Raw genomic sequence first — 72,089 nt, 5'->3', positions numbered from 1 at the left:
TCTCCCTCGGATATCAGGATTTTCTTGGGATTGGCAGGGTGCTACCAAGGATTTATTCAGGATTTCTCCAAGATTGCAGTTCCTCTCATTCGTTTAACGAGGACCGAGGTGTATTTCCGGTGGGGCCCTGAGTAGCAGACAACATTTGAGACCCTTCGGCAGAGGCTATGTGAGGCCCCTGTTTAGACCCTCCCAGAGGGAATTGAGGATTTTCTGTTTTTTTGTGATGCGTCCATCATTGAGTTGGGGGTGGTCCTCATGCAAAGAGGACGAGCGGTAGCTTATGCTTCGCGGAAGCTGAAGCCGACTGAGTCGAGGTATCCCACACATGATCTTGAGTTGGGGGCTGTAGTTTTTGCCTTCAAGATTTGGAGGCATTATCTTTATGGGGTCCGCTGTACTATCTACACGGATTACAAGAGCTTCAAACACATTATGGATCAGCAAAGCTGAACATTAGCCAACACAGATGGCTGGACATAGTCAAGGATTATGACTGCGAGATCCTTTACCGTCCCAGTAAAGAGAATGTGGTGGCGGATGCCTTGAGCGACACGGTGGCTAGACCTTCTAATAGGGTGTCATGTATAAGGATATCAGTGGATTCTCTACTTGTGGGTTTGATTAGGGAGGCACAACCGATAGTGTTCTGGAAGAGAATTGGAAGATTGAGAGGATCAAGGGTGCGATCACCAGATTTGCCACAGATAGTCGTGGGTTGTTGACTCGTTGTGGTCGAGTATGGGTTCCTATGTCTGGTGGGATCAGACTAATCATGTTAGAGGAGGCTCATCTATCTCATTTCCATTTGGGGGCCACCAAGATGTATCGAGATCTGAGATTGAGCTATTGGTGGCCATGTATGAAGTGGGAAATCGCCTGGTACATTGAGAGGTACTTGACTTGTAAGATGGTCAAGGCGAAGCATCAGAGACCGCATGGAAAGTTGCAGGCTTTGTAGGTTCCCATGTTGAAATGGGAGCAAATTTGGATGGACTTCATCAGCAAGTTGCCGAAGACTGCAAAGAGTTTTAATGATATTTGGGTCATCATCGATCGATTGACCAAGAGTGCTCATTTCCTAGCGATTCGGGAGAGTTCATCATGAGAGTTCTGGTCTATGTTGTTTCAGAACGTGATGTGTGGCTCACCTCCCATTTTTGGAAGAAGTTCCATGTGGAATTGGGAAATAAGCTACACTTCAACATAACTTATCATCCGTAGAACGACGGACAGAGTGAGGGGACGATACAGACACTTGAGGATATGTTGCGAGCCTATATGACATTGATTATGGTAGGAGTTGGGGATTTGTTGTGAGCCTATATGTCATTGATTTTGGTAGGATTTAAGACTCCTACCTTCCTCCTATGGAGTTCTCCTACAACAACAGTTTTCACTCTAGCATTGGTGCTCCGCCTTTTGAGCTTTTTGTATGGGTGGAGGTGTCGTACCCCAGTCTGTTGCGGCGAGGTTGGTCATAGGGTTAAAGGGCGGACCGTGGTGGTCCTTCAAACTACAGAGATGATTCAACAGATTAGGTAGAGATTTCTAACTGCTTAGAGTCGGAAGAAGATCTATGCCGACTGACATCGATCTGAGTTGGAGTTTCAGGTCGGTGACATGGTATTCCTGAAGGTCTCACCTTGGAAAGGTGTGATTCGCTTCAGGAAGAGGGGGAAGTTGGGTCCCCGATATATTAGGACATTCCAGGTTATTTCCAGGGTTGTCAAGGTCACCTATAGATTGGATCATTCTGAGGAGCTCATTCAGATTCATAGCACTTTCCATGTTTCGTAGGTGCGAAAGTGCATATTGGATGATATTCAGGTTGATGAGCGCCTGAACTATGTTGAAAGACCATTAGCTATTCTGGAGATGAAAGTAAAGATTTTGCGAAGTAATGAAGTACCTTCGGTAAAGGTATAATGGTAGCATCGGAAGGGCTCCGAGTAAACCAGGGAGCCAGATGCGGAGATGTGGGAGCATTATCGAGATTTGTTTGCTACAACAGACTTTGAGGGCGAACTCTAGATCAAGTGTGGGAGAGTTGTAACATCCTGAGATTTCAGCTGTTTTAAAATCCTTCCTTTTGTATTTAAATATGTCATTTTTGGTCCTTGGACTATAAAGGAGTAGCCTTAAGAAGCCCTAGTGGCAAAGTGGTAATTTTTGGGAGCTTAACTAGTACGTTGGGCGTACTAGGGCACGCCCTAGTACGTTAGGTGTACACATATGTCCACTAAGCGTACTAATATCAGGGTGAAACCCTAATTTTTAGGGTATGAAGAGTATTTTAGCACCTTTAAGGATCATTTTGCCTCACTCTTTCAGCTTCCAAGTCCTTGAGCTATTTTTAGCAAACCCAAACCCCATAAGTGAGTGTGTTGAGCTTAAAGTGTGATATTTGTATGCTTAAAGTGATTGGTTTTGGTCATAAGACATCCTATGTGCTCATACAAACCCTAAAGCTTGGATCTAGGTTTCTCTATTGTACATGCTTTGAATCCAAGACTATAAACCCTAATTCTAGCATTCAAGTAATCATATTAATATTTAATTAGGTTTAAGATCATACCTTGATTGTTATGTAGCAATAACAATCCCAAATCTCCTTGTAATGACTTTGGAAGGCTTAGAGTCACAAGTGTCACTCCTCTAATGGCTTACAAACACCAAGAGCAAATGGAGAAGGTATAAAGAGAGAGAAAAGAGGTTAGAATTCGTCCTTAGGACTCCTTGGGAACAAGTACACGAATTCTAAGGCCTTAGGGTCTTTATATAGGTGTAGAGATAGGATTTCAGTCATTATCCTTATCTAGTTGCTTATCTACAAAGCAACCATAAGATAAGCCTTGAAAACCCTTATCCTTTATCCTTTGGACGATTTCAAGGATCCTTATCTCCTTGAATTCGTTCAACCCATATTTAGGATAACCATTACCATATTTTGTAACTATCACATAATTACAATTCAGCCCCTCTAGTTTAATTAATTACACTTGATCACAAAATTAATTCCTAATTAATTATTGATCAATATTAATTAAACAAATATGATTTCTCCTTTAATATATTATTCTTATAACACATTAATAAATCATAATTTCCTCTCTCTCTTTATTTATTTCTCCAATCAAGTTGCTTTGGTGAAGGCAACCCAAAAGGACCATGCACCATCGGGTCAAGTACATACCAAAATAGTTATGGACTTAGACACTAATCCAACAGTCTCCCACTTGGATAAGTCTAATAACTATTCTGCATATGACTTCAGATCCTGATCTGCAATCGTAGCTTTCCAAAGCCACTGTCAACTCTGATCCTATCAGATACGTGTGTCCTTAGATAAGGGATCATATATTCCTCCATTCTAGATATCGTATGAGATATGATTTCAAATCATTCTCTTTGTACTACTTCTCGATTTCCGATTTATGATGACAAACTAATTGAACAAATCAAATTAGCCCTAGCCCGGCCGAGCATTTACGTTTGTCATCACTAAACCATCGAGGGGCCCAAAGATATCGCTTTTATCCTTCTTTGGATAAAAGGAACGGATAAACTTCGATACAATGCTTGCTTGCACTCACCCACCGAATTACACACAACAATATGTTTTATAACACCAAGTTACTGGTGCGTTTACATATTATCAATGTGCAACCGATTTGCAAGATACAACTCACACATCTCGGTTTCAAGAATATAAGATGTTATCGTCTTACCAATCACTCGTAATACAATTCATGGAGTGATCCAAGTGAGCGTGGGTTTAATCCAATGCTCAAATCATATTCATAAGCACTCATGAACGTTGCAGCAAATATTTGCTTATGTCTAATACTTTTCTAGACAATCCACACACCAATTCACGACAGTCTTCATTCATATCTACTTCCAACATATGAGCGACTGTGGCCCGTTCGAATAATTTGACTATTCTTAATAAACTCAATTATTCTGGAAGTCAAAACATGCAAAGTGAAACACAAGAATAATACTAATCCCATATGGCCTCAACCCTTTGAGCATAAATAAAACACCTTTTATTTATCACCATATCGATTACTCATTATTTGTCGTTTCGGGTAATCAACTTCTTACTTGAATTATTACACTTGTCCCATGCTCCTAGCATGCACACAATGTTTACCTATGGTTCTTACTTTTGTGGAATAGACAAATTGCATACATTTCCAATCATTCTCATTTCACAATTCCAAATCCATTTTCATAAGTTTAAGATTATCAAATTCTTGCCACTTATAGAATATGCTAGATTCTAACATTTTATGCAACGATCCTTTCGTAATGTTATTGCACCAAAGTCACAAAGACTATTGCCAATGATATTACAAAGTTCTCTAACATAGATTGTTACAAGACAATTCCTTAGATATGATGTCTCTTACTCAAAGTACATTCCTTTGAACATCCTTTTGCATAAAAGTTTCTAATTTAGACATAGATTTTCAATATTTACTTCCAAATATGGACACGCTTCCATATGTTCCATATGACAACTTATTCTTAATAGAATCTTATCTATTCGTAATGATGTCGATATTGTCCATCCAATATGGAAACATTTCCATAATTTCCAATACAATACTTCCAACTACTCACAAGCGACTAATTCTCGTCGAACTTCGAATCGTCCTTTGATAGTTGTTTAATTATTTTAGTCAAAACCAATTCTAGTCCCTTTTCCCTCTAAATGCGCTGGACATTTGGAAAAATTTTAGAATGGTCAAACATTAAAGCATTTGCAATCGATCCTATACCCGAAGCGTATGGGACACGACGCATAATAATTTATTTGCTATGTTCTCAAAATTCGAATTGTGAAGAGGAATGTCATAATCATAATCGAAATTTTAAGAACACACTATGTACCTTTGACTAAATTTATCAACATTTCTCAACCTAATCCTTTAGATTTGAAATGAAGCATAATATTCTCTCCCTTAATTATAGCAAAACAAATTTACAACCCTTACGACTTTGCAAGGTATAACTCTTGTTTTTCTATAATTAATATTGCCAACTTGCAATACTTTCCATAATAATCATACAATCATAACTTTTATGCTCCCACTATCATGATGATTACTATAAAACATAACACTTATGCTCCCACTAGCTTCGACATGTATTCATAAACATCTTAACTTTCAGAAAGACAACACCTCTTGAATTTCTTAAGTCCATGTTTCTAATACTTAGTGCTTCGATAATCTTTTATCAAGGCTTCTTGAACTTATACACCTTTGACTTTAGATAGTTCATATGTGTGTCTCAACAATTAAGACTAATTGCCAAACCTCACAATTCAAATTATGGAAAGGGATACCGTAACCATGATCGAATTCGAGAATGCAATTTTACAATCACTATCTTCTTAAAATCTTTCTTAGTGAAAGCATTTCCTCACAATCATTTTCATGAAGGAGGAAATCTTATGACACTTAGATTTAAATGGTGTATTTGTTCCTATCCATGTGAATTTGTTAAAACCAAAGTTTACGACAAATTCAAACTCATATGGATCGAGCCTTTTTTAATCTTGATTTCTTGCCTTATGGTAGCACAGCTTCCCACCACGTCTTCCAAGTAGTTAAGCATCTCACCCTTTTCCTATCAATGTACCTATCATTGATCAAGGTGTTTTGCCTTTTATGCATTCAAAATGAGTACTTATAGGACTCACATGCATAATTAACTCAATTGGAACAGCACAGAATCAAAATATCGTCAACACGATAGGTTGTAAAACTCAACTCGTGTGCTAGTGATGATCGATAAGGTTTATTTGATTTTTTCTTGAAACTTTTCAAGACCATTAAGACTCCCACTGACTCCTTGACATATAAGATTCTCTTTTCAATAAACCTTTGTTGACAACCAAATATTCAAGAGTTAGTGTAGCTTTTATCAAAACACTTCATAAATTGGTCCAAGTTGGTCTTTGTCTTATTCAAGACATCACAACTTTCCACATTTTATGAATGTTATAAACCATTAATACTTTTCACTCATTGCCACAATCTTAACTTTAAGACTTGTTATTGGAACGAAGTATGATAGACTTCTTGATTTAACCATTTCTTCAATCCTTGATTCCTCTTCTTAAACATACAATTGTACTAAGACTTACTTAGAGGATCAATTGAGACACGGTTCTTAATCATTAAGACCCATTATAAAGCATAAAAGCTACTCTCCCTTCTTCTTATAATGGAGAAACTTTTATCTTTCTGCCTACTTGATTCTTCTTATTCGTTCTACTATTGATCTAAACCCTTTAATCAATTCAGAATTACACTTAATCTTGTAAGTGTAATCATATTTACTAAGCCTTTAGTAAATCATGACAAATATCTTTGTTACTCTTATGGTGAACTTGATCAACACACAACTTTGTGTACTCGATCTCCTAGTCCTTCACTTGACACTTTGTCAATGAATTAGTCTAATTTCCAAAGTATGAAATTTCTCATTCATCGTGCAACCAAGTTGCATGATTCCAAGTTTCTGTCCAATTGAAACTTGGGCGATGAGAAACTCTCCCTATTTGGTAAATTCTCGACATTTCCATAAATAACATAACTAAGAATCATATCCATTCGTTGTAGAAATATGCAAACATCAATTTTCATAACGATTTCATTGCAAGGAAGTAAACAAATAAATAAATGAGTCAAACAAAATCTATTTTATTTATAAACGCAGCGGAAAAGCATTTGTCCTTACAATGCAAAATCTATTGAAAACTATGTAAAAGGAAAATTTCTAACAACTCTATCATAACTATCTAAGCTCAAAATCCAATCTTCAAGTCCATGCGATCAAGATCCATCTCTTGTGATTAGATTCATCTTGCTCTCTTATCAAGCTTCCTTTCTTTTCACCGATCCTTCAAAACATTCAAATGCAATCTTATCACATCATGTATTAAGAATCAATGAATAGGAACTTAACAGAGTTAGATAGTGGATTTTACCTGAAGTGTAGTCATACTTTTGACTCTCCCATCTCTTAGATCTCTTAGGTAAATAGGGCAACTTCGTCTCCAATGCCCCTTCTCTTGGCAATAAAAGCAAATTGACTCTTTTGGAACAACACATGGAACTACTTCAGACATCGCCTTTCTCTTATGATTAAACTTTTCGATCATTGCATGTCTTTCATTGCCATTGTCTATATCCATAGAGATCTTGAAGGCAGATTCACCAATTAACTTTGCTTTTCTATTGCGCCAAACCATTGCTGATTCAGCAGCAATAAGCATATAGGTGAGATTAATAAGGGTTACATCGTGGTTCATCATATATTACTCTCTTATGAACTCACTATACGAGTTAGGAAGTGACCGAAGAACCCAATCAACAACCATCTCTTCACCGACAACGAATCCCATCATTCTTAACCTATCAATGTGTGACTTCATCTCTAAGACGTGTGCACACACCGACTTTCCTTCTTTATGTTTACTTGCCAAAAGGGCTTGAGTGATATTGAACCTTTAAATTTTACAATCTTGTGGGTTAGGGAGAATAATTGGAGGATGAGGAGGAAGTGAAGCATGATTTCTTGTTCCTCGATCAAATCGTGGAATATCATCTTCATGTGGAATGCTTGTTCCACGGGATTTGGGAAGACCATAGTTGTCGAACTTTGACATCTACAAAACGGGAGAAAAATGAATTCAAGTTAGTTGATAGATTGAGTCCTTAGTAAATCAACCAAATGAAATACTAAGGCTAGGACACAACACAATACGCTACAACCAAGAAAAGGGATGCCTTAATCTAGTTGCAGAATATTTGAAGGTAAGTGAATGACGATTCACTAATTTCCACCATGAAAAACAATCAAGAAATTTAAGTTTTAAATCTATGAAAAACTCCTAGATCCTTTGAGATTCATTGAACTTTCAATGTCATGTTTAAATCTCGATATGCCCCTCATGTTTGTGACTGGGATGCCGAGGATCACAAAGCGAGTGTGAATAACCATGCAAAATTACATGGTTCCCTCACATGTTACAGTCACCTATTCGATGTACCGGTAAACCACACACGCTCCACCGAACTATGACAAACATTGAGTCACCCTTTGATACCTTTGCTTAGAACCATTTAGTGTGCCGGTAAACCACACACGCTCCACTAACGTCTTCGCAAGGGCACAAAGTGTAATTTCATGGAATTGCATCAATTCACTTTTGCCTAAGTAACTAAGATTGAGAATTTGAAAAACATTTAGTTACTTTGTATTTCATTATACTTATAATGGAAGGTTTCGTCCTATCCTACCCGTTCGGCTAACGACCCTCCACTAGTCAAGAGTGCGGTGGGTAAGAGTGGATACCCATTCAATCGCCATTTTTTAGGTAATTTCCTTAAACACCCCTTATAGACCAGCTTCGTGAATGAGGTCTACTAACGGTAAGACTGACTTTTACTCATACATATATATAATGTTAGACTTTTAATGTTATATATAGTATAGGGTGTATTTTACACTTTTAAAATACTAGGTAGTCAAATTTAATAATTATACCTTTAATTCAATTAAATTGCAAACCAAAACTTTTATGGATTTATTAAATCTCTTTTAATTATACACCTTAATTAATTAATAAAACCATAAGGGTGTGATTTGAACTTTTCAAAACAATACTAGGGTTTTAGAATTTAACACTCCTAATTAAACCTTTTTAATCAACTTTTAAATTCCAAAACTTGAGGGAAAGTTTTGAAACATTTCAAAACAATTTAGTTTTAATCTATCTTAAAATTTCGAATTTATGACATTTAAATTAAAATTTTAAATATTAAAACTCTTGATTTAATAATTATCTTGAATTAGATTATTAATTTAATTATTAAATCATAAGGGATTATCTAAATAATGAGGATAATTACCATTTATACATTTAAGTTATCCTAATCCCTTAAATATCTATATAGATTTCGAAAATATGGATGGATAATGCAAGATCTTGAATTACCATATATAACAATTAAAGGATAATTACAAGATATGGGATAATCCAAATCCCTAAAAATTAGGACCTTATGTTGGGGAGGAGGCAAATTTCGAAAATCAAGGGATTATAACAAACCCTAGATTTCGAAATTTAAGGGTTTAAGGAAAGGATTTGAAGATCTTATTCAAACTCTTGCAAATTAGGGTTTGCAAACCCTAATCTCGAAAAACCCTAGCCTCTTAGGGTTTATTGGCAATAAACCCTAATATATCAAGTTCATACAATTGAAACCAAACCAATGGCTCTGATACCACTGATGAGTTTTGGTCATAAGACATCCTATGTGCTCATACAAACCCTAAAGCTTGGATCTAGGTTTCTCTATTGTACATGCTTTGAATCCAAGACTATAAACCCTAATTCTAGCATTCAAGTAATCATATTAATATTTAATTAGGTTTAAGATCATACCTTGATTGTTATGTAGCAATAACAATCCCAAATCTCCTTGTAATGACTTTGGAAGGCTTAGAGTCACAAGTGTCACTCCTCTAATGGCTTACAAACACCAAGAGCAAATGGAGAAGGTATAAAGAGAGAGGAGAGAGGTTAGAATTCGTCCTTAGGACTCCTTGGGAACAAGTACACGAATTCTAAGGCCTTAGGGTCTTTATATAGGTGTAGAGATAGGGTTTCAGTCATTATCCTTATCTAGTTGCTTATCTACAAAGCAACCATAAGATAAGCCTTGAAAACCCTTATCCTTTATCCTTTGGACGATTTCAAGGATCCTTATCTCCTTGAATTCGTTCAACCCATATTTAGGATAACCATTACCATATTTTGTAACTATCACATAATTACAATTCAGCCCCTCTAGTTTAATTAATTACACTTGATCACAAAATTAATTCCTAATTAATTATTGACCAATATTAATTAAACAAATATGATTTCTCCTTTAATATATTATTCTTATAACATATTAATAAATCATAATTTCCTCTATCTCTTTATTTATTTCTCCAATCAAGTTGCTTTGGTGAAGGCAACCCAAAAGGACCATGCACCATCGGGTCAAGTACATACCAAAATAGTTATGGACTTAGACACTAATCCAACATAAAGGAGAAGGAAATGCATCAAGGAGTCAAGGAAGGAAAGCAAGCTTGTAGATCTTGGATCATCATCTCATTTGGAAACTCCAAAAGTTAAAAACATGCTACCTTTATGTTCGGTTTTCTTAGATCTCATCTTGGTAGCTTTATGATGTTCTTTTGTCTTTAAAAGTCCTATTTTTGTGCATGTTTGACTTTGGAGATTTGGGTTGTCCTTCTAGACCCTAGGAAGGGTCCTTAGTCATAAAAATGAGGTCCCAATGACCATAAGTGTCTCATACATTTGGAAAAAAATGGTCTTAATGGATTAAGACCTTGTATTAAGAGATTATTGACGTGAAAAGTAATAAAGTTGGAGACTTTATGACTCTAGAGTGCATTTAGACCATGGATTTGTAATTTAGGCTTAAGTGCTTAAGCCATTAAGCACTTAATGGACTTTTGGATATGTGAGGGTACGCCCCATGTAGGGAGGAGTACGCCCCACATACTCAGTTAGCCACCCTGATTGTGGTCAATGCGAGGTTTCCGTATACCCTGTGTACCTCCGGTGTACACCTAACAAATGTCGTTTGTGGGATTTTAAGTTTGGGCCACCTTTTAAGCATGTATGAATTAGGCCCTCATTGGACTTTCTAAGCATGAATGTTTTGGGCCAGTTGGAAAGTTGGACCTTCGGATAAGGCCCAATAAGGGGTTGTGCCCAATTTGGAAAATTAGGCCAATTGTGGTTCTTAAAGTAGTTCAGGCTTTTTAGATCAAAATTTGGACATTGGGCCTTGGTCCAATTGGGGAAAGGGTAAAGTGGACATTTTACCTAAGTGTGGATCTTTAGTCAAGGATGATAATCCAGTTACTAATTGGATGTTTGTTTTGTTGTGATAGGTTGGGATTTTTCGTGAGCCAGCAACTGGAGGTTTTTAGTGTGGTTCGACATCATGAGGTGAGTGTCCTCACTGTACTTTCGGGTCAATGGCACCAAGGTCGTCCCTTTGATTTGATAACCTAATATTATAGATATGCTGAGTATGGAATTGATATGCATGCTAGTCTTAATATGCTAATCTGGTAGATCTGTAGGACTACCTGCGATACTGTCTGTTTATTTGAATGTTTTATTATTTGTTACATTTTGACATATTGTATGGTTGGGTTGAGGTTGTACTGCTCTGTGTTGTAGCCAACAAACCCTAGATCATACTAGATATGAGCTGTGGGCCGAGAAGGTCATGTCAGACTCATACTGAGGGCTTAATGAAATTCAGTCCAAGGGCTGATCAGGCCGGGGAGCAAGCCAAACACAAGTTGGGGGCCCATGGGGCAAGCCAGACTTATGCTGTGGGCTCAGGGGTAATCCAGACTGTTAGTTGTGGACACATTGCATGTTGTTATTATATTTGTGCTATTTGTTATGTATTGATATTTTGTGGGAACTCACTAAGCTTTGTGCTTACAGTTTTGGATTGTGCTTTAGGTACTTCAGAGAATCGCGGAACATCAAAGGTGTGGTCATGCACCTCCTCATGTTTTGCTTCACGATTTTGGGATTTCTTTGATGTTGAACTTATTTTGAACACAATTTGTAAGAAATGATGGTGTCTGGGTATATTTAAAAGTTTAAGATTTTTGAGAATTTTACGAATGTTACAGCTTCAAGACACCTTCTCTTGGACTTAAGGACCAAAATGTCATATAATAAAATTATAGATATGAATTAAGAACTACCTGAACCTCCGGGGGAATTACATTATAAGTCATCCCCCACCCATTATATAACGTTTGTAATCCATCCTATTAATTTATTCAACCCTTTGGTCAACTCAACATTCCAACTTGACACTTTTGCCTCTTTAACTTACAAAATTTTATTATTTTCCACCTGTAACTTTCTAAAAATCATATCAATTAATGATATGATTAACCCATAATGATTTAATTATATAACTTATCTTTCAGAAATTTACTTTATTAATTTAAGAACCAAGTCTTAAATTTTAAGATGTTACACTTTGATTCATGTCCTAATTCCTAATTGGTTTATACCTTAACTAATATTTGATTATTGATTGAAAACCATAAGGTATACGAAAAATGAGATTAAATTGATGCCCTTTGGTTTCCTAATGTTCCGAGTGATCGCCCTACGCCTGGGTCGGTCTAGAACATGGTACCCTTGAACTCATGTATAAGGTGGGCACCTTCTATTATGATTGTTCACTTACACCAATCACAAAAAAATGGTGCGAGATTAACAAGTACTATAATGAAAATGTACAAAGACACACACACACACACACACACACATATATATATATATATATATATATATATATATATATATATATATATATATAATATGGAATTGTAAATGAAGCTTACCTTGCAACAAATCTAAATGTATGTTGTGTTTTCGAGATTCACATTTTATAAAATTGTAACATTATGTCAAAAGATAGACACATGAGTCTTCTTTGGACCCCTCAAATGTTAGAGAGCATAACATTTTATATACGAAGATTGTTTGTAGGAAATATCAATTTTGTAGTTTGAATTGAAATCCTACATGATTTCCTTTTCTAGACAAACTATGTTAAGATAAAACTTCTTTAAGTAAATAACCTAAAACCGTTTTGTTGGCTTGATGATGATTTGGGTGAAACTACGTTCTTGAGAAAGTTTATTTGTCAACAAACTTTGATACATGGAAAAGGACACTAGACTTAACTATGCTAGTCCAATACATAATTTATAGTTTTCATTTGTATATTCAGCCTCACACCAATCTTTTGTTTGTATATCCCTTTTGTGTACTAAAAACCATCTTGCATGCGTTCAATCCTAGAGCTAGTTAAGGATCTTCTTTTCTTTTGAGCATTTGCAGATAAATGATTTTTTCGTTGGGTTTTAGCTATGTGACTGATATTGATCATGAACAAGGTCTTAAATTAGAACTGGAGGAGGCATTTCCTATAAAGGTGTTTTTGTTCGATGGTCAGGTATCATCCTCGACCAACCATCCTTGAAATTACTTTTTTCAAACTAAGATAACCAATACAATATTTTACTAGTTCCCAATTAGGAGATGTATTGATATCATTAACAAGAGAAGTACTCACATGAAGCAATATCCATCACTTACACACTTATAATCTTCTTGGAAAAATTATTAAAGTGGTTCCACTGGTATTACATATACAATAAAATTTTGAAGCATATGAGAGATAAAGGTATTTGCTTTATGTTGCTCCCCTTAAGTAATAGATTTCCACCTGACCCTCTTCCACGGGATCCGTTTCCAACACACCCTCCTCCACTAGACGGGTTTCCACCTTCGAGTAGATTTATGAACATAGGAACCCAAATCTTCAACCAAATAAATATTTATAATATTTTTGGTTCTGCAAACAACATGCATATGATGTTTGACGTCGCCATTGTCAACTATCTCTATAACATAGTGTAAATGAGGATATTAGAAAGACAATATGATATTAGAACTATCTTGCAAACATATCTTCATTGACACCACATATAACAATACAACTGAGTTTACATTTATGATAAAATATACATCATCATTATTAACATTTTATTTGATATATTGAGTTTTGCCATTATATGTCTCCCACGAGCATCCAGTTGCAAACATAAAAAAATTTGTTCTAAAAACTTATTTCTCTAAGAACTTTTTTTTTGTTACAACTACTGAAAATTAGCATATATTAAGAACATTTAAAAGAATTTATAATAAAAGTTTCGCTAATATTCTTACAGAAACTAGATTTCATAGTGTGAAGATTTGATTTTACAATACATATGCCAGATTTTTCATAGTGTGAAGATTGAATTTTACAATTTGTATGCCATATTTTACAATACATATGCCAGATTTCGTAGAGATCGAGGGATTTTGCAAGGAATATGAGGATTTTACAAGGAATGTGTGAATTTCATCGGGGTACTACCAAATAAGGATCCCCCACCACGAAATGCTAAAAAAAAAAGGAACATTAGAGCATTTCATAGTGGGTTAGCTTGTTTTAGAGACCTATACACAGGGCCGACCCAAGGGTAGGGCGAGCTGGGCTGGTACCTAGGGCAGCAATACAACATAGGGCATCAGATTACGTTTAACTCTGGTAGGTATATCTCAAATAGGCGGGAATTTTCGATCTACTAAAAAAACACATGCCTTATGAAGAAGACGAAGAGACTGAGAACTACGAGGAGGCTGAGAGAATGAGGTATTTGAGTATTTCTGGTTATAGGGGGCATCATTTTTCTCGAATTTTCCCTAGTTTTCTTATTACCAATGAGTTGAAGACGAAGGATAACGATGTCACTTAGGCAACCCGAATGGCTGTCGATTAAAATAGGTATAAAAAGGAACAATATTCTCTGAAAAGGGGAAGCTTTGCCACTCTCTTTCAATCACCAGATACCTCATTCACCACCCCTGTACTATTTTTTCTCTCAATCTTATACTTTAATTGCTATCAACTTGATTTTAGAACTGTTAGTTTAGTGAGACCCTATATTAGTATTTTGTTAGTTTGATCAATGCACTTCTTAATCTCAGAAGTTCATTATACTAACACTAGACCTTTGATATTTGGACTTTTCAGTAAACATTTTCCGTTAGTAGGCAGCAATGTATAAAATTTATTGTGTAATTGACAAAAGTATTGATTTTTTTTATATTCTTTATGTGTTGATGGCGTTGAAATGTTGTTGCATATTTGTTAATGGTATATGCATTTAAGTTTTTCCTTAATTTTCATGTAGTTACAAAAAAAATGTTGCTTTGTTGTATATGAACATCATAAACAGTTAGGGTTCTCTCTTGGTATTTATTTGTAGAATGTTGGTTTTTAACTAGAGTTTCTGTTTGTTGCATATGATCAGAGTTCCTTATAAAGTGTTGTTGTTATACTGATATTTCTCACTTTATGATAGGTTTGAACTCAGAAAGGTAATTGACATGAGTTCATTGTTGAGTCAGCGGTTTCGATGAGCAACCAAGAGGGAACCGATAACTTATTGAAGATTGGTTGTTAAATAGTTCTGATCAGCAAACGAGAAGGAAATGGGAACTTCTTTCAGGGTTTTTTCTTCTATGGTCAAGCTTTGTTTAATCCTTACAGAAGTTTTAATAGCTATTTTAGTCAAAAACGTAAAGAATCAGTCAAATATCCGATCTAAACCAAATCTAGTGAATTTGTATGATTATAGGTTCTTTAACAGAAGTCTGAGGGGGCATTTGGTTCATGCAGTGTTTTGAAAGGAAATGAAATTCATCAAAAAGATTGGATTTCAATCTATTTGGAGTTTAAGAAAATTAGAATTATGTGACATGTTTGGTTAAAAAATAAGAAAAGCTTTTAATACAACAATACATATTTCATCCTCTACTAAGCATGACTCCATCATTGATCCATATCATTTTTTTTTTCTTGTCTAAACAGTAAATAGTCGGCCCTGCCTATACAATTGTGGTTGTAGATGGGAAATGTTTATTATTTGCATGATTTATGGGGAAAAAGGTTTAAAATTTAGTTTTATTTTTCTTGTTTTATAATTACCCCATAAAATTGTAGTTGTAGATGGAAAATGCGTATTATTTGCAAGATTTATTGGGAAAAAGGTTTAAAAATGAGGTTTTTTTTTTTTTTCTCGTTTTATAATTGCTTCCTAATATTCATATTCAAATGAGTCACTCACTTTTTAAATAACGATTGAATATTCACAGCCTTATATCTTTCATTATTCAAATGTTTACTTGTCTTTTTCTCTTACGCCTTTTACTTGATAGTTGATATAGACAAGTACAATTGCATCTGGTATTGCATTAATATTTTATATATAACCAAAAGAATCAACTGTTGGTTTATCATATACAGTAATACATAATAAATTTTTTATTTTTTGTTTATTTATTTAATTTTTTTATTTTTTAGAATTCTCTTCTCTAGAAAGCCAGCCAGTTCATTTTAATTTCAGTAGGCCAATGGTATATTCTTTGGACACACATGCCCATTAATATCAACGTCTAAAGCGTTTACTTTTTTGATTTTAGCATCTACAAAAATATCAACAAACCTCCATGAATCAGCAAAACTAGAATGGGGAAAACGAAGAACTATTGTTATGGAATTTGTTTACTGAGTTCGATAGTGATTAATATCTTATTCAGCATAAATCTGTACATAGGTGGAGGTGGAGGAGCTCTACAGCGGGGAGAGAAGAAGCATGAGATTGTTTATCGTCCTTCGTTGACTTGGACTGAAAAAGCAGCTGCGGAGGCGGAAGCGGTTGCAGCAGTCTCATGCTCCGGCCATGGCAGAGCTTACCTTGATAGTTTGATTTCTTATGGTCAAACTGTTTGTGAGTGCTATACTTGCTATAGCGGTATTGATTGCTCTGAATTCTCTCCCGGTTGTTCTGCAGATGCTGATGGGTGCGTGATTCCTTCGTATTCTATTTTCGTTGACTTTTACATGAATTTGTGATTCAAACTGCTAATACTTGCTCTAAAGTTCAAGGTTCGATCTGTTTAATTGTATACGGCTCTTGAAAGATAAAATTCTACAAACTGAATAGATTTGACGATGAATTGGATTTGAGTATCATGCTTACGATCGTTTTTCTGCAGTGGTGATCCTATATTTTTGGAGCCATTTTGGATGCAAAAGGCAGAGGACAGTGCGATTGTTGTATCAGGATGGCATCGAATGAGTTACAGTTATGCTGGCTACACTTCCATGTCCACGATGTCATTGGAGGTGGAGAAATACATCCATAAAATACATTCCATTGTGGGGAATGCAATTACAGAAGGAAGATATTTGGTATTTGGTATCGGATCATCTCAACTCCTTAGTGCAGCTGTTTATGCTCTTTCCTCCCAAAACTCTTCTTCTCCTTCAAATGTCGTGGCTACAATTCCATATTATCCGGTAAACAACCAGTTTAATCACTCTAAAAACTCCATTCGCAATGTTTTTTTTTTCCTTCTTATATATGGATTGGATTCGTTGTTTGATGATTTATAGATGTATGAGGCTCAAACATTGTTCTTTAATTCGGAAGATTTTGAATTTAAAGGAGATACGAAGTCATGGAAATTGAATAATGCGACAAACAACATGGATGTGATTGAATTTGTAACCTCTCCAAACAATCCAGATGGGGAGTTAAAGACATCGGTTATTGGAGGGAAGACTATATACGATCATGCTTATTTTTGGCCACATTTTACACCGATTCCAGCTCCTTCAGATCACGATTTCATGATCTTTACACTTTCAAAACTCACAGGTCATGCTGGTGCACGTTTTGGGTAGGTTTTATTTTAGTGTATCAATTTTGAATCTCTCATCTCTCCAATTAAGGAAATCACATATTTTATATTTTATATAAGATTTTTACTTGTTGTTTGTCATACGGATTTTATATAATGAGAGTTTGTATATACGCCATTATTGTAGATGGGCGGTGATAAAAGATAAGGATGTATATGAGAAAGTTTCGACATATATCCAAGTGGCTGATTTGGGGATTTCAAAGGACACCCAATTAAGAGTTTTGAAGCTTCTAAAGGTAGCCGTTGAAGACGATGGTAAACAGCTTTTCAAATTTGCTTATGATAAAATGAGACAACGTTGGGATAGGTTGACTTCTGTCTTCTCCAAGTCAACCAGATTTTCAATCCAAAAGAGAGATCCTTTGCATTGCAATTTCTTTAACGAAACCAGACTACCATCTCCAGGTAATATTACCTTTTATTTGTGTAATTTTGACTTTTATGGTCAAACAGTTAGAAGAATATATGACTTATGATAATCATTGTAGCTTACGCATGGGTAAAATGTGAGCGAGAAGAAGAGGACAATTGTCATGCGGTATTAGAAGCAGGAAAAATTATAGGTCGCACTGGAAGTACGTATAAGGCCAAAGATCGTTATGTCAGACTAAGTCTTATCAAGAGCCAAGATGATTTTGATTTGCTTATGCTTCGACTCACTGAGTTAGTGTCTCTTGAAAACGGTAACATCGAGTCAATTTGAAGGTTTAAAGAAATTATAATTTGAAGAAGCATGAATTGTGCATATGTATACATAATTATAGGGTCATTGCTATAAGATATAATCTGGAAAAGAATTGATTGGTTGATTATAATATGTAAAAGTAAACATATATAACATGAAAAGTATATATGTACACATAATTATATACATGTGTATTAGAATGTGCACGCTTGGATCTATAAACCAGTTTAGATACACGAGAAAATTACTTATGTCAGTCGGATGTCATTAACCATTTTTTGACAAAAAAATAAATAAATAAATAAATAAATTAAATTAAATCTTAATTGTAATACTTTACCAAAAGTCCTAAAAAATCACATAGTCAAGGATTCTACTTATATACAATCTAAGACAAATGTCACTGAGCATATAAACCAAATTAACAAAAATTATTAAATTTGTTATATGTGAGAAATGGGGGATGGAAAAGGACGACAATACAAAGATTTTTTAAAATGAAAAACTTATCACTACAAGAGTTTTTTCATAATGAATGGCTAATTTACAAGTTTTTTAAAAAGAGCTTTTTCATAAAAAAAAAATTAAAAAAAAAAAAACAAAAAAACAACTGATAGTTTTTTCAATCATTCTGTGAGGATCATATCTATATTTTATTATTTTCAATCCATGAAAAAACTTGAGCAAAAACGTTTTTCTATTGTGAAATTGTTTTGAGTTTTTTTATTTTGACGAGGTGGCATCAAAAAAGTAAGCCAATAAGTTTTGCTATTGTTATGCTCAAAATCAACTATAGTTAATATGTGTTCCAACTTGAAACTATTGTTATATTAAGATTAATCATATAATAAATAACTTCTCCCATTATTAACATATTCTAATATATTTTTTATATGAATTTAAATAATTTATCATCTGTCTTTCTAAAATATCCTATAATGTAATGTTCCAAAAATTACAAAGATGTTTTTTAATTTAAAATTTTAATAACCAATTAAAACCTTTGTTTCAAAAACCATCAGGTAACATCCATTTGATTAAAATCATACAATATCATAGTTAAGTTTATAAAATTATGGAAATGAAAATCTTCGATGCGTGTGTATATTCCCATCGAGTTCTTGCAAACGACCTGCAAATTTAATCCACAATGTAAGTATAAAGCGTAGACAGTTCCCCAATATACCACATGTTCCATCATACATACAATGCATCCACACAAGATCTTGGCTCTAGCGCCGAACAATCAAATCTCATTTCCACATACATATATCATGTGTAATAGGCCCAACCCTAGGGAGTGTATGGGCCAAGTCCTGACTCCATTGGTCTTACATACAATTGCTATGATCCAGCCATAGTCTTTTCTATCAGTGTTGTGATCCAACCACAACCTTTCCAATCAATGTTGTGATCCAACCACACTTTTTCCTATCAGTGTTGTGATCCAACCACACTTTTTTCTATCAGTGTTGTGATCCAACCATAGTCTTTCCTATCAATTCATAAAGTCATATGTAGTCAAGGATCATATATACAGTCGAACAGATGACCCACCTGAGAGCGAACAATCAGACAAGAACATCACAATTAGGTATTAGACCAAGAGTTACCAGGCTATTCAACTTAAAATACAAAGAACCCAAGCTATCACAATCACATAACATGTAACATAAGCACATAGCAAATACTAGTATGTCCATACCTTTAGCAACTAGTCTTCCCTAGTTCCCCTGTCATTGGCCACTTCTCAATCAAGTCCTTCGCTGGCCAATTTGATGCACAACAAATGCAAGAATATTTGCAACAATACAATGCATCATTGGCGACATGTATTCCGGGCTTCCAACCCCCTCCATTTCCTAACTTTCTATTCAACTCTAACACACAAGGAAGTACCTCTCAACAAGTTGTCGAAAGGATGGAAGAAGAAGGATAAGGAGAAGGAGAAGAAGAAGGAGAAGAAGAAGAATGATATGCTTATGATAATGATGTTTGATGTTTTTTTTTGTGTTTTGAACAATGTTAGTTAACTACTAGACTTCAATTTGAACTTGAATTTGATGTTTTGAATTTGAACAATGGTACTTAGTTAATGTATTTCAATTGATATATGTTGGAATGTGTTTTGGTTTTGTTAAAAATGCAGGAATGGTAATGTACTAAATCTATAAAATGGGGAAAAAACAATGCCTATCCCGACGACAAGTCGTCGCTATAGGTATGGCATTGGATCCTGTTAAAAACCTATCGCGACAACAAGTAATCGTAATAGATCAAACATGTGGCGACGACAAGTCGTCGATATAGGTTTGCCGACAACAAGTCGTCGCTATAGGTAATTAATAAAACTTTATTTTTTTACCCCGAAAATATGATTGACAAAAATCTATCCTGACGACTTGTCGTCGGAATAGGTGAAGCTATCGCGACGACATCTATACCGACGACACTATTGACCTATGCCGACGACAAGTCGTCGGTATAGGGTATACTGAAAACAAGTCGTCGGTATAGGGTCCGAATTTGTCGTCACCATAGGGTTTTAATGTTGTAGTGTTACCTTGATAGTTTGATTTCTTATGGTCAAACTGTTTGTGAGTGCTACGATTGTTATGGTGGTATTGATTGTTCTGAATTTTCCCCTGGTTGTTCTGCCGATGCTGATGGGTGCGTGATTCCTTCATATTCTATTTTCGTTGACTTTAACATGAATTTGTGATTCAAACTGTAAGTTAAACCAGAAAGGATTATAATAAATCTAGTGGTGAATTATTTAAAGGTGACGATTCATGAAATACTTGTTCTAAAGTTCAATGTTCTATCCGTTTAATTGTATATGGTTATTCTACAAACTGCATAGATTTCATGATCAATTGGATTTGCGCATCGGGCTTATCAGAAAGATGAACAAACAAAAATTACTATCATTTTTGTGCAGTGGGGATCCAATATTTTTGGAGCCATTTTGGATGCAAAATGCAGAGAAGAGTGCGATTGTTGTATCAGGATGGCATCGAATAAGTTACATACGCTGACTACACTATGATGTCATCGGAGGTGGAAAAATACATCCGCAAATTACATTCCATTGTGGGGAATGCAATCACTGAAGATCGATACTTGGCTTTTGGTATCGGATCATCTCAACTCCTTAGTGCTACTGTTTATGCTCTTTCTTCTGAAAACTCGTCTTCACCTTCCAATGTTGTGGCTACAATCCCATACTATCCGGTAAACAAATTTAATCACTATAAAAATCATATTCGAGATGTATCTTTATATGATTTATTGATTGGATTCATTGTTTGATGATCTATAGATGTATGAGACTCAAAAATCTTTTTTTAATTCAGAGGATTTTCAATTTGAAGGAGATACAAACTCATGGAAATTAAATAATGCAACAAAAAACAACATGGATGTGATTGAATTTGTAACCTCACCAAACAATCTAGATGGGGAGTTAAAGACATCGGTTCTTGGAAGGAAGACAATATACGATCATGCATATTTTGGCCACATTTTACACCCATTCCAGGCCCTTCTGATCATGATCTCATGATCTTTACTCTTTCAAAGCTCACAGGCCATGCTGGTGTGCGTTTTGGGTAAGTTTTATACTAATGTATCTCATATTGATGTGACATGGTGCTTTATGTCCTTATATATATATATATATATATATATATATATATATATATATATATATATATATATATATATATTGGTGTCTCTCATCTCTCCGTAAAGGCTATTTTAAAGAGTAAACTAAGGTCTAAGGACTCAACATCTATCTTACATGATATCACAGACTATACCTACGGGACGTAACACATCATTGTCTAACATCATTATGCTTCCATATGAGGAGGAGTGTTAGTGTTTTGGGTAGGTTTTACGTCTATGAGATGGACTTAACACATCATTATCTAACCTCTATGCATTGGAGTCTCCATTTCTCGATAAGGGTTCTTTTGGAGAGTAAACTAAGGACTATACGCATATCTTACATGGTATCAGAGTCATTTTTGCACCCATGAAACTTAAATAATACATCATTGTCTGACATCATTGAGCTTCCCTTTACAAGTTAGAGTGTTACTGTTATGTCTTTATATATGTTGTAGTCTCCTCTTTCTCCATAAAAACTATTTGGAGAGTGTTATTGTATTCCACATCGGTGTAACATGGTCCAATATGTGTTTATATATGTTTTAGGCTCCCCTCTTTAAAAAAAACCCTTATGAAGAGAAAGGATACCACAACATATATAGACACGTATGGGACCGTGTTGCACCAATATGGGATACACTAACACAATAGTATCGAAGTCGGCATCCCGCGCCCCCTTGTTTTAACACATCCCTATGTATCATCATCGAGCCTCCGAATCTAAGGGGGAAGTATTATTGTATCACATATCAGTGCGATATGGTCCAATAAGTATTGGAGTCTCCTTCTCTCTTTATATATAAGGATTCTTTTGAAGAGATAATCTTTGACTCCACATATACCTTACAGATAATACACAAGGATTCACATATATCCTACATTTTATATATTTTACATATGATTTTACTTCTTGCTTGTCTTATGGATTTTATATAATGACATTTTGTCAATACTTCATTACACATAGATGGGTGGTGATAAAATATATGGATGTATATGAGAAAGTTTCAAAATATATCGAAGTTGCTGATTTAGGGATTTCAAAAGACACCCAATTAAGAGTTTTGAAGCTTCTAAAAGTAGTCGTTGAAGACGATTGTAACGCCCTGATTCTCAGGTATTGCTTAAATAAGATTTACCGGGTTAATCTCTACTCGACGAGTTGGTTGTCCTACTCGTTGAGTAGCAGCTGGATGAGATCGCGTGTTAAGTGACCTACTCGACGAGTCCATATTGGGACTCGGCGAGTAGGAGCTGGCAGATGAAACCTAAATTTCGGGGTTTGCACATCTATTTAAAGGAGCCTTAGCCTCGTTTGTCCTCTTTGCAGTCCTTGAGAGCCCCGTAAAACCCTAATACGTGTGTGTGTGTGCCCATTGTGTGTTTGAAGCTTGAAAAGAGGATCTCTGGAGGGAGAAGGCTTGGAGGAGAAGGAGATTGGAGCAAGAAGAGTGTGGGAATCAACTCTTATCTCAGTTATCATCTTTTGGAGGTAACCTGTAACACCCGGTTTCCCAGGTATATTGATTTATGTTTCATTTCTTTAATTATGTAGGGTGACTCGACGAGTTGATGCTCAGACTTATCGAGTTTGGTCGCGACTGGATGATGTGGTTAATGAGGGGACTCGACGAGTCAGGGGAGTGACTCGCCGAGTCAAAGCTGACGAAAGAAACCCTAATTTCTCGGGTTTGGGACCTATTTAAAGGCCCTTATGGCCTTCATTTGCGGCTACCAGTCCATAGAGAGAAACCCTAGAGTGCTTGAGCGTTTTGAGAGAGAAAGGATGCCATTCTTGAACTTTGTGGTGTTGTTTAGCAAGAAGAAGGAGGTCCCGACCAAGAGGAAGCAAAAGAGGTTGCTATTCTGTGGATTTGAAGCTAAGATCATCGCATTTGAGGTATTAATTCGGCTCATCTTCTATTTTATGAAGTATATTTGGATTTAGGGTTTCTTGTGGCCTTTGTTAGGTTGATTTGATGTCCAAATAGTCCCTTTCTGCTGATGAGGCTTTGGATCTGGATCCATAGAGGTCCAAAGAGCCTCATTCATCAAGCTTTATGGAGAGCAATGGAGGTTATGACCTTGGGTTGTGGTATTTGGGGCTAAATCATCATATATGGTCATATAGATGTTGCATGTACATTAAGATAGTGACTTTACATGATTATTAAGCTTGGAAAGGTTAGATATAAGGATTAGAGGAGTAAATCTGACCTCAGAAGGTTGTTTGAGGTTGTGCATGAAACGAACTCGCCGAGTCCATGAGCAGACTCGACGAGTCGGAGCGGGTTGTCCCGTGACCCATATCAGTGGATGACTCGCCGATTTGGGTATGTGACTCGGTGAGTCAGAAAGGATTCAAAGGACTCAAGTTCACGTATGGACTCGACGAGTCCATGCAAGACTCGACGAGTCGGGTCAATGGTTGACCGTTGACCAACGTTGACCAGGTTTGACTAGTGTTGACTTAATAGTGTTAATCAAACTAAGTCAGGAAGGTATTAATTAGAGATGTACTTATGATATAGGAGGATGATACATCGGGGAATCGAGCTCGAGTAATTATCCGACATCAGCGAGGTGAGTCTTCTCACTATGCCATACTCGATGGGGTAACTAGGTGTGACCGGAAGGTCTTATGTGTATGATGTTTATGTGATGCATGTTATATATGTGATATGTTATGATATAAGTATGATGATATGGACCGGAAGGTCAACAGAGTATGGGCCGGAAGGTCAACAGAGTTATGGGATGGAAATCCCCTGAGACACTTGGATTGGAAGATCTTATAGAGTTATGGCGTGGAAAAGCGTATGTGTTGTATGTGGTATTTTTGGGAACTCACTAAGCATTTATGTTTACCGTTTGTATGTTGTGTGTTTCAGGTACCAATTATGATCGTGGGTAGGCGTCGACATGATCAGTACACACTTGCAGATGACATGTTTTTTTTCTTGAGATCTTGGGATATGGATTTTGTATTGTGTTTTTGGTGAAAATTTGGATATATGATTTTGGGATGATTTAGAAATGAAATGTTTTATTAAAATTAAATAAAAAAATTGTTTGAAATTTAACGGTGTTACATAACCACATCGCCTTTTCCTTGTGAATCTCTTCTGTTGGCTGAGTTTTAGGGTTTTTGGTGAGATAATAAGTTGGAAAGATGAGCTATGGGCTAGATATGAGGTTGTAACTTCAGATCTGGACCCTCCTTGGATTCTAGAAGCATAAAGTTTCAGTTTTGGTCATGATTAAGGTCCCTCTTGAGCATGAAGTTCCATTAAGAACTTCAAATAGGCATTTAGAGCCTTTATAGCCATGCATGCACGTAATGTTTGCAACTTTACGTGATAAGCACGCCCTAGAAGCTTGGATCTATGAGTTAGAGCCGTTGCATGGCTCAAAACAAGTCTGTATGGAAAAAGGACTGAATGGACTTGGCGAGTCGCAAGGTTGACTCGGCGAGTCACATGAAGATGGCCGTGAACTCGACGAGTTGGATGAACAACTCGGCGAGTCCGGTGATGATTGCCATAGACTCGACGAGTTGAAGAACAACTCGGCGAGTCGGATGAGTTTTCTATTGGATATGTATGAGTGTGTATCCGTCGAGTTGCAAGGAGGAAACTCAACGGGTGGCTTTAAAGTTTGATCGAGAATCAAAGGAACTCGACGAGTCACTTTGATGACTCGGCGAGTTGGAATGTACTTCATGGAACTCGAAGAGTAGCCGAGGGTACTCGGCGAGTTGGGGTCAACATGGACTGTTGACCTTGACTTAGGGCTTTGATTTTGATCAGGGGTTGACTAGTGGGTTATGGAGTACCTTATAAGGTTAAGGACTTACGAGTATGTTGTACTATGATAATAGGTGGTGGAGTCGGTGTCAAGTGATCCGTGAGTTGGAGTTTACCTTTTGAGTCGACATCTGCGAGGTGAGTTATCCTCACTATATCGATAGGGTCTACGACACCAAGGCCGCCCCTTTTAGTTGTTATTGTTATGGTATGCTATATGTGGTTACGATCCGTTAGATCAGAATTAGGGTAGATAGTATGTTATGCTCTTATGATCCGTAGGGATTGGTATGTTAGTGACCTGCTAGGTTGGTCCTCTAGTGACAAGAGAATTCTATGATTTATGATCAGTGAGATAGATATGTTTAATGTTTGTATATGGCAGCATGTGATAGTTATGTGCACATGGGTATTTGCTTGTGGGTAGGGTTGAGGCGGTCCTGCTTTGTGCTGAAGGCCAACATACCCTGTGAGCGGTCCGGGGAGACTGTAGGCTCACGTGGCGGACCAGTCATGCTGAAGGCTCAGGATAGATCCAGATAGACTATAGGCCCTGTAGGGCGGTCCAATCAGGCCGATGGCCCAGTATGCATGTTGATGGATTAATTATTACTCATATGATATTGTTGATGTGGTATTGGTATTTTGGGGGTAGCTCACTAAGCCCTCGGGCTTATAGTTTTCAGTTTATTGTTTCAGGTACTTCAGGAGATCATGGAAAGGTGAAGGCATGACCCTACCACTCCTCATCCTTATGTTAAGATTTTGGGACACTCTGATGGATATTGATTTTAAAACATTTTTGTAAACAACGCTGTTTGATTTTATTTATGATTGAAAAAGTTTAAATTTGGCGTCAAATTTGTGGATGTTACAATGATGGTACAAAACTTTTCAAATTTGCTTATGCTAAAATGAGAGAACGTTGGGATAGGTTCACTTCCGTCTTCTCAAAGTCAACAAGATTTTCAATCCAAGAAACACCCTCTCCATTGCAATTTCTTTAACAAAACTAGGCTACCATCTCCTGGTAATATTACATTTTTTTGTGTAATTTTAACTTTATAAATTAGAAGAATACATTACTTGATAATCATTGTAGCTTACGCATGGGTAAAATGTGAGCGAAAGGAAGAGGACGATTGTGGTGTGGTATTAGAAGCTGGAAAAATTACAAGCCATGGTGGAAGTACTTACAACGCCAAAGATCGTTATGTCAGATTAAGTCTTATTAAGAGTCAAGATGAATTTGATTTGCTTCTTCTACGACTCACTGAGTTAGTTTCTCCTGAAAATGGTAAAATCGAGTCAATCTGAGGGATTATAGGGATTAAAATTTAATGAAATTGATATAAAGGGGTTATGCCTATTAACCTTGTGAAAACTAAGCTTGTAGGGTCAATGTTTGGGCAATTTCCGTTGCCTGAAAGATATAATTGGAACATAATTGATTGGTTGATTATAATATGTAAAATTTAACATGTATACAACATGAATTAAATATATCTACACATAATTATATATATATATATATATATATATATATATATATATATATATATATATATATATATGTGTGTGTGTGTGTGTATTAGAACGTGCATGTTTGTTTCTATAAACCAATTTAGATAAAGGGTGTGTTCGGCAAAAATAGTTAGTAACAGGTAGCTTGTTGCGGGTAGCTTCTAACCGGTAGCGTTTTGTTAAACGCTACGTGAAGTAGCATTTGGATTTGTAGCTTTTCTGTTCAAAACGGAGCGTTTTGTCAAACGCTAGAAACTATAAGCTCTCAAACGTAGCTAAACACTCTGTGTCGAGCACAACCAAATGTGAAAATTGCTTATGTCTTCGGGTATTCTTTACCATTTTTTGGCAAAAAAATGAAACTAAATATTAATCGTAATACTTGTCAAAAGTCCGAGAAAAATTACATAGTCAAGGATTCAACATATATACAATCCAGGACTAATTTGGTATATGTTAGAAACTAGTAAAAAAAAGTTTGGCTTCGCCCCGGGTTTTTTTTTTAATTTTTTTAATTTTTTCGAATTGCATATGGTGTAGATAATTCAAAGAAAAGTTTTTTTGTTTGGTGCAGTTGCATCCATTCCAAACTACTATTGAGAGTAGAATAGTATCCAAACAAAACTATTTTCCATTTCAATCAGGGTTGATTACATTTAAACCATTAACAAATTACAAATTGAAATATATACATCTATTTCACTTAAAGTTTGAAAGTAATGCACCTCCATATCCTGAAAATATACATATTATCATTACAAATTTACTGCAAACGTATGGAGTGAAATAGTGAAACACATGTTTACCTTACCTTTCGTTCTCCAACATATATAACATGCAACATGTAGATAGTACAACCCTAATTCTCAAAGGCAGATTCCTTTCAGGTTTCTTCATATGTACAATTCCTCCATAAGATTAGTTTATACGTTTGACAAATAGTCATACATGTAGAAATTTTTAGGGTAGATGGAAGGAGTAAAAAGATAATCGTGTACCTCTTATGTTGTCTTGGCAACCGAATCAAACCCGATGTATGAAAAGTGTAACACCGTAAATTTCAAAACAAAATTTTCAATTTTTATAAAAACATAATTCACTTAATATTCATAAAACAACCATGTTTGAAATTCAATCCAAGTAATACAAAAATCCCAAGATCTCAAAATCATAAAATCCCAAGCGTGTGTACTGATCAAGTCGGCGCCTTCCCACGGTCGTCACTAGTACCTGAAACAAATAACACCAAACATTGTAAGCACAAAGCTTAGTGAGTTCCCCAAAATACCACATATAACACATATTAGCCACTCGAGGCTATAACTCTGTGGGTCCGTGCACCCAAACTCTGTGAACCCGCAGGTTCTAACTCTGTAAACATGCACAACATAAATCACAAAGAATAATGCAGCGCAACACATAACACACATATAGCATACAAGCACTGTACCACATAACTCTAGTTACCTACTCAAGGTAAAGTATAGTGAGAAGACTCACCTCGTGTATCTCGATAGCTCGCAAATCCCTGAACCCACTCGTACTCGATCCCCCGAGCTATAATCCTCCTATAATACAATACATCTTTAACATTTCACAACTAAGGTTGACTAACCCCACTAAGTCAACACATGTCAACTCTGGTCAACGGTCAACGGTCAACTTTGACCGGACTCGGCGAGTACATAAGAGCGACTCGGCGAGTCTACACGTGTTCGCTAACTCCCTCGGATTCTCTCTTGGCACGTCGAGTACTCCCCTAACTCGACGAGTTCCACCTGGCATGAATCGCGGGGCCACCGCGACTCAACTCGCAGAGTCTCAAAACAACTCAACGAGTTCCATTTTGACTCAGTCCACCTGTCAACCCTCTCTGACTCTCCCTGACTCACTGAGTTAGCCCCTTAACTCGGCAAGACCACTCGCTGAGTGGTTATGGACAATCTTCATGCTACTCGCCGAGTCTGTTCTTTGAACTCGGTGAGTCTATGCCATGCATGAACTCAAACTCACTCCTGAGGTCAGATCCATTCCAATAACTCTTAGATCCAGTCCTTCCAAGCACATTCATCACGTAAAGTCACAATCTTGGTGCTCATGCAAAGGTCCAAAGGCCTTATTTGATGATATGATCTCTAGAATGCTATTCTAAGCTTATGGCCTCCATTAACACTCATAAAGCTTGAGGGAAAAGGGTCTCTGGACCTCTTTGGGTCCAGATCTAAAGTACTAACACAAGAAGAGGCCAATTACTCCATGGATCTCTTCCACAAAGAAACCCTAACTCTAAGATTCACAACAAGGACTGAGAAAGGAACGAATGGATACCTCAAATGAAGTCCCTAAGCTCATAAATCATTGGATTAGCACCTTCTTTGGTCTCCTCTTGCGTTGATCCTCTTCTATATGCAAAAATACCCACAAATAGTCAAGTATCTTCCTCTTCTCTCTCACAAAGTGCTCACAGGCTCTTTAGGGTTCTCGCTGGGGTTGGTGGCCGCAAATGACGGCCATAAACCCCCTTAAATAGGTCTCATACCCCGAAAATTAGGGTTTCATTAAACAGCGTGGACTCGCCGAGTCCACTCCTTGGACTCGTCGAGTCCAGACGCGAACCCGCGTCCAAAATCGCGATCCTACTCGGCGAGTTTGAGCTCCAACTCGCCGAGTCCACTCACAATTCTCCAAAAATACAAATAATAATAAATACCTGGAAATCCGGGCTGTTACAAAAAGAAGAAGACAGTAGAAACTCCAATAATCCTCCAAGTAGGACCAAAACGGGACAGTGGAGGTGCATTACTGATTATTTTCATGAACATTAAGTAGGTAAGTTTCTCCATCCCATATATGTCATGTATAAAATGACATTGTTAATAAACATAAATGCTTAGATATTGGCAAAACAAATGGAAAAGATAGATTTATTGGAGTCCGTGTATTATTTACCTGATTGTCTGATTTTTTCTGATTGTAAAACCTTACGCATTCTCAAACAATTAGTATTATTTACCTGGTTTTTGTAAGAAAAAACATAGTCATAGGTGAAGACAACATATTTGTCCTTCACGATCCCAACTGGCCTACCATTGAACCCATATTTGGGGCTCCCTGTTGTCCATAACCCTGGCATAAAAATTAACCAAAGTTAACATAATAGTTTAGATTATAGACCTCATCAATCAAACACACAAAGATACTTGAACATGAAATCCTAATGTAAGTAGGCACCTCAAAAGTGAACCAACCATGTAGCTTAAACTTATCATCCTGTATAGAATCAGAAAGTGGACCATCATAAAGCAAAACATAAATTTTCTATCCATTTAGTGCATGACCTGAATAAAATGTAGCAATCAATTTGACAATAATCAAATTGACAATTGGACATTAAATGGAAAAATTACCTCTAGTTGATGCCTTATTCCAACTTATCAAACCAAATATGAACTAATAAAGAATCAAATAACTGTAAGATCTTTTACTTCTTCCTCAGAAAGCTTCTTTATTGGAATATGATAACATTCGACCATCATGTTTTTCAAGCCATCTGATAGCACGAAAGCCAATCAAACAACAAATTGAAAATCAAATTACTCATTATCGTCAACCCCAATGGAATAGAGTATGAGCAGAACGGTAAATCGAAAATCGAGGCTAAAGCCAGGAGGAAAGGCCTAATTTTAAGAAAGACGAAGAGAGAACAAACCTGTAAATCCAAGCCGTTGTTTTGAGATGTTGAATCGAATAATAATCAAAAAAATATTCTTATAATTTTAACAATTAACAAAATATATAAAAATGATAGCAAATTAACAGTTATAATTACCTCTTACCTCAAGTGTCAAAGAAGTTCACAAACCCTAGAATACATAAGCGGAGACTTGATTACAAAGCTCTGTACAAATGATGGGACAGAAGAGATGTAGTGGTGGAATGGCCGACATTAGCGATGGTGGTGGAGTCAATCGTATTTCGGAGGAACGACGGGAGAAGAAGAGAGCTTGGGAACATATTTTGTAATCGAGGGAGGGAGACGATGGAACGAGTGATTAGGTCAGTGAGGTGTTTCAAGGCTAAAAATTGGTGGAGAGAACATAACATGTGTCCAGGACACGTACCCAAGCATTAACTAGCCATTGACCACCTTCAAGGGACTAAAGTTGTCATGAATACAAAGTAATGTGGCAAAACTTTGAAGTTTGAAGAAGTAAACTATTGCTAAGGACTCTGCTTTATCGTGTTATATATATATATATATATATATATATATATATATATATATATATATATATATATATATATATATAAGGTTACGACTTAACCACTAAAATATTCTCTTTAACACTAAGGGAGTGTTTGACTTGTCTTTTTGAGAGACAAAAGTCCTTTTTTAAAAAGATAAAAGGTAAAAAATATTTGGTAGAAACATTTTAAAAACTAATTTTGGATTTTAGATAGAAGGAAAACTAACTTTTTGGAAAAGTTAGGAAATCCTGACTTTTTGTAACTTTTTCAAAAATAAGTTTTGTCTCTAAAAAAGACAAGCCAAACACCCCTTAAACAGAAACATCTTTATATTATTATATACTAGGTGTGACATCCATGTGTTACATGAGTTTATTTAAAAAAAAATTAAATATGAAATTTTAACAATTTGAGAAGTTTGAATGTATAAGAAAAATAATAAAAAAAATTAAATTATTAAACTAATGAGACTTTAATACATTGTATACATTACATATATAAATCATTTCTAATAAATACCTTACATATTAAATGTGGAATTTTAATTTAATAAAATGAAAATTACAATAAAATGACAAGTGGAAAATAGAAAATTCAAAAAATCTAGAAAATAACATGTGTCCAAATAAAGGAGAAGACGACATGTGGCAAAAAAAAAAAACCTTCATTTATTAAGAAAGATCTTTTCAGGTTAAGTATTTTATTTATTACTTTATTAGATCTATTTAAATATAAAAAAAAATGAAAAAAAAATAATAAACACCACTCTTTCGAAAAGCCCAGTAAGCATGTCATGGGTTGACCAAGCAATACATTACATTATATTAATATCATAATCTAGAAATTTTGACTATATTATACCCATCAAGCACGATCAAAATCATTTATTAAATATAACCATATGTGATGGACAAGGAATCAATCTTTTAGGGGATGATGACTTGAGAGGGTAACATACTTTTGAATTTGATCACATTTGGTCACTGAACTTTTTTTTCGTGCTCTATTAACCCTTAAACTTGTTGAATTGTGCTAATTTTCCCCTTTATGACCGGGTTTAGCCGGTTTCAATGGATTTATTGATCCTACGTGTCAGTTTGATCTACGTGGCATGTAGGGTTCTTGTTATTAAAGGAGGGGCGTTTGTTGTTCCTTTATTGTGCCCTAATACCTCATTGCCCTAATACCCGATGGCTTCCTCCTACAACTTCTCATCCTCCCTCAATCGATCAAGCAAGAAATCCACAGTGAATGATCCAAAAACTTGTGATTGTGGATTCCTTGCACGTATTCTAACATCAACAACACCAAAGAATCCAGGGAGGCATTTCATGGTGTGCAATGAGGTAAGCAATTTCACTTAAATTTTCCCTCTTTTCTAATTCATTTATTCCAGATTTGAAATCTCACTTTGAAATTTTATTGTGGAAGGGTAAATGCAAATATTGGAAATGGTTGGATGTAGAACCTGTACAGATGCCTCTAATGGAAGTGGTGGAGGGAATGAAAGCTGAATTAGTAGCATTGAAGACCGAATTAGAGAAGGTGAAGGAAGACATGGAACAAATGAAGAAGGAAAAGTACTCTAATGCCATTGCAATGAAGGAGAAAATATATAAGTTTACCATTGGATTTCTTTTTTTTAATCATCGTGTATATGATGAAATGAAGTCAAATGATGTATTGAAAAATGTTGTTTGAATAGAATAGAGTTGTTATCTTAACTTCTTGTTGGAATGGAATGAAGTAACATTGATTGTAATGGAATCACAAAGAAGTAATTTTGAATGGAATGTAATTATAAAGAAGCATACATATTAACTGCATACATATTAACTTTCATTGGAATGGAATCACAAAGAATGGAGCCATTATCTCAACTTCTTGTTGGAATGGAATGAAGTAACTTTGACTGGAATGGAATCACAAAGAAGTATTTTTGACTGGAATGGAATCATAAAGAAGCATACATATAACAATGAATACATTTATGATTTTGACTGGAATAGAATCACAAAGTAGCATACATATAAAGAATTAGTTTTGACTGGAATGGAATCATACATATATGATTTAACAATGAATACATATAATAAAAAAGTAAGTGAATGTGGTGGTTGGATTCATTGAAAGACTCCAATAATATTCGAAATTAAATAAGTTTTTGTTTGCATACACAAAAGTAGTTTCTAGGTAACACAAAAGATTCCTACATAGACAAAAGAAGGGTCACCATGTGCCCATACACCTACTTGATAGTACCATAGAAAAACATAATAAAAAGACTACTACTTTGTCTTTACATCACAACTGCCTTACAAAAGATATTCCTACCCACCCACTACACACCCACTAAATTAATCAATAACTGAAGGGTTATCTGCATTGCTCCCAACCCCAGGTATCTGCCTCCTTAATGCTTGTTTGACGATCCGTTCAGAATATTTCCTCCTTCCACTTTTACTAACTGGGACCCTTCTTCTTGGCATGGGGACTGCAAGTGGTGGTGGAGGAGGTTGTTGGGCTGCAGGTGGTTGTGGTGGAGGTGGTTGGACTACAGGTGGTGGTGGAGGAGGTTGTTGGACTACAGGTGGTGGTGGAGGAGGTTGTTGGGCTACAAGTGGTGGTGGTGGTGGTTGGGCTGCAGGTGGTGGTGGTGGTGGTGGTGGTGGTTGGGCTGCAGGTGGTGGTGGAGGAGGTGGTTGGGTTGTAGGTGGTGGTCCTTCATTGCCCCTGGATAAACTTGGGTCTGCTCCACTGCCCCTGGATGAACTTGGTACTGCAAACAACAATTAAAATGTCAATTATTTGTTTAAATGAAGTAATGTTTTTAAAAATATCCACCTGATGTATTGCTTTGCTGGTTAGATGGACACTTTTTCTTGTTGTGACCTGGTTCCTTACAAATACCACACTTTATCATGCTTCCCCTTCTTAAGACAGTTTGTCTACTTGGTCTAGTTAACTCTCGTTCAATTGCATCCCTCTTCCTTTTCACTGATGGCCTACCAGGTAATCTTCTTCTTTTGGGAGGAAAAGGCTTATGGTATGGAACATCTGGCCACATATCACTACTATTGAGAGGATTTATGCTATATTTGTAGCATTCTATGTAAGCCTCAGTAGTGTATGTTTGGGACACATATGTCTCTGCATCATGATTTAAGTAAGAGATTGCTGCCACTCCATGTAAGCATGGTATCCTTGTAAGTTGCCATATTCTACAAGCACACTTCTTTGCAATTAGATCCACTCCATATGCAACATCAGTGAATCTAACCTCATACTTTTGATAACCACAAGGAGTAACTCCCCACAATCTATTTAAAGCAAAAAATATAAATCAATAACACATCCGCATAATTAACATAAGCATATTAAAGTAAAAAAACTTACCTTTGTTTAACCTTCAACTCTTCTATACGCTTCCTAATAGTTGGGCATATAAGCAATTCCCATTCCATTCCTTCAACTCTCTGAGTGTATATCCTTTCCATCACAAATAACCTAATCTCCTCCAGCATAGTGATTATAGGTCTCCTTCTAGCATGCCTAATACCAGAATTGAAACTCTCACTGACCCCATTCTCCACAGCATCACAATCTCTTCCTTCTTGAAAGAATGCCTTAGCCCAGGTAGTAGGATCTCTGTCTATAAGGTAATCATAAGCATGAGTATCAATAGATTTGATCTGTTCCATTACACCTCTAAACTTCTCCACACTACTAGCTCTTACAGCCCTCCAAAATAACTTTAAGTATGCTTGACCAGTAAACCTTTTATTAAAATTGGCCACAATGTGTCTATCACATTGCCTATGTTCAGCTTCTGGACATCTTTCCTTAACTGCTTGTAATAACCCCTACAAATCACAACATCATTATGAGTGAAAAAGCATAAAAATGAAGCATAAAAGTGACCTAGTACTAACCTTGTGTCCATCAGAAAGAAGGGTAATGCCTACACCAAGACCACCATTAATGTCATCCATAAGCAAATCTATGAACCACTTCCATGTTTCTTTATTCTCAACACATACCACAGCCCATGCTAAAGGGTAGATGTGGTTGTTTGCATCTCTCCCAACAGCTGAAAGAACTTCTCCTCTAACTATACCCTTTAAAAAGCAACCATCAAGCCCAATTATAGGCCTGCACCCTTTTAACCAACCATCCCTTACAGCTTTGAAACACACATAAAACTTGGAAAACAAAGTTGTGGAATCTAGCATGATGTCTACATCCAATCTCACAATAGACCCAGGATTTGACCTGATAATTTCCTCACCATATGACCACAATCTACCATAATGTTCAATTAGACTTCCTTCAATCTCTTGTAATGCAAATTTCTTTGCATTTCTGCATTGCCCCACACTCACATTTATGTTGAATGTTGTTAACACTTTAGCTTTCATCTTCCTTGCACTCATTTTTGGGTTCTCTATAATTTGACTCATAAAATGTTTCCCTATCCATCTATAAGTTACAATTGACCCAAACTTAAACACCCTACAACAATTATGTTCATTCACTAGAGATTTGATCTGAAAAGTCTTTTCTTTACTCATCCAGGAGGCACATAGTCTGAAAAGGGCAAGATGGTGACTTAGTCTTTTTGCAACATTTCACTAACAATCTATTAGAGTCATTTTTTTCAAACCATAGATCATACCCATTAGCAATTGCATAATTGCTTAACATATGTTTAAGCTCAGTAGGGTTAGAAAATCGCATACCTATAATTGGTTTCATCTGATCCCATGGCTGTCTCTCATCATACACAGGGTATTGGGGTGGCACGTATTCATCATCTTGATCTTCACTCTCTATAGGTTCACAAAGGATGTTTAAAAATCTATCATGTGCAGTTTTGTTTGCTGGAAATGGATAGGTAGCATCATCTTCTTCATGATCAACAGAATATGAATCTTGAATAACTGAATCCTCATCTTCATCTAAGTCTTCGTTTTCACTTTCACTTTCCTCAGCCTCAATCCAGTCGAAGATAGGTTCATTATGGTGATCCAAATATACATTCATTCTCTTGTCATTAGCATACGCCAAATCCAAAAATTCCTTGTAATCACCCTCGTTCACCAGTGTATGAATTCCAAGACCTAAAGACTCTTGTGGAAGGCAGAAATAGATGTCTTTGCTTCTCGATTTGGTGAGCTTGTGAAGGAATTCCATGAATTGCTCATACCCAAACCCACTGAAGTCAACATCTCGCACTGATGCTCTGTCGGGATCAAAGTAAACTAAGGGATTGGGGGCAAACTGACCATTGTAGTGGAAATCTACTACAATGAACAACTGATCAGTAGGATTTGGAGATGATGCCATTCTACAGAACGATTGAAGGAGACGAAGGATTGATGGAGAATTTTGTGCCCTAGTCAAGTTTAAGGACCAAATGAGACTTCGGGGTGTGGTTTAACGAGAAGGAGATGAAAAATCGGGGCCTACATGCCACCTCTTTCGCCACGTAGGATACAAAAATACACGTAGGATCAATAAACCCATTGAAACCGGCTAAACTCGGTGATAAGGGGAAAATTATCACAATTCAACAAGTTTAAGGGTTAATAGAGCACGAAAAAAAGTTCAGTGACCAAATGTGATCAAATTCAAAAGTATGTTACTCTCTCAAGTCATTATCCCATCTTTTAGAAAATAACTAATAAATAAATTTTGGATCTACTCTACAATATTAAAAAATAATAATAATAAAATAAAAAAAATAACGTTCTAGAAACGTGTTATATAATCGGTTCACAATTTTCTAATGGTTAATGTCAGGAAGGCAAATCTTAAAGTATCTATGCACACACCCCCATTAGCATCAACGTTTCCCTTTTCATTTCTCTGCATCACAAGAACATAAACAAACCATGGATTCTCAAGCGTAGAATGCAGAAAACGAAGAAATATTGTTATGGATTTTGCTTTTTGAGTTCGATCGTTATGAACATAATAGTCGGCATAAATCTGCAAATAGGTGGAGGTGGATAAACTTTACGGTGCATAAAGCAGAAGAAAGGAGACTCGTCATAGTCCACCGTTGATTAGGAGTGAAAAAGCATTTGCGGATGCGGCAATCTTGTGTTACGGCCATTGTAGAACTCACCTTGGTGGTTCTATTTTCGATGATTAACATGTAAAGACCGGTCTATCGTTTTTTATTACTTTGGGCGATATATATATATATATATATATATATATATATATATATATATATATATATATATATATATATATATATATATATATATATATATATATATATATATGGTTAAGTTCATGTGAGACGACCTAATTTTATGAAACCGTGTGTGTATATATATATATATATATATATATATATATATATATATATATATATATATATATATATACATGGTTAAGTTCATGTGAGACGGCCTAATTTTGTGAAACCGTGAGATGCATTTTTTTATTTTTTTAAAAATTTTTTTAGTTAACTCAAGTTCCGAAAATAATATTTAAAAAAAGAATTTTTTGATTTTTCCATTTATTTTGCATTTTAAAATTATTTTTAGAATATGTACAGTGTAATATTCTATTTAGAATATTTCACGTATTTAAAAAAAAAAACGGAATTTTTTTTTTTTAATTCAAGTTCCGAAAATAATATTTAAAAAAAGAATTTTTGGATTTTTCCATTTATTTTGCATTTTAAAATTATTTTTAGAATATGTACAGTGTAATATTCTATTTAGAATATTTCACGTATTTTTCAAAAAAAAAACGGAATTCTTTTTTTTTTATTAATTCAAGTTCCGAAAATAATATTTAAATTTTTTTTTTTGGATTTTTCCATTTATTTTGCATTTTAAAATTATTTTTAGATTTGATCTCACAGTCTTACAAAATTAAAATGGTCTCAAATGAACCTGAATATATATATATATATATATATATATATATATATATATATATATACACACACACACACACCGTACCATAGAGATAACGTATATACAAAAAAATTATAAAATTAAAAATATAGTAAATTTTATAATTAAAACAGATAATACAAATAAAAACTTGTATAAATCACCTAAAATGATGTCTTCACATTTTTTGAAGCGAAAACATTTATTAGTTTGCAATAATCAATATTTTGTAAAAAATCAGTTTAGATAATTAAATTTGATATTTCATTCAATCTTTTTTGAGTCATGGTACTTCGGGGATGCAATTTCAAAAGCTTTAATTTTGAAAATTTTCTTTCTGCGGAAGCAACCGTAAAAAACACCGTCAATAATATGTTATGTGCAACCAACACATTACGAAATATATACATTCTTCGTGCATACTCCATTATTTGAATAGATGTCCAAAGACTTTCACATTTTTATGTTTTATCCGACAATATTTTCTGCAAAATTTGTAACTTAATAAATAAATCAATTTCATCAATATCATATGCATCGCGATTTGTTAAATTGGACTCAAGATTTAAACAAAAAAATTTTAATTCATCATCAACTAAAGACACTAACTTGGAACCAAACAAAAAACAAAGTATAGATTAAAAATATTGCATTTGTTCAAATCTAATTTTCAATTGAACAATAGTCATATCTATAAAAATATTAAAATAATCTTTTTAAATTCTTCTTGAAAAAATTGGTTTTCTGTTTCGGCATTTGGAATTTCATTAAATTGTTTTTTTTATTATAAATACATTTTTTACAAAGTTTATGTTCCACTCCAATATTATTTGTTATTCTTTCGCTTCATTAATAGCAAAGTCAAACTCATTTTCCTTATATCCTTCAAAATAATTAATCAATCTAAATTTTTTTCCGCAACATCAAGAAACATTTTTTTAAACTCTATTTTTTACTTACCAAATTAATTGTATATAGAATTTCATACCATATAACTAAACTTAAAATAAATTCAAAATTAAAAAGTTCATCATTTACTATCGATTCAATATCTCTATATATTATTCCGCATCACATATTATAGATAATTTTACTAAAGCTTCTCTTATATGGGAAAATTGTGTTTGGTGATTTAGAACGTTACCTATTGAAGTCGAGGTCACGAGTGCATTACCCATTGAAGTCTAGCTTGGTGGTTAAGTGTGTTATTCATTGAAATCGAGGTCATGAGTTCGATTCTTGCTTACCCTTTTCAGACTTCATTTTTCAATAAAACATACAAAGTTGACATGACATGTATTGTCAACTGGCACAACAGTAATTTTCGTCAAGTCAAATGCTACGTCAACACTTACAATTCCAGTATGTTAAAATGGACAAATTGATTACACTAGCTCGTATTTTGTCATTTTTTGTTAAAAAAAATAATTTGGAACTAAATTATAAACTAGACCAAAACTTTGAGATTTTTTTGAAGATTTCCCATAAATTAAAACAAAAAAAACTTATCAAAAAATATTTATTACAAATACCACATTGGAATAAGCTAATAAACACTTCAAATATTTTTTTTACAACCTAAACACTTAAAAATATGTATTATTAATATCAAACAAAAATTAACTAATAAATACTATAATTAAACAATATCAAACAACCCTAAAACGGATCAAAGGTTAAAGAGACCTGTTTTGACAAACTGAAAATCAAAATTGGTAATTTTATATAGGAAATTAAGTAATCTAACTTTTATAAATGGGGCTGGTAAACAAAATAACTATTTTTTTTAGTTTTTGAAAGATAACTAATATCTCCAGAATGTCTAATTGCGGAGTATTGTTTATACTCCAAAAAACAAATTTATCGTTTTTTGGGATTTCGAAATGTTTGATGTCACTTTGTTTTTCAATAAAATGAATAATTTTAAGTCCTAATATCGTATATAATTCACATTATTATATTTGTTTAACTTTTTGTTAATTTTAAGTGAAAAAAATGATACTTTTCTCGAAATCCGGAATTGTTCTCAGATTTCGGACTTTGTTGAAATTCCGGAAGACTTAATTCTCCGAAATTCGAAATTTTAGTCCGAAATCCAGAATGTTGGTCCAAAATCTGGAATGTCATTCCTGAATCGATAAAAAAATGTTTTTTCATGATCAAGAATGTCAATTCCAGACTAATCGGTTATTTTTGTTAAAAAATAGTTATTTTCTTTAAATGCATGTTAAAAAATAGTTAGATTACTTAATTAACCATTTTATATTATTTGTTTGAATATGATTAGATGTCATTAACCCGTTCTAACTACTCACATTCAAAACTAAAATCAACCTAACTATATATTAAAGAATTAATTTATCTCTTTTCTATCTATACAATCCAATTAAACCCAAAATTTCATTATCATTAACACCCTAATCCAACATTAACGTTTAATATTAAAAAGTAATACAAATATATCAATGTTAGTCTCTATTCTATTTGTAGAGAAAAATAAATTATAAATTTTAATATATTTTACTTTTTTATTTTCAACAAACTGGAACATATTTTCTTAAATTATAAATTTTGTTTGATAATAAAAATTAAATGTCAATCAAGAATCGTCCAAATTAGCCAACAGACTTGAGGTTGGTACACTAACGGCGTCAGTGTTTCTATGTTTTTTTTTATTTATTATTATTTTTAGCCCAATTGTTCACCGATGAAGTAATCTAATATTTTGTTTGGGAGCATAAGCGCCGGCCATTAGGTTAGTAGTTTGGGCTGTAAACATGGTCTAAGATAAGTGGGCCCCAGCTTTGGGTTGTTTAGCCATGAGCCCATAACTTTCTGACTTCAATACAATTTCTCCTATTCGGAATTTGCAAAATATCTATGAATAATATTAATACAAATAAAATCATGCTTGCAAATATCTAATACACCGACACTTGTAATATTAAAGTCTATGTTTTAAAATATTGCCAGTAGGCCCTATTGCTTTGAATTTTTGTATCTTCCTTTGATACTGATATTTAAGTTTGCAGAGATTTATAGTTATCTTTGATATAATATTAAGGGTTTAACTTTGCAAAACATATAGAAAATGTTTTCATACTTTATAAAACGATGTATGGTTCTTGTTTTAATACTTATATTATGGCTATAAACACTTGTATGTCTTGTAAAGGTTTCTAGCCCTCTTTTTGCTCAAATACTTATTTTTGACCTTGTAGAATATTACAACTTATGATGTGTAATAAAAGCGAATGTTCAGACATTTTGAGAGTTTGTACTTTAATACAAAAATACAAATTGAAGAAACGGCAAAGATAAACGGCATGACATCTGATATTAAATATTTGTAGAATGAGAGTAATGGCTAGATGCTACAAATCGAATAGTAATGAATGTTTTGTATTCATAAGTTAGAGAAAGCAAATCTTAAGAGGTGTATTCTAAGAATGTGTTATGATCTTAATTATATTAAGGAGGCCGAAGAATTGAATCATAAAAATATATGCGAGCCAATACCATTGGTTTTGTTCTTCTTTACGTTTTTAGTGATCATTCTCTTGGCAGTAAAAGCAAACAATCTCTTTTGGGTCAGTGTTAGCCTATAAGGCACAATCTCGAAGTCGGCTTTTCTCTTAAGGCCTTGATTGGAAGATCCAACATTGGCTTTATCCTTAACACGAGAAAACTTCTTCTTTTTTGTACCATGCCTAATGGCCAAGACACGGGCATTAGGGTTGGAGCTTTTGGTCTTAGTCATATTAGCTTCAGTAGTTTTCAACATACCATGAAGCTCCATAAGTGGTCTTATCGAGATTGTTCATATTATAGTTCATGATGGACTAATCATACGAACTAGAAAGCGAGCTCAAGACCATGTCAATGACCAAATCTTTTTGGAAATTCAACATCCAAATCCACCGGTCAATCAATGTACGACTTCATGGTTTGAACATGCACACGGCTGATCCATTGATTTTGAGGGCCATGTGGGAAAAATAAAAATTGACCCTTAAATGAATAAATTTATGTATATGCAAAAATTTATCAATATAGCATTAACATCATCACCACCGACATTATCACCATTAATATTAACCTCATCACTATTTTGATTCAAAGAAAAACTTGTAGTTTTTTTAATAAACTTATATAGAGACCCATTTTCAGCATTTCTTACATTTTTTCCAACCTGATAGATACTTATGGCATAATTTCGAAAGAATAATATACCAATAATTATGTTTTAATAAATAATAAGGAATTAAATTCTCAAACAAATAATAAAATAAAAACTTCATTAATTCGATTGTAGTACCACATATTAGAATCGACGATGAAGCACATAGCTGAATCGTGACCGCCTATTCTTAAATTGACGACCAACAGAAGTAGAAAACACGTATGGGTTTAATTACATTAATGGTCTCAATTAACCATGTTTTATAGAGTAAATCATTATTGTGCCTAAGGCTATCCGGAGTGCAACGACTAACCCACCCGTGAGGTTAACGTGTTCAACCAAAGGACGCGTGATACCGCCCAAATAGCTGGTGGGTTGGGTGTGACGAGATTGCAAAGACACTCCAAGACAACGAATAGGAAAGGAGAGCAGTAGGCAACAGCGAGAAAAAAAAATGACCGCATTCTTTTTTGTTTTTCCTTACGATTGTTAGACCAAAAAAATAAAATTGAAAAAAATTTCTTTTTTAATTTAAAAACCATACACTACAACTAAAAATACCACTTATCTTACATATATTTTACACTACAAAAACACACTATCTCTTCTCATATTCTTTGTTTTCTTCAACCTAGATCCAAATCAAAAACTTCACCTACTCCAAACATCCCGAACACTCCAAATGGTTCATTTGTAAATCTTAGTTACATGCATTTGATAACATCTACAATTCAACAACATCTATTCCACAAGCTTTCATATCACCTAAACTACTACCAACAACAACGACCACCACAATTCAATCAATCTCAATTTCAAACATTTCAACAACAAATTTCTCCACAATTCCAACCCCAATCTTCTCAATCTCAACAATTTCACATACAACCTTTACAACCATCTCAAGTTTCATTATCTCAATTCCAACCTATAAACCTCGACAATGACAATGATAACAAACAGATCCAAGAAACACAACCAGATTGTAGAAGGTAAAAAAAAAAAAAAAAAAAAAAAAGATCCAAAAAAAAAAAAAACTACGCAGTGGACCAAAGACGAGGAGGAAGTTTTAGCTAAATCTTGAATTTTCATATCGCAAGTCGGGGATATCGGCAACACGTAATCGGGTCAAAGTTTTTAGAATCGTATTTTTGACCAATTTCACGCGTAAGAAAAATGGACCGGACATATGCATCGGTCAATGCAAAATGGTTTGACCTTCGAGCGGCTTCCACCAAATTTAATGACATGTTTAACAATTATAAAAATATGCACAGAAGTGGTGGCAACGAGTTCAACATTTTATCAATCGTGTGCTACCAATACAAAATTACCAATAATGGGAAACCATTCTACCAAAAAGTGTGGGAAGTTTGTCTCTTAATGGTCCAAAATGGGTCCTCTATCCGGAAACGATGCATTCAGAATCTACCACCAACTCCAAAAAAATGCCAAGAACTTCTGAGTCGTACGGGGGTGTTGGCTTCAACCTCAATGATGACTTCAACACTACCGAAGGGGAATGTCCACTAGAAGTCTAACTTCAGCGACCACCGAGAAGGGACAAAGCGAGAAAGATGACGTTTCAAGCAGAATAGCGACCACCGAGGACGTACTAGTGGAAAAAAAGACAAAACTCTAAGTTTCTTAGATAAAAAAAAATTGAATTAACGGAAAAAGTTTGTCGCCGAAAAATAACACTTACCAATCTTCAAATTTTAAATACAAAGCCGCAACTGAATCTCGAACCGGAAAATCTAGTTGTGTTTTTTAAAAATTCAACAACAAGTTCGCGAAAAGTATAACAACTAGATTCTATGTTTTTTTAGTAATTTAGGCTTAATTTTTTTATATATTTTTTTTAGCAATTTAGGTTTTAGAATTCTATGTTTTTTTTATTAACGTAATGTGGTTTTAATTAACGTAAAATATTTATTTGTGTTATAAGATATGTTTTTTATTTAATTTAATGTTAAAAAATAAAAAAATATTATGGAGTGGTAACTATTTTCAATGTCTATTGGTTTGGTGGTAAGTTTGTCGTGGAGATGACTAGCAATTTGTTGACAACACCTTTTAAGTGGCTTGGGTGTCATCATTCCCTATAGCCTAAAAATGATGGAAACCAATTATATATATATATATATATATATATATATATATATATATATATATATATATATATATATATATATATATATATATATATATATATATATATATATAGAGAGAGAGAGAGAGAGAGAGTGTGTGTGTGTGTGTGAGAGAGAGAGAGAGAGATGGAACATAAATTTTAAAAAAAGGCATGAAACTTATTTTTTTTAAAACACGTGATGAGCGTAAGAAAAATTGAACGTTGATCAGCCGTGTGGAAAGAGTGCTTGACGCGCCAATTCACAAAAGGGTCTATAAGAACTTTAAATAAAAATTTCACTAAACTGGTATATATTAACATATGTATTAAATATTTTGGCAGAATTTTGAGTTCTAATTTTTTCACGGTCCTGTGTGGTTGCATACCTTGCACCCCCTCATGGTCGGGCTTGAACGTGCACACACACAAAATTCTCATCTTGATGTTTGCATGCTATCAAGGATTTGACGATCTTGAATCTTTCTTTTTCAGCTTGCACTTAGAGCATTTCCATGAGATTCTTGTTTATTCTAAATGCCCTAAGACACTTGAAACTCTTTTGAAGCTTAGGAAACATGGTCACCAACATAATGGATGCAATTTTTGTAGATTCGCCATAATGTTTGTTGTAAGTAACTATATCTTCTTCATAGGATTCATCATCCACATAAGGGAGGAGGGAGTCATTCCCTCCTAACTCACTCAACCCACTGTCACACCAGCTCCACATCAGTTTTTCTTTCTCCTCCCTCTTCCATCTTTCCCAACCCACAACACATGGAAACCCTATCTTTATCAACCCACTTAATTTAAAAATATACAAAACAACTATGGTATAGATAAAGAATCATAATGCACAAGAAAAAAGAAAAAATAGTCTAGAGATAGGAGGAGGATGAAGTAGTGGGCTACACAACCCACATATCACACCACCAGCCTTGACATGTTGGTGAGGGAGTAATGCAATGGAGGTACCGACGGTACCTCCTCCAGCCTACTCATGATTTCGTCTTCCCTAAGGGAGTTTCTCATCTAGGACATACTCTTTACCCTCATACTTCACTACAATCCTTAAATTACAAATCCAGTCCAAATAGTTTTGCTTGGTAAGTTTGTCCTTATGTAGGATCGAGATGAGAGAGAAGTTAGGTTTGTAGATAGAGGAGGAGGTGGTAGAGGAAGTAGATTGGTCTTCTCATTCGACATCTACAAGATGAAAGGAAGTTTAGTTTGTTCGAAATTATTGTTATAATAATTTTTAGCCCCACATGAATTATTAACAAGTTTATGATCCATATTTGGCTTTATGGTGTGTAAAGGGATGTCCTAAAGACACAAAAAAATTATTTAGGTAGGCAATGCAATTTACCAGTTTCAAACTCTTGAAACTCCTAGATCATTTGAGATTCATTGATATTCCATGGCATGTTAATCTCGATTGTGCTCATCTCATGTAACATCCACATCTTTTAAGTATGAATTTTAAAAAGTAGTTGGGATTTTTGGTTGGCCACGATGTGGTTGAAGCATCACCATGACGTGGTAGATCTTTTTGGCTCGATCATCTTTAATAAGTGCCACAACGTGGCGCTATGTTAGCCACGGTGTGACAACCACTTGATGGCAAAACCCCTAATTTTTCGGGTATTTAAAGGAAAGTATGGTCTAGGGTTGTTTACCCTCAGCCTGCATCACTCTCAAACATCATAAAACCTAACCCAAACACCTCGTCGTGATTATTGAGCCCATCTTGTTGCTTGTTGTTGCTTATGAAGGAAGAAGAAGGATTTGGAGGTCTTGTTAGCATCTTGGCAAGCTTTAGGACATCACTTGAGGATTCTCTGGACCTTTGGTATGTGCCAAGATCCAAACTTTATGCTTCTGTATTGCTAGATCTAAGGTTTTGTCCCATTTTCTTCTTGAATGAGCTTGTTGGAGTGGAAGGATTTTGTGACAACAACTTTATGGATCATGTGGGTCCTTTTAAGGACATATTTTGTAGATCTGGAGCTTCTTGGAATTTATTGGTTCTATGCAAGTTTAAGTTCTTTCATCACATGTTTTGACCTAAAAATGGAAGAGACATGCATTGGACATGAATGTCCACAAAGCACCAACTTTTATGTCCCATTTGGTGTATGAAAGCTTTCTGGAATACATGGGTGAGTGACCTTGATGATTAAGAGCTTATTGGTTAAGTTATGCTTCTTGATGTCTATAGGGACTTAGGCTTAGAGTTCTTTTCTTAATAGATAAAGTTGGAAACTTTATCCATCAAGACCTTAGGAAGGATCAACTAGGAACTTTGGAGCCCTTAGACTTGAAAGAAAAAGCTTAACTTGATTAAGTTGTTCAAACTAGTTCCCACGGCATGGCCTTTAGGCTACCACAATGTGGCGACTGGGGATCAGCCGACTTTTTGGCATTTTGTGCCCACGATGTAAGGGTTTGTTGTTGATGTTAGGTCCTACCATTTTGGTTTGGTCCAGGCATATACATGTTAGGCTTTGTTATTCGTTTATTGAGTCTTGATGTATGTAAAACTCACTTAGTTTTAATCCTACTTTAATTATCAAATAACACACAAAAGGCAGTGAACCTATCATGTGACATCCCCAAAATCACGGCCAGAAAAGACCGGTTTTGTTTATACTTTATTTCAAAATCAGAGTTATCTTTTAATAAAAGGGTTGCGGAATTTGTCCCAAAACAATAATATGATAAAGATTTATCAAAAGCATTTCCATAGAAATGTATTTCATTAAAAGACTCGGGATGTCATGTTCGTACAGATCAAAAGTATAAACAATACAATATAAGCCTTACAACATTATTTCATATCTACAGGCCTATATCCGTAATCCCTCGTCCAAAACATCACACCTATGCTCATGCGCCACTACCTGTAATGCATAAAACTGAGTGGGTCAGGCTTGGGAGCCTGGTGAGCACATAGGGTTTTCAACCCACAATAAGTTTATTAATTTCATCAATCAACAATAACCCGATTACCCGTTCCCGTTATCCTCACTTTACGTCCCTAAACACCTATCATAAGGGACCTAGCCTAAGGATCATCATCGGGACGGACACTACTGCTAAGGGGATTCCTCAGCAATAAATGTCCTAATAGGCAACCATGTGGGGGATGGAGTACACCGGTGAACACATCGTTCACAACACCTACAGGTTGCGAGCCTGCTAGTGTTCCACTGGACTGTCTAGAAGAGTCCGTGGTCGTCATCTATACTCCGCTAGATGACTGGATCAACAACAACAACATCGAGGCCTCTCATTATTTTATCACACATCACCTATTACATCTACCCATGTTTTACCCCAACATTTTCGTAGATATAAAATACATATACAGTTTAAATCATTGAAAACATGTATAACAACGTTCATCTAGCATAGATAGCAAGTATTCAGATAATATGCACACATAGCACGTAATTTATATAAAATACTTCATATCTATGTGTAAGTTGAAGGTAACTATGCACTCACCGGAAAAGGTGGTGATTCCGAACTCAGACAACGCTTCGCTTCTTAAAAAGAATTTTTCTTCGACGAAACCTAGTATTATTACCACTAGAGTTTAGTTTATTATTCGTCGAGACTAATTAATAGTCTAGCTATTATTATTATTATATAAGCGTCAAAAAAATACTTATATAACCCATAATAATAGCCCAAGTATTTATTATAAGTTCCTAATAACGTTACTATAATTAAATAAAAGTTATATTAAAAATAGCGTAGGCGTAGCTCACTTACAGCGGGTTTTATAGAAAACCGGGCTTTGCTTGGAGCAGCGTTCCCGAGCCGAAAAGCTCTTCTTCTCAGAGCCTTCGAGCACTCCGGGGCTTCCGCCTCGTGCTAGGGAGGTTCCCTAGGCTTTTCGGGGGATTTCGGGGCTAGAGAGAGGTTCTAGAGAGAGAGAGAGAGAGTAAAGAGAAGAAAGAATGGGAAAGGTGTGAAGAAAATGAGGGTGGGAGAGGTGGTATTTATAGGGTGAAATGTGGCTGAACTTGGTGCCACATGTCACCATCTGGTGGCAAGCCTTGGGGAGAAAGCAATGGCCAAGATTGTGCCACATCACCCATTTTCGCACAGCACACTTCCGACTTCTAAAATCCGTAACTTTCACATACGACCTCCGTTTTTGACGTTCTTTATATCCACGCGTAGGTAATAATAAGATCTACAACTTTCATTTTGACACCGTCAGCTAATTCTCGACCGATCTTAAATTTAACAGTACAAGGGGATTATACTGTTAAACGTCTGCGTAAAATTAATAACTTCTACATACGGACTCTGTTTTTGTCTGTCTTTTTACCGTTGATTTCCTATTAATGAGATCTTCAACTCTCATTTATGTTGCGTAAGCCAAAAACCGCTCGAACTAAAATTCGAGTTTCAGGCCGTGCACTGCTAAGCCGAATCTTAGAAAAATCATAACTTCTTCATACGAAGTCAGATTTGGGCGTTCTTTTTATCGATGTTCTTAGTTTAATATATTCTACGACTTTTGTTTATATTGCTAAGGCTAAAAAGTCTTCTATCGTAAATTCACTATTTACGTCTCCCGGTGTCGTGCCGGTTTTGTCGTAAAACTTCGGCGGGCCATAACTTCTTCGTTATAGCTCGGATTTCGGCATTCTTTATACGCACGGAAACCTTGAGACATATTCTACAACTTTATGTAGAGATATCGGGATTATCTCACACTTTAATTTTGACGCTCATTTTTATTCTTTATTAATTATACATTTATAATTAAATAATAAACACATAAACACACATAATTCACATAATACTCAAATATTTCATATTTATTACTTCAAAAAGAGTTACAATAGTTGACTTAGACTATTATATTGACAAAAATGCTTAGCCCTGAAAACCCGGGCGTTACAATTCTCACCTCCTTAGGATGATTCCGTCCCGGAATCATGCATCAGCAAACAGATGTGGATAGCGACTCATCATGTCATCCTCTGTTTCCCAAGTGAGATTCGGCCCATTCGAATGTTTCCATCGGACTAGCACCAAGTCGACCATCTTGCGTCGTAACTTCTTAGTCTTACGGTCAATAATTGCGTCAGGCTCTTCGATCAGCCTTTTATTCTCATCCATCCTTAATTCCGAGATTGGAATTATGTCGGGAACATCTCCCATGAATTTCCTCAAATAACACACATGGAAGGTGTTATGAATACCATTGAGTTCTTCGGGCAATTCCAGCTTGTAAGCTTGGTTCCCAATCCTCTGAAGAACTTTGAATAGTCCAATAAACCTTGGGCTCAACTTTCCTCGTTTCCCAAATCGTATAAGTCCCTTCCACGGTGAGACTTTAAGTAAAACGAAATCCCCAACTTCGAAGGTTATCGGTCGTCTTTTCTTGTCGGCATAGCTCTTCTGACGATCCTGAGCTGCTAACATTCTTTCCCTAATCACCTTCAATTTCTCAGCAGTCTCATGGACTATCTCGGGGCCCATAAACTGCTTCTCTCCGGCTTCAAGCCAACAAGACGGCGTACGACACTTCTGCCCATACAAGGCTTGATAAGGAGCCAACTTGATGCTTGAGTGAAAACTATTGTTGTAGGAAAATTCTACCAGAGGTAAGTGCTCGTCCCAATTCCCTTGAAATTCGAGGGTACATGCTCTCAGCATATCTTCCAACGTCTGAATCGTTCTTTCACTCTGACCATCAGTTTGCGGATGGTAAGCAGTACTCAAACACAACTTTGTACCCAACTCCTCTTGTAGACTCCTCCAAAACCTTGACGTGAAACGACTATCACGATCTGACACAATCGTAAGAGGGACACCGTGAAGTCTTACAATTTCCTTCACGTAAGCATTTGCGAGCTTATCCATAGACCACTTCTCGTTGGCGGCTATGAAGTGTGCACTCTTGGTGAAACGATCCACGACTACCCAAATCATGTCGTGTCCATTCTTCGTTCTGGGCAGTTTAGTCACAAAATCCATGGTGATGTCTTCCCATTTACCCATGGGTACAGGTAAGGGTTCTAAACTCCCATACGGTTTTTGATGTTGTGCCTTAACCCTCGCACATGTTATGCACTCAGCCACATACTTCGCAACATCGAGCTTCATCGTCGGCCACCAGTAGTAGGGTTTTAGGTCCTTATACATTTTAGTGCTACCGGGATGAATCGAGTACATGGTCTTGTGTGCTTCTTCCATTAGAAGATCTCTTATTCCTCCCGTCTTAGGTACCCAAATTCGATCTTGGAATACATTCAGTCCTCGACTGTTCGTACCGAACACTAACGTTTTTCCCAAACGTTCTTCCTTTCGGTCATTCTTTTCTAAGGCTTCTTCTTGAGCTTTCCTGATACTTTCCACAATCATCGAGACGACTTCAATTCTTAACGCTCTTGGCCTTCTTCTTTCAAGATTGACTTTCCGACTGAGAGCATCAGCAACAATATTTGCTTTACCTGGGTGGTAAAGTATCTCACAGTCGTAGTCCTTGAGAAGTTCTAGCCAGCGTCGTTGCCTCATGTTCAACTCCTTCTGATTAAAGAGATACTGGAGACTCTTATGATCAGTGAAGAGCTTGCACTTCGTGCCGTAGAGGTAATGCCTCCATATCTTTAAGGCGAATACTACCGCTGCCAACTCCAGATCATGAGTGGGGTAGTTCTTTTCGTGCTCTTTCAATTGTCGAGATGCGTATGCTATCACCTTTTCTCTTTGGGTCAGAACACAACCTAACCCGACTCCAGATGCATCACTATAAACTGCGAAATCTTCGACTCCATCGGGTAGAGAAAGTATCGGCGCTTCACATAACTTCTTCTTTAGCTTCTCGAACGCCTCATCATGTTTCTCACTCCATGTATACGTAGCTCCTTTATGGGTCAAAGCTGTTAATGGAGCAGCTATCAAAGAAAAGCCTTGGATAAATCGTCGGTAATATCCGGCTAATCCTAGAAAGCTTCGAATCTCCGTGGGATTCTTCGGACGTTCCCACTTCATTACAGCTTCGATCTTGGCAGGGTCAACCATTATTCCTTCTTGGTTAACAACATGACCCAAGAATTGGACTTCCCGTATCCAAAAGTCGCATTTGGAGAACTTTGCAAAAAGCTTCTCCTTCTTTAACACCTCCAACACTTCTCGTAGATGCTTGCCATGCTCCTCCTGGCTTTTCGAGTAAATGAGAATGTCGTCGATGAACACTATCACAGATTTATCGAGGAATGGTTTACAAACCCTATTCATCAAATCCATGAATGCTGCGGGAGCATTGGTTAGTCCGAACGACATAACCAAGAACTCGTAGTGTCCATATCTTGTTCTGAATGCAGTCTTCTCAATATCCTGCTCTCTCACCTTCAGCTGATGATATCCTGACCTAAGATCGATCTTTGAGAAGTAGCTCGAACCTTGCAGCTGATCGAATAGATCATCAATCCTCGGTAATGGATACTTGTTCTTCACCGTTGCCTTATTCAACTCTCGGTAGTCTATGCACATCCTCATGCTTCCGTCCTTCTTCTTCACGAATAACACCGGAGCTCCCCAGGGTGATGAACTAGGTCGAATGAAACCGCTATCCAACAGCTCCTGAAGTTGCATCATGAGCTCCTTCATCTCCGTCGGTGCTAATCGGTAAGGTGCCTTTGCTATCGGTGTTGTTCCTGGTAATAAGTCTATACGAAATTCTACTTGCCTATCAGGTGGTAATCCAGGAAGATCTTCGGGAAAGACTTCCGGATAATCGCACACAACCGGTATATTCTGCACCTCTTTCTTTTCTTTCTTAGCATCGATTACGAATGCCAAGTACGATGCACATCCCTTGGACAAACATTTCCTAGCTTCCATCAAGGATATGATTCCAGAACTCACTCTGCGTTTGTCCCCGTACACCATAAATGATTCCTTTCCGGGTGGGTTTATCCTAACTATCTTCTTTCGGCATAATATCTCGGCATCGTTGGCGCTAAGCCAATCCATACCCAAAACGATGTCGAAACCGTTTAACTCTATGGGTAATAGTTCCTCCTGGAATTCGTTTCCGTTTAGGTCAATGACGATGTTCCTAATACGATTACTAACAGGTACGAATTTGCCACTGGCAACTTCTACAATTAGGGCGTTATCAAGTTTTTCTACAGGTAATGCTAATTTCGCACTAAATTTATGCGACACAAAGGAGTAGTTGGCTCCGGAATCAAACAGTATATTTGCAGGCAAACCATTTACAAGAAAGGTACCTGAAGCGACGTCTGCTGCCTCCTTTGCAGCCTCGAGCGTCATCTGGAAGGCTCTCGCCTTCGGCTTTGGTGGTATGTTGGGTCTTCCTGCCTCCTTCTTCTTCGGGCAGTCCTTCAAAATGTGCCCTTCTTCATTACACCCATAACAGGCCTTCTGGTTAAGGGTGCATTCGTTGGCATAGTGCCCAGGCTTTCCGCATTTGTAACAAGTGACCCCTCCATCACACTTCCCAGAGTGCTTCTTCTTGCACTTGTCACACCACTTTGCTTCTGATCCTCCTCCTCTCGAACTAGACTTCGAGAATCTACCTTTCTTACCGGACCTCGAGGATCCGTCAAATTTCCGTTTCTCTCCCACTTCCGCTCTCTCCAGACCCTTTTCTCGTATCTGGGTCTCCACATTCTTAGCAGCCCAGATGGCAGCTTTTAGAGTGGTAGTTTGCTTGACCATTGGACCGAAGTCCGCTGGTAATCCGAGGGCAAATTTGTTAACCTTGGAGAGTTCAGTTGGGACGAGGTGAGGAACAAGCTTCATTTTCTCAGTAAAGCTTGCAGCGTATTCAGTAACGCTCATTCTTCCCTTCTTCAGATTATGGAATTCGTTGCTGATCTCCAGAAGATCCTGCTCAGAGCAGTATTGCATCTTCAACTGTACCAGAAAATCCTCCCACGACATTTTGCTTGCTTCACCTTTGGGCATTGAATCAGCTAATAGCTTCCACCAGCTTAGTACTCCAGATTTCAATAGAGTAACTGCAAGAGCAGTCTTCTGCCTATTGCTACACTCGCAACTCTCAAACATTGTCTCCATCTCAGAGATCCAGTTCATGACTTCCACCGGCGTCGGGCTTCCGGATAGACTCGGTGGCTTGGATGCCATGAAATCCTTGTATTTGCATCCACGTCCATCATTTCCTCCATCCTGGCGGTTTTGCCTAACTATCGGTGGGTTGGCTTGACCAATAGTCCCACTGTAGTTTCCTTCTTCAGTCTGCCCTTCGTTCAACTCGGGCTGTTCGAGCCGAATAGTCGCTTCCTCTCGATTTTGCTGGAGCAAACGCCTGGTTTCCTCCATTTGACGATCCAACATTGCCTGGATCATCGCTTGCACTCCGGCCATCGTTATTGGTCCGGCGGCGGCTTCCACAACTGGTATTTGCTCGATCACGGGGGGTTGGTGTCCGTTCCCATTTGCGTTTACGTTTCCGCTACGGGTCCTTACTATCTTGATCTATATACCGAATAAGGTGGATTTAGATCTTTATTTAGGAGAGACGTTTTAAATCGTCCTTATCACTCCGAAACGTTTACATGCTAGTTCTAATATCGTAGTCGTACGTTTAGAATCCTAAACACATAAGGTTCCAGATCCGGTCGGCAACAGACCATAGATCCCGAACAAAATAACAGCATATCATGCATAAAACATTTAGCACATAAAAGCATTTTAGGCACAATTCCTAAAATAAGCTAGTGCTCACACCTCACAATCATCGCTTAGCATTCTAAGTTTAAGTCTAGAAATCCTACAAATTCCTAGTTCGCTTAAACTAATGCTCTGATACCAACTGTGACATCCCCAAAATCACGGCCAGAAAAGACCGGTTTTGTTTATACTTTATTTCAAAATCAGAGTTATCTTTTAATAAAAGGGTTGCGGAATTTGTCCCAAAACAATAATATGATAAAGATTTATCAAAAGCATTTCCATAGAAATGTATTTCATTAAAAGACTCGGGATGTCATGTTCGTACAGATCAAAAGTATAAACAATACAATATAAGCCTTACAACATTATTTCATATCTACAGGCCTATATCCGTAATCCCTCGTCCAAAACATCACACCTATGCTCATGCGCCACTACCTGTAATGCATAAAACTGAGTGGGTCAGGCTTGGGAGCCTGGTGAGCACATAGGGTTTTCAACCCACAATAAGTTTATTAATTTCATCAATCAACAATAACCCGATTACCCGTTCCCGTTATCCTCACTTTACGTCCCTAAACACCTATCATAAGGGACCTAGCCTAAGGATCATCATCGGGACGGACACTACTGCTAAGGGGATTCCTCAGCAATAAATGTCCTAATAGGCAACCATGTGGGGGATGGAGTACACCGGTGAACACATCGTTCACAACACCTACAGGTTGCGAGCCTGCTAGTGTTCCACTGGACTGTCTAGAAGAGTCCGTGGTCGTCATCTATACTCCGCTAGATGACTGGATCAACAACAACAACATCGAGGCCTCTCATTATTTTATCACACATCACCTATTACATCTACCCATGTTTTACCCCAACATTTTCGTAGATATAAAATACATATACAGTTTAAATCATTGAAAACATGTATAACAACGTTCATCTAGCATAGATAGCAAGTATTCAGATAATATGCACACATAGCACGTAATTTATATAAAATACTTCATATCTATGTGTAAGTTGAAGGTAACTATGCACTCACCGGAAAAGGTGGTGATTCCGAACTCAGACAACGCTTCGCTTCTTAAAAAGAATTTTTCTTCGACGAAACCTAGTATTATTACCACTAGAGTTTAGTTTATTATTCGTCGAGACTAATTAATAGTCTAGCTATTATTATTATTATATAAGCGTCAAAAAAATACTTATATAACCCATAATAATAGCCCAAGTATTTATTATAAGTTCCTAATAACGTTACTATAATTAAATAAAAGTTATATTAAAAATAGCGTAGGCGTAGCTCACTTACAGCGGGTTTTATAGAAAACCGGGCTTTGCTTGGAGCAGCGTTCCCGAGCCGAAAAGCTCTTCTTCTCAGAGCCTTCGAGCACTCCGGGGCTTCCGCCTCGTGCTAGGGAGGTTCCCTAGGCTTTTCGGGGGATTTCGGGGCTAGAGAGAGGTTCTAGAGAGAGAGAGAGAGAGTAAAGAGAAGAAAGAATGGGAAAGGTGTGAAGAAAATGAGGGTGGGAGAGGTGGTATTTATAGGGTGAAATGTGGCTGAACTTGGTGCCACATGTCACCATCTGGTGGCAAGCCTTGGGGAGAAAGCAATGGCCAAGATTGTGCCACATCACCCATTTTCGCACAGCACACTTCCGACTTCTAAAATCCGTAACTTTCACATACGACCTCCGTTTTTGACGTTCTTTATATCCACGCGTAGGTAATAATAAGATCTACAACTTTCATTTTGACACCGTCAGCTAATTCTCGACCGATCTTAAATTTAACAGTACAAGGGGATTATACTGTTAAACGTCTGCGTAAAATTAATAACTTCTACATACGGACTCTGTTTTTGTCTGTCTTTTTACCGTTGATTTCCTATTAATGAGATCTTCAACTCTCATTTATGTTGCGTAAGCCAAAAACCGCTCGAACTAAAATTCGAGTTTCAGGCCGTGCACTGCTAAGCCGAATCTTAGAAAAATCATAACTTCTTCATACGAAGTCAGATTTGGGCGTTCTTTTTATCGATGTTCTTAGTTTAATATATTCTACGACTTTTGTTTATATTGCTAAGGCTAAAAAGTCTTCTATCGTAAATTCACTATTTACGTCTCCCGGTGTCGTGCCGGTTTTGTCGTAAAACTTCGGCGGGCCATAACTTCTTCGTTATAGCTCGGATTTCGGCATTCTTTATACGCACGGAAACCTTGAGACATATTCTACAACTTTATGTAGAGATATCGGGATTATCTCACACTTTAATTTTGACGCTCATTTTTATTCTTTATTAATTATACATTTATAATTAAATAATAAACACATAAACACACATAATTCACATAATACTCAAATATTTCATATTTATTACTTCAAAAAGAGTTACAATAGTTGACTTAGACTATTATATTGACAAAAATGCTTAGCCCTGAAAACCCGGGCGTTACAATTCTCACCTCCTTAGGATGATTCCGTCCCGGAATCATGCATCAGCAAACAGATGTGGATAGCGACTCATCATGTCATCCTCTGTTTCCCAAGTGAGATTCGGCCCATTCGAATGTTTCCATCGGACTAGCACCAAGTCGACCATCTTGCGTCGTAACTTCTTAGTCTTACGGTCAATAATTGCGTCAGGCTCTTCGATCAGCCTTTTATTCTCATCCATCCTTAATTCCGAGATTGGAATTATGTCGGGAACATCTCCCATGAATTTCCTCAAATAACACACATGGAAGGTGTTATGAATACCATTGAGTTCTTCGGGCAATTCCAGCTTGTAAGCTTGGTTCCCAATCCTCTGAAGAACTTTGAATAGTCCAATAAACCTTGGGCTCAACTTTCCTCGTTTCCCAAATCGTATAAGTCCCTTCCACGGTGAGACTTTAAGTAAAACGAAATCCCCAACTTCGAAGGTTATCGGTCGTCTTTTCTTGTCGGCATAGCTCTTCTGACGATCCTGAGCTGCTAACATTCTTTCCCTAATCACCTTCAATTTCTCAGCAGTCTCATGGACTATCTCGGGGCCCATAAACTGCTTCTCTCCGGCTTCAAGCCAACAAGACGGCGTACGACACTTCTGCCCATACAAGGCTTGATAAGGAGCCAACTTGATGCTTGAGTGAAAACTATTGTTGTAGGAAAATTCTACCAGAGGTAAGTGCTCGTCCCAATTCCCTTGAAATTCGAGGGTACATGCTCTCAGCATATCTTCCAACGTCTGAATCGTTCTTTCACTCTGACCATCAGTTTGCGGATGGTAAGCAGTACTCAAACACAACTTTGTACCCAACTCCTCTTGTAGACTCCTCCAAAACCTTGACGTGAAACGACTATCACGATCTGACACAATCGTAAGAGGGACACCGTGAAGTCTTACAATTTCCTTCACGTAAGCATTTGCGAGCTTATCCATAGACCACTTCTCGTTGGCGGCTATGAAGTGTGCACTCTTGGTGAAACGATCCACGACTACCCAAATCATGTCGTGTCCATTCTTCGTTCTGGGCAGTTTAGTCACAAAATCCATGGTGATGTCTTCCCATTTACCCATGGGTACAGGTAAGGGTTCTAAACTCCCATACGGTTTTTGATGTTGTGCCTTAACCCTCGCACATGTTATGCACTCAGCCACATACTTCGCAACATCGAGCTTCATCGTCGGCCACCAGTAGTAGGGTTTTAGGTCCTTATACATTTTAGTGCTACCGGGATGAATCGAGTACATGGTCTTGTGTGCTTCTTCCATTAGAAGATCTCTTATTCCTCCCGTCTTAGGTACCCAAATTCGATCTTGGAATACATTCAGTCCTCGACTGTTCGTACCGAACACTAACGTTTTTCCCAAACGTTCTTCCTTTCGGTCATTCTTTTCTAAGGCTTCTTCTTGAGCTTTCCTGATACTTTCCACAATCATCGAGACGACTTCAATTCTTAACGCTCTTGGCCTTCTTCTTTCAAGATTGACTTTCCGACTGAGAGCATCAGCAACAATATTTGCTTTACCTGGGTGGTAAAGTATCTCACAGTCGTAGTCCTTGAGAAGTTCTAGCCAGCGTCGTTGCCTCATGTTCAACTCCTTCTGATTAAAGAGATACTGGAGACTCTTATGATCAGTGAAGAGCTTGCACTTCGTGCCGTAGAGGTAATGCCTCCATATCTTTAAGGCGAATACTACCGCTGCCAACTCCAGATCATGAGTGGGGTAGTTCTTTTCGTGCTCTTTCAATTGTCGAGATGCGTATGCTATCACCTTTTCTCTTTGGGTCAGAACACAACCTAACCCGACTCCAGATGCATCACTATAAACTGCGAAATCTTCGACTCCATCGGGTAGAGAAAGTATCGGCGCTTCACATAACTTCTTCTTTAGCTTCTCGAACGCCTCATCATGTTTCTCACTCCATGTATACGTAGCTCCTTTATGGGTCAAAGCTGTTAATGGAGCAGCTATCAAAGAAAAGCCTTGGATAAATCGTCGGTAATATCCGGCTAATCCTAGAAAGCTTCGAATCTCCGTGGGATTCTTCGGACGTTCCCACTTCATTACAGCTTCGATCTTGGCAGGGTCAACCATTATTCCTTCTTGGTTAACAACATGACCCAAGAATTGGACTTCCCGTATCCAAAAGTCGCATTTGGAGAACTTTGCAAAAAGCTTCTCCTTCTTTAACACCTCCAACACTTCTCGTAGATGCTTGCCATGCTCCTCCTGGCTTTTCGAGTAAATGAGAATGTCGTCGATGAACACTATCACAGATTTATCGAGGAATGGTTTACAAACCCTATTCATCAAATCCATGAATGCTGCGGGAGCATTGGTTAGTCCGAACGACATAACCAAGAACTCGTAGTGTCCATATCTTGTTCTGAATGCAGTCTTCTCAATATCCTGCTCTCTCACCTTCAGCTGATGATATCCTGACCTAAGATCGATCTTTGAGAAGTAGCTCGAACCTTGCAGCTGATCGAATAGATCATCAATCCTCGGTAATGGATACTTGTTCTTCACCGTTGCCTTATTCAACTCTCGGTAGTCTATGCACATCCTCATGCTTCCGTCCTTCTTCTTCACGAATAACACCGGAGCTCCCCAGGGTGATGAACTAGGTCGAATGAAACCGCTATCCAACAGCTCCTGAAGTTGCATCATGAGCTCCTTCATCTCCGTCGGTGCTAATCGGTAAGGTGCCTTTGCTATCGGTGTTGTTCCTGGTAATAAGTCTATACGAAATTCTACTTGCCTATCAGGTGGTAATCCAGGAAGATCTTCGGGAAAGACTTCCGGATAATCGCACACAACCGGTATATTCTGCACCTCTTTCTTTTCTTTCTTAGCATCGATTACGAATGCCAAGTACGATGCACATCCCTTGGACAAACATTTCCTAGCTTCCATCAAGGATATGATTCCAGAACTCACTCTGCGTTTGTCCCCGTACACCATAAATGATTCCTTTCCGGGTGGGTTTATCCTAACTATCTTCTTTCGGCATAATATCTCGGCATCGTTGGCGCTAAGCCAATCCATACCCAAAACGATGTCGAAACCGTTTAACTCTATGGGTAATAGTTCCTCCTGGAATTCGTTTCCGTTTAGGTCAATGACGATGTTCCTAATACGATTACTAACAGGTACGAATTTGCCACTGGCAACTTCTACAATTAGGGCGTTATCAAGTTTTTCTACAGGTAATGCTAATTTCGCACTAAATTTATGCGACACAAAGGAGTAGTTGGCTCCGGAATCAAACAGTATATTTGCAGGCAAACCATTTACAAGAAAGGTACCTGAAGCGACGTCTGCTGCCTCCTTTGCAGCCTCGAGCGTCATCTGGACGGCAAATTAAATTAAAAACTAATTCTATCTAAGTTGATTAAGAAATAGGGGTTTTTCTCTAGTTTTACAAGACTAGAAACTTACTAACTATAACTAATTTAAGACTAGAAAATAAAATTTTAACTAGATTCAATAATTGGAAAGGAACTTCTGTTTAGTTCAACTCGGTTAACTCTATGGTTGATTTCAAGGTAATAGTGCAATGGATTAATTCTTTCGTTGGTTACCGATTCAAGTGATTAGGTTCATGTTCACTACCCTAATCCTTAGCAAATAAACTAACTCAAACAGTGGCCAATTGCTTAATTTAATTATATTTACTAGATTAATTATTCGGGTTAAGTTAGACTTGCAATAGCTAATTAATTTATTATTCTTAATTAACCTCTTGTTTGATGGTCATCTTACAAGCTTGCACATGCATTTACTCAATTTTCTTATTAATTCTAGTTTCATATTTATTAATCCTAGACATATAGTATAGTGGTCACATATCATATGAGGTTGATAATTAATAGATGTTCATGCTATTCAATTATCTTCCTATTAACAGCAAATTAATTATTATTCATACACAAGGTTCTTTAGCAAGCTAAAATAACAAAAATTCACCAACTTGGAATTAATCCTACCAATCAATCAAACCATATTGTCAACTTTGTATTCCCAAACAGAAGTCTAAAGATTTTAGTTCATAATTAAAGTAAATAACAGCAAACAAACAAGTTCAAGTTGCTTAATCATATTGACAAAACAAAAGAATAAGTAGAATGATGAAATTGTGCCTTAATTACTCCCGGAATTGAATTCTAGCTTTCTTTGTCGACTTCTAGGGTTCTTCTGGCTTCTTTATTGCAGCAAAGCACTTCTGAAACTTCCCAGAATTTTTTTCTTATCGATCTGTGGAGTTATCTTTAAATAAGCGATCCGACTCGTCGAGTCAAGTGGTGACTCGCCGAGTCCCTCTCACATTCTCCGTATTGCGATAACTATCTGGAACTCCGACTCATTATCCTTCTGATTCCTCGACCGGACTCGTCGAGTCAAGGCTCGACTCGCCGAGTAGAAGCCTTTTTTAGGTGTTTTTCTTCTTCATTCCACTCTCGAGCTCCTAACCGCTTCTCCTGCTTCCTTTCGCTTCCGAGCTTCATCTTTGGACTGAAAAACATAATTTAACACTTTTAAGTACCTTTTGTCCATAATATGCGATAATTAAGCTAATATATGAATAAAAAACTATACTTAATACACACTAAATATGCACATATCAAGTCTTACTATGGGTTTTCGGTTAGGGTTGGACCAAAATCAGTCTTGATTTCGGCCCTTAGGCATGTTGGGATTAGGGTTTCCTTGTATAATCGTGTTCCTTATATAAGGAGACTTATATGGCCGGTTCTAAGTTAGTTTTGCTATCATATCACTATGAAGGCCAACCATTGTGAAGATCTCCATTGTACTAGACGATTTCATCAATATAATCATGTGCATTTGGTTGATTACTTGTTTGTTCTTGATTTACTTTGCATTGATCCCGTCCTTGCTTAGTGATTTAGATTGATCACTAGTTGGTTCATGTTTTTGGGACTTTGAATTGGTATCAGAGCCAATCTAGTGTCAACCGTGTTCAAGAACATCACGATCAAATTTGGTTGTTTTAATTCTTTAAGCTTTTAATCGAAAACTATTTAAGTTTGTTATTAGAAATCGTTCACTATTGCTATTGTGATCTTGGTGTTCATCGAGGTTCTAGACAATCTTCTTCGGGTTTTTTAGGGGCATCAAATCTTGAAAATGTCATTTTTTTGGCAACAGAATAAAAAATCTATTTGAAATCGCCATTTTCGGTGGAACTGGGTGTTTTGGGTGGCACATCTCCTATTCTCAATTAGGGTGGCGGCACGCTATAGTTATCGGTCAAGGTTCATCGTTTAAAAAAAGGTCAAAGTCAACCTGGTTTTCGGTCAACTTCTTGACCGCAAATCACCAGTTTACGGGCATCGTTTTCGGCCAAAATCTATTGCTTTTGGTCAACCTCATATGCTGACTTTCTGAGTTTTTGGTCTGACATTCTTTGACTTGTTGGACACATTTAATTTTAATCTATTAAAATGGAACCTCAACACAAGGCCTTACATCATGAATTGGATTCAATTATGGGAACCACTACAAGAACTCCATGTCTTTTATCAGCTAATGGGTTTCTAGAATGGAAGTACAGGATTGAAAAGTACATTAAGATGAAAGATGTTAAGATATGGAGAAGCATCCTTAGAGGTCCGATTAGAACTACCACAACACTGGAAAATGATAAAGTGGTTGAAAAACCGTGGAGAATTACACTGATGAGGACTTTGAGAAGGTTGAGGAACAAGAAAAGGCGCTTGCAACTTTGACCATGGCATTTTCCCCTAACATCGCACAAGGATTCAGGGAATATGATTTTGCAAAGGCTCTTGGGAAGCCTTGATAGAAGTTTATGAAGGAAACGATGATATGAAACAGATCAGACAAGATATGCTCCGCAAAAGGTTCAATATGTTCAACCACATCCTTGGGGAGACTCTTCTCACTACTGAAATGAGGTTCTCTCTTGCTGAGATTATGGCTATCATCAAGGCCTGTTATTTGGATGATAAGCAGCATGATATAAATCACGTGAATTCCTACTCCACAGCAAACCAGGGAATCTCATCAAATAATGCTTTTTCATTATTCTCAGTTCCACAAAATCATGTTATTCCTCCTCCTATGCCTTATCAACATCCATATTCCAGAAGTTCTTCAGGGTAAAACTCAAAGGCTCCAGCCACAATTTCAAATCCCAAGGAAGCTGAAGAAAACATGGCATTATCTTCTAGCCTTGTGAACTGTTATAATGCTTTCCTAGCAGGAGACTTACCTCCTCAAATCTCATTTGCAGATCTTGATCAAATTCATCCAGAAGATGTGGAAGAGATGGATATCAGTTGGCAAATTGCAATGGATGTGTTCAGGGCTAAGCAGTTTGCTAAGAAGATAGGGAAGAACAATTGCAGTATGAACGGGGACAAGAAGGTAGGGTTCAACAAAGGCAAGCTTAGGTTTTTTAATTGTCACGAGCCAGGTCACTTTGCTCGTGATTTCCCAAAGCAGGACAGAAGGGAGAATCCTGATAGGACGTTGGTGCCAGTTGTGAATAATAGAGGAGCTGCCCCCAACAATGAAACTGCAAACCTGGTAGTGGTGGCTCAGACTTTTGATTGGGAGGACCAGATTCAAGCGTTGAACATTACATGGCATAATACTACAAATCTAACACAGATAAGTGAGCTCCCTGATGAAGATGTTGAAACGAAGATGATGCAGTTGCAATTTGCTTTTTTAGTCTCCACCACTCCTGAAACAAAAGAGGTCAGTGAAGTTTTTTATTCTCAAAATTATATGGATACTATTAAACTTCTTCGTGATCAAATTGATATATTACGTAGATAAAATAAGGACCTTAGGTACGAAGGCTATACTCTCAGAAAGGCCCAAAACCTCTAAAAATCAACTAAAGGCCAAGATAAGAGACTTTAGACAGCTTCAGGAAGACCATAGTAACAAATTGGAGAACTATAACTATGTTAAGAGAGAGCTTGCCAGCTTGACTGATGAGCTTGACACATTGAAGACTAGATTTGAAAATGCATATTTTAACTTCAAAAAGTTTGATGTGTCAAGTAAGACAATTGAGACCATGATAGAAAAACAGTTAAAATGGCAGGACAAAAAGAAAGTAGTTCTAGGGTATGACAGTGTTTCTCCTCATTTTAATCATAATTACACCTCTATCTCTATGACTAAAGAAGAAATGGACAGAGAAGCACGCCTTCAGTATGGAAAACATGTTGTCGTTGTGCCAGATAATAGATCTAGGGTGAACGATACTAATGTCTCTACATCATATGCAGATTCATCCATAGCACAAGACGAACAGGAAGCTAGAGGAAGTGTTTTTTTATAATGATCTTGCTTTAAAAGCTGATTCTTTGGAAAATGTTTCTAGTTTAAAAACTATTGTTTTTGTATTTGCTTCTACTTCTTTGAAAACTGATACTTTAGTTTCTAATGATTCTGGTTAGAAAACTCTTTTTGTTGAATGTTTAAATAGTGCTCCTTTGAAAACTGATAATCTTACTGTTTTTGATAAATGTACTGATGTGATTGAGAAATCTAATGCTAATGGACCTGCCACTAGCAAATACATGTCACCTAAGCCGTTCAAACAGACTGAGCCATGCAAGTGTGCTTGTGGAAACAATAAAGGACACGACAAGGACACTGAACCAAGAACGAGTGATACCAGTTTCTACCTAAAGAAAAATAGATGTTTCCATTGTGGAACTTCTGGACATATTGCAAGAAATTGTCCAAACCATGCATAGGTTCCATACTATGCATTAGGTAGGCAAAATGAGCCACGAGGAATATCTCTTAAGAGAAAATTCTCGAGATCTCATTCAATTGATGGTGATTGGAACATTAATAAAGACAGAAATCGGACTGCTAAATTTAAAAAGGAAAAACATGTTTTGAACAATAATCCAAAAGACACTTTATCGAAATCGAAACTGGTTGAGCCAAGATCGGTATCACCGAAGTCATCATCTGGGTCTTCATATAATCAAATACGGATGCTCAAATGACCAAAAACAAAGAAAATACTTCAAAATCACCTGTTAAAGTCCTCATATGTGTTAGTAACAAAGTTCCTAAACCTAATTACAAATGGGTGCCCAAAAACTCATCTGTCCAATCACCTTAAAGTCCTTTAAATGCATCTTGTAATCTATCTAACACGAAATGTGAACAAATTAGTTTTGGTGATAGAAAAAGTAAACCCAGTGTTTCTATGGCCTGGGTTCCAAAATTTATTTAATCCCGCACATCGTGCAGGAACAGCTATGGAGTAATATCGTCCGACCGTGGTTGTTCTAGGCACATGACAGGAGACATCTCCCAACTTCAAGAGATTCAAAACTTTAATGGGGGTTATGTTTCTTTCGCGGGAGAAGAACGTGGAAATATCACTCAAAAGGGTACCGTGACTAATGGCCTTCTCATATTTAAAAATGTGAATTATGCTCCCGAATTGAAACACAGTTTGCTGATTGTATCTCAAATTTGCGATAAAGGATTCTCAACTCACTTTATGAACAAGGAGTGCCTAATTCTAAAGCCTGGAATCATCATTCCAGAAGAGTGGGTTTTAGGGAAGTTAAAAAGAGAAGGGAATGCGTACATCATTGATATGAACCATAACATTCCCGAGCAAGTTACATGTCTTTTCTCCAAGGTTTCTGAACACAATGCTATGATTTGGCATCATCGAATCGGTTACGTAAATGCCAAGAACCTTAACCGTCTTGCGAAGAATGAAATTGTGTGTGATCTTCCAATCAAGGACTTCATTACTTTTGAAAAGTGTGTGGCATGTGCTCAAGGAAAACATCATCGCAAGCCACATAAGCCAAAACTTGTCAACTCAATCAACACTGTTCTTAAGTTACTACATATGGATTTGTTCGATCCGTTCAACGTTCTCAACATTAATAAGAATTCTTACTTCTTGGTGGTCATTGGCGATTACTCACGGTTTACCTGGGTTTTCTTCTTATCCAACAAGATTGAGACCGCTGACCTGATCAAACAATTCATTGTGTTGATTGAGAATCAGACCAACAAAAGGGTGAAGGCAATTCGAAGTGACAATGGAACAGAGTTCAAGAATGCTATCATAATCATTTCTGTGCTGAAAAGGGTATTTTGCGTCAGTATAGTGCTGCTCGGACACTTCAACAAAATGGTGTTGCAGAGCGGTGAAATCGTACTTTGATCTAAACAACAAGGACAATGCTATGTGACTACAAGCTACCGGTCTTCTACTGGGCCGAAGCTATCAACACTGCATGCTATGTTCAAAACCGTGTTCTGATCAACAAACTACATATGAAGACCCCATACAAAATTCTATACGGTCACAAGCCAACGGTCGCTCATTTTAGGATTTTTGGATGTCCTTGTACCCTCCTTCACTTGGAGCCCACCCCCAAGTTCAACACAAAAGTTGATGAGTGCTACTTCGTGGGATATGTTGCGTGTACTGCCTATCGAGTGTACAACAAGTCCACTAATAAGACTGTGGAGTCATTCGACGTGCACTGGTTGGAAAAGAACGAGACAGATGCTCGAGTCAGACCTAATTGGTTGTTTGATTATGTTTCACTATTTAACTCTTTTAATGTGTTTTCAGATAATGTTTCTGGTTCCATCTCAGGTACAAGTGTTTTTATTGAAGAAGAAGAAGAAAATGTTGTAATTGGTTTATACAAACCACCTTTGGTGACTCCTGAGTCTCCTAAGGTGGATGAAGTTACTCCAAACACACCCCCTTCTTCACCAAGTTAAAAGACCTGTTCTGATGCTGAAGTCACTCCACTTTCCCCTAAAGAAAGTGAAATTATGTCAAAGGATACCTCTGCTACCACACAAACATTCATGGATCTTCTCTTTCCTGAACCAATGTCAAATGAATATGTGTCAAGTACCTCTCATGGTTCTAGATCGTTTGTGGCAAGTGATTCGGCAGAAGACAGACTCATCAACATCACCGTCCTTCCAATCTCAATCCACGACATCAGCCATGAAATTCCCACCAAAATTCAATGTGATCATCTGATCGAGAATGTCATCCTTCCACTGGTAGAAGGAGTTAAAACAAGAAGTCGTAGTGGAGATGTCAACACATATCTCTACTCATGCTTCATATCTCAGATTGAGCTCAAGAACGTAGACATGGATCTTAATAAACCAAACTGGGTGGACGTTATGCATGAAGAGTTGAGCCAATTTGACAAGTAGAAGGTGTGGAAACTGGTAGAGCTACCAAAGGGAAAGAAGACGTTGGATACACACTGGGTATTTAGGAATAAGCAAGATGATAGTGGGGTAATTGTGAGAAACAAGGCGCATTTGGTTGTTCGTGGCTTCCGAAAGATTGAAGGTCTTGACTAGACTGAGGTGTATGCTCCTGTGGAACGCTTGGAAGCTATTCGTAACTTCTTGGCGTATGCTTCCTACATGGGGTTTACTGTTTATCAAATGGACGTCAAGACCGTCTTTTTGTTGGGTTTTATGTACTATAACACTCCTATGGTGCACATACAACCCTAATGCTTTGGATCTAGGTTTTCTCTAGTTATACATGCAACAAAAATTATCCAAAGCATGAAACCTATAACTAGCATACAACATAGATATTTGAAATATAAAACTAGTTGGATAATTACCTCTTGTTGTAGCTTATAGAATTTGGCCTTTCAAGAGCTTAGCAACTCAAATGTGATGCCTCAAACGGTTCACAAGACACCATGAACAAAAGATGAATATGAGAAAAAAGTTATGAAGCTCAAATTGGCTAGGCTTACACCTTAGGAGTCTTGGGGCCGATTTTGCAAGCTTAGGGGTTCAATATATAGTTTGGAATTCCTACGGTTTCAACTTGTAAACCCTAATTCCCTTGGGCTTTTTATCCAATAACTCATTAGCCTTATGGACTAACACTTCATGGACTCTCACATAAACTTAGTCCATCACTAATCAATCATGGATCATTGGCCCAAACTATATGTATCACTGATTTACATAATCAGTCCTCGTTCATTTAATTAGTCTCTTTTGATCACAAAATTAACTCCAAATTAGTTCTTGATCAATACTAATTAAATAATATGATTTCTCAATTAATATATTATACTTATAATATATTAATAAATCACAAATAACCTCTTTCTCAAATATTCATCCTATCAAATTGTTTTGGTGAATGCAACCCGAAATGGACCATGCTACGCTCGGGTCAAGTACATACCAATTATAGTTATGAGCTTAGACACCTAATCCAACACTTTTTATATGGAGTCGTGAAGGAGGAGATCTATGTTGATCAACCCCTAGGGTTTGTCAATCCCAAATTTTCAAATCATGTTTACAAATTAGATAAGGCTTTGTATGGGTTACATTGGGCTCCTAGAGTTTTGTATGTTACCCTGACAGATCATCTGCTAGAGCATGGCTACTCAAGAGGCACGATCAATCAAACGTTGTTCATAAAGCAAGTGGATAAAGACTTGATTGTCATCCAGATCTACGTGGATGACATCATCTTTGGGTCGACGGGCTATGTGCTGTGTAAAGCATTTGAAGAAGTCATGAAGAAGAGATTTGAAATGAGCTCTCTTGGTGAAATGATGATGTTTCTGAGATTACAATTTCATCAAAATTCATTTAGAATCTTGTTGCATCAGGGAAAATATGAGGAGGATATGCTTGAGAAGTTCGGGTTCAAGGACTTTAAACCTTCCTCTACACCCACAGCTGAAAGACACCTGTTGGGACCAGATCCAGAAGGAGATTTCGTAGATCAAACCGAATATCGATCGATGATCGGATCTCTCATGTATTTGACTACCAGCAGACCTGACATTATGCTTGCTGTCTCTCAATGTGATAGATAACAGGCTAATCCTAAACTCTTTCATATGATTGATGTTAAAAGGATATTTTGATACCTCAAAGGTAGCCCTAAATTGGGGTTATGGTATCCAAAGAATCCTGAATTTGAACTGTATGCTTTGGCTGACAAAAATTATAGAGGTTGTGATTTTGATAGGAAATCAACTTTAGGAAGATGTCAGTTTTTGGGGGAGAGATTGGTGTCTTAGCAGTGCAAGAAACAACAGATAGTGTCGACCTCGACAACTGAGGCTGAGTACATCGTTGAATTAGTCTGCTACTCACAGGTTATCTAGATACAACACCAATTGATGGATTACGGTTTGAACTTTCTTGACACCTCCATATTTTGTGATAATGATGCCGCTATACAAATTGCCAAAAATCCTGTTCAACATTCCAAAACCAAGCACATCGATATTAAAATTTATTTTATCCAAGACTCTTATGAGCGCAAGATCATTTGTTTGGAGCAGGTCCACACTAATAATAATATGGCGAACCTGTTTACCAAACCCTTTAGTAAAGCTTGATTTGATGTGCTTCTGGGCTTTCTAAAGACGATTCGTTTCGAAGACTAATTTTTCTTTTTGTTTAAATTTGCGCATTTTGTTTTATTTTATTTTCATTCATTTTCTCTCCTATGCACAAATTTAGGGGGAGAAATCAAAATACAAAAAAAATATAAAACAAAAATCCAAAAATATGTCCAAATATTTCAGAAAATTATCAAAAAAAATGGTTTTTTGTTTGTTGGTGTCATCTGGGAAGTGATATTAAGTATAAGTGATAACGAGCAGCTTAAACAAGTGTAAGGTACTAAAGCTGAATTGTCTAGACTATGTGCTCAATGTGCTGGTAGACACAAAGGACTAAAAGAAAGGACTGGACTCTGTGACAAATGAAAAGACTTGACATGATTAAATGGACTTACATACATCTAGACTGATCATTCGATGCTTGGGTAGATTAAGTTGTGAGATAAACAAGTGAACCTGCGTGATACGCTTAAGTTACTATACCATTGGAACTATGGCTCAAAACTTTGGCGACATATGAACTGATGTCCTTAATTCCGGTATTGGTAGGGCAAATGGGGGTTATAATAAAGTAGGTCTGTAGGAAATTATTTTCTTGTTTTCTATCTGTCAGTCATATGTTGTCTCCTCTGCGTGATTGGAACAAATCCGACCCGGAATGCAACATATGCAACTCTATCTCTATGCACCTCTTTATCTATGCGATTCTTCTTATCTGTTAGTCATTCTCATCTACGTGATTGGAAAAGATCTGACCTGGAACACAACATATGCAACATTCTATCTCTCTATCCCTCTATTTGTATTAGTCATATGTTGTCTCCTTTGCGTGATTGGAAGAGATCCGACCTGGGGCACAACATATGCATCTCTAAATCTGACTTCTCTCTTAATGATTGACTACCCACCTAAAGTAAGGGGTTATTTGAAAGCTATTGATTATTGGGGTATGTCAGGAAGTGGGGAACACGTTCTAGTGCACCTAAAATTGAACTATTTAAATGGTTGTTTGTAGATCTCGCTATTGAATTTAAGTGGGCAATAATATCCTTGGTCGTCGTCAACTAAATGGTCCATTTAGGAATTTGATCTCAAATATCTTGTCATGTATCATTTGTCCAAAATTGGCAAAAAAGTTATTTGTGTTTAAGTGGATCACAATATCGGTGATTAACCAGATCTATTCATCCAGGTGTGTACTAAAAAATAAAATTAAGGTTGTTTCAAAACTTATGATCCCAAAGTGCTTAAATTTTAATTTTGAAGTGTGGTTAGTGTTATTCTCAAAATTTCAATTTTATTCTTATTTTTTTCTTTTCTAAAAATTAAATTTTGTTTACATTTAAATATTAGTTTTTTATTTTTATTTTATTTTCAAAGTCTTCAAAAGCCTCATTATTTAAAAGAAATTAAATTATTTTTAAAAGAGAATTTGAGTTTTGGGTGAGGCCCACCTGGTTTGTCTTATGGGCCAAAAACCCTAATTAGGGTTTAAAAGGGTCAGATTTCGACATCCATGTTCTCTATTCTCTTCGACTCCACCGAAATCTCTCTCGTTCTCACTCTCGCTTGATGTTCGATTTTTGCTGTTTGTTTTCTCATTGATTCATCATTTTTCGTGTGTTTCGTCGCAAATTGCTCACTGATTCATCGCAGTAAGTGGATTGTGATTGCTATACATTAGTTCTAACACGATTTGATTGATTTCCTTGTAGTTTTTAGGGGCTAATCGACATTCTGGACAATGGGTTTTTTTTGTTGATTTGGGGTTTAGGGCTCTAGGTTTTTAGGTTTTCGGTGACTCGGATCCAGCCAAAAACCCGGATTCGACCACAAATGGACCTAGTCCAACAGAGTCAAATAAATTTGACTGTAATCGTGTCCGTTGACCCGCGCTTTGACCGAAAACGATGAGCCTTGACCGAAATCATTGACTTTTGACCGCAATCGATTTAATTTTGACCAAAGTCAAATGACTTTGGTTAACCGAAATAAACCTTAGTTGACCGGAATCAACGTTTTGAGAAAATTAATTTTATTCATTTAATTTTTCTTTTCTCACTAGGCTCGTTTGCGGCAGATAAATGGTTGAATTGAAATTTTCTGACTCTTACAACATTACTGGATGTCTTTCTAATCCTCCATAGAATCATCAGGAATTTATGTCCATGGTTCATGGTCTAAACAACTATAGGATCACTCACAATCTTCAAGTGAATCCTATCATTTATAAAGACCTAGTGAGGGAGTTCTGGAATAAGGCTTTTATCAATGAAGTAGGAGCAAATGGCGCAGGCACTATATAGTCAACAATCAAGGGGAAGAAGATTATAGTGTCAGAGCAAATCATTCGTGAATCTCTTAGATTTGGAGATCAACCAAGATTCTCAACCGAGATATCTGTTGCTCATATTAGGGAGGTTCTCGAATGAATGTGATATAATGAACCTTTCCTCCAACCTTGAAAAAGTTTCTCCCTCCCTATTGGCGCTTCCTAGCTCACACTTTTGTGATCTACATTTCAAGCAGGAAGGGGGGAGCTGATGAGATCTACCAGTCATCTATTGGTGCCATTATTGCTCTTATTATGGATTTGGACTTAAACTTTTATAAATTTATGTTTAATGAGATGAAGAGCAACATGCAGTTAAAGAAGATGGATGTGTTCCTGATGTACCCAAGATTTCTACAGCTGATCTTCGATGATCAACATCCTGATTTGGAAAGGATGGGTGAAACCTTGGATATGAAGTCTTTGGGTCCAAATTCTTTTGGTTTAATGAAACAAAATCACAGGGGTTCAAAGATTGT

At 36.7% G+C, this 72,089-nt stretch overlaps 2 protein-coding genes and 1 pseudogene across 2 annotated transcripts; 2 read left to right on the top strand and 1 right to left on the bottom strand.

The window, feature by feature from the left end:
- Window positions 1–16,116: 16,116 nt before the first annotated feature.
- LOC145017991 (tryptophan aminotransferase-related protein 3-like) lies at window positions 16,117–18,389 on the top strand. Its single transcript, XM_078975933.1, has 5 exons — window positions 16,117–16,576; window positions 16,772–17,075; window positions 17,172–17,458; window positions 17,607–17,887; window positions 17,971–18,389. The coding sequence occupies exons 1-5, from the start codon at window positions 16,242–16,244 to the stop codon at window positions 18,183–18,185; spliced, it is 1,422 nt and encodes a 473-aa protein (XP_078832059.1). The 5' UTR covers window positions 16,117–16,241; the 3' UTR covers window positions 18,186–18,389.
- A 1,953-nt stretch (window positions 18,390–20,342) lies between these two features.
- On the top strand, window positions 20,343–26,965 carry LOC145016198 (tryptophan aminotransferase-related protein 3-like; annotated as a pseudogene).
- Window positions 26,966–33,777: 6,812 nt separating this feature from the next.
- LOC145016197 (uncharacterized) lies at window positions 33,778–35,853 on the bottom strand. The gene is made up of 5 exons (XM_078974591.1): window positions 35,353–35,853; window positions 34,817–35,283; window positions 34,265–34,740; window positions 34,164–34,199; window positions 33,778–34,061 (listed from the first exon to the last, which is right to left on the bottom strand). The coding sequence occupies exons 1-5, from the start codon at window positions 35,851–35,853 to the stop codon at window positions 33,778–33,780; spliced, it is 1,764 nt and encodes a 587-aa protein (XP_078830717.1).
- Window positions 35,854–72,089: the final 36,236 nt, after the last annotated feature.

This window comes from Lactuca saligna, chromosome 9 (assembly GCF_052625555.1).
Source record: "Lactuca saligna cultivar CGN05327 chromosome 9, ASM5262555v1, whole genome shotgun sequence".
NCBI lineage: Eukaryota > Viridiplantae > Streptophyta > Magnoliopsida > Asterales > Asteraceae > Lactuca > Lactuca saligna.
Note: the sequence above shows the minus strand (reverse complement) of the source record. Positions and strands in the feature narration are given on the sequence as shown.

Excerpts from the sequence above, each read along its gene's own strand:
- LOC145017991 (XM_078975933.1), top strand. The coding sequence starts at position 16,242 with ATGGGGAAAACGAAGAACTATTGTTATGGAATTTGTTTACTGAGTTCG. Across the intron at positions 17,076-17,171 it reads CTACAATTCCATATTATCCG|ATGTATGAGGCTCAAACATT; the intron begins GTAAACAACCAG and ends GATGATTTATAG. Across the intron at positions 17,459-17,606 it reads CATGCTGGTGCACGTTTTGG|ATGGGCGGTGATAAAAGATA; the intron begins GTAGGTTTTATT and ends CCATTATTGTAG.
- LOC145016197 (XM_078974591.1), bottom strand. The coding sequence starts at position 35,853 with ATGAGTGCAAGGAAGATGAAAGCTAAAGTGTTAACAACATTCAACATA. Across the intron at positions 35,284-35,352 it reads TTCTTTCTGATGGACACAAG|GGGTTATTACAAGCAGTTAA; the intron begins GTTAGTACTAGG and ends TGTGATTTGTAG. Across the intron at positions 34,200-34,264 it reads CCAGCAAAGCAATACATCAG|TACCAAGTTCATCCAGGGGC; the intron begins GTGGATATTTTT and ends TGTTGTTTGCAG.